Source organism: Pleurodeles waltl, chromosome 6, assembly GCF_031143425.1.
Source record: "Pleurodeles waltl isolate 20211129_DDA chromosome 6, aPleWal1.hap1.20221129, whole genome shotgun sequence".
In the NCBI taxonomy this organism is placed as follows: domain Eukaryota; kingdom Metazoa; phylum Chordata; class Amphibia; order Caudata; family Salamandridae; genus Pleurodeles; species Pleurodeles waltl.
In genome coordinates, this window is record NC_090445.1 from 462370197 (window position 1) to 462442285 (window position 72089).

At 44.4% G+C, this 72089-nt stretch overlaps 1 protein-coding gene across 1 annotated transcript; it reads left to right on the forward strand.

The window, feature by feature from the left end:
• Positions 1-1899: 1899 nt before the first annotated feature.
• On the forward strand, positions 1900-42542 carry LOC138301627 (olfactory receptor class A-like protein 1). Its single transcript, XM_069242141.1, has 2 exons — positions 1900-1950; positions 41625-42542. Exons 1-2 carry the CDS (start codon positions 1900-1902, stop codon positions 42540-42542), a joined length of 969 nt encoding a protein of 322 aa, XP_069098242.1.
• Positions 42543-72089: the final 29547 nt, after the last annotated feature.

A 72089-nucleotide genomic window follows, 5' to 3' on the forward strand; every position in this document is an offset into this window, starting at 1 on the left:
ATATAGAAAAAGGGGGGTTCTAGGTTTGGCAAGTACTTTTAAATGCCAAGTCGAAGTGGCAGTGAAACTGCACAAACAGGCCTTGCAATGGCAGGCCTGAGACAAGGTTAAGGGGCTACTGAAGTGGGTGGCACAACCAGTGCTGCAGGCCCACTAGTAGTATTTAATCTACAGGCCCTAGGCACATATAGTGCACTCTAATAGGGACTTACAAGTAAATTACATAGCCAATCATGGATAAACCAATCAAAAGTACAATTTACACAGAAAGCATATGCACTTTAGCACTGGTTAGCAGTGGTAAAGTGCCCAGAGGTCAAAAGCCAACAACAACAGATCAGAAAAAATAGGAGGAAGGAGGCAAAAAGTTTGGGGATGACCCTGTCAAAAAGCCCGGTCCAACAGTTGCTGACTATCTTCTCGATGACCTTCACAGGAAATGGGAGTAGGGAGATAGGTCGGTAATTTTATAGGTCTTCGAGGTCAGCTTTGGGCTTTTTGAGCAGGGTGTTGACTTTGGTGTGTTTCCAGCTCTATGGGAAGACGGCGGTCTTGAAGAAGCTGTTGATGATGGTCCAGAGCTAGGGAGCGATGATTTGGCTGGCTTTATTGAAGACGTGGTGAGGGCAGGGGTCAGCGGGAGAGCCAGAGTGGATGGTGCTCATGGTCTTGGTGGTTTCCTCATCGTTGGTGGGGGTCCAGGCAATCAGGACGTTGGTGTGGCAGGGTGCGTTGGGGTCAACCTTGGCAGTGGTGGTGGTGGAGGACAGTGGTGCGAAGCTTCCATGGATGTCGGTGATCTTGCTATGAAAGAAGGTGGCGAGGGAGTTGCAGAGATTTTGTGAGTGGGGTGGGTCGGTGGAGCAGGGCTTCGGGTTGGTCAGTTCCTTGATGATGCTGAAGACCTCCTTGCTATTGTGTGTGTTGTTGTCAATTCATTCTTTGTAGAAAGATCTTTTGGTGGCCCGGATGAGCTGGTAACATTTGCAGATGGCTGATTTGAGGGCTGCGTGGTTGTTTTCTGATTGATCTTGGTGTCAGATCTTCTCGGCTTTCCAGCATTCACGTTTGAAGGCCTGAAGGTCTGCTGTGAACCAGGGAGCTTTCTTGTTGGCGTGGGTGTTGGTGGTTTTATTGAGTGGGGCAAGAGTGTTGGCACAGTCGTCATACCATTGTTTGAGGTTGAGGGCAGGGGCGTTGGGGTTGTTGGCTTTGGGTGGTAGAGCGTGGGCGAGGTTAGAGATTAATTGGTCCTTGGAAATCTTGTTCCACTTGTGGTGAGGGATCCGATGCTGTTGGTGGTGGGTGGTGGGTTTCTGGAAGAGAAAATTAACACAACGGTGGACGGTCCAATGGAGTTCGGTGGTGTGAGTGAAGGTGACGTGGCTGCTGGAGGAGAAGATGTCGTTGAGTGTGTGACCGGCTGAGTGGATGGGCGAGCAGACCAGTTGCTTGAGGCCGAGGTTGGCAAGGTTGTCCAGTAGGGCAGAGGAGTTGCTGTTGCCGGTGTTCTCCAGGTGGAAATTCAGGTCACCAAGAGCATGTAGTCTGTGGAGGCGAGGGCGTGGGTGCTGATAGTGTCGGTTATGGTGTCGCAGAATTGAGGGCGGGGTCCCAGGGGTCTGTAGACGAGGGATCATTTCAGAGTGGTGTCGGCGTCGATGTATATCTAGAAGTGCAGGTGTTCTGTGGCTTCTAGGGAGTTGAGATCCTGATGGAACTTCTGTGGACAATCGCAATTCCTCCTCCTGGTTTGTTAGTACGGTCTCTTCGGGTGATCTTGTAGCACTCAGGGATGGCTATGGCAATGTCTGGTTCTGATGAGGGGTTCATCCAGGTTTTGGTGAGGAAGGCGATGTCTGGGGAGGTTGATGTGAGCAGGTCCCAGAGTTCGATGGCATGCTTGTGGACGGAGCGGGTGCTGAGGAGGATGCAGCTGAGGTGGTTGAGGTGGGTGGCATTGTTGTGGTGCATGGTGGCTTGAGCACAGGTGAAGTGGCATGAGCAGCAGGAAAAAAAGTCTGTTGGTGTGCCTAGGAGATGCCTGGATGCAGGTGGTGGGGCGACCGGGGTTGAGCATGAGGAGTTCTGGAGTGGTGTAGTGGCATCTGGTGGTGTGGGAGGTGCGATGGGCAGGGGGACTGGTGCTGGGCATGGTCCAGGCACGGAGGGGTGCAGCCGTGCAGGGGCCACCATTAAGAAGGTGAGGAGGGAGGGAGGAGCAGCTGGGAGGCAGGAGGCGGTGGCGAATGGAGGCGAAGGGGGGGTAGGGTCGCAGGGGACACAGCGGCAGGACCAGGGAGAATGGAACGGCACGGAACAGGGAAAAACAGGCAAGAGCAGACAATAAAAAATACAGTAAACAGTAAAACGGGCAGAACAACGAGAAAAGGCAATAAACCAAAAAGGTACAGAAAAACAGCACAAAAAGCACTAGTACAGATAACAAGACACACACAATAATACTTACGGCAAACCACTCGACACCAGGGATCAGGTGCAGGCGGGTGCCTGCCGGTGGTGGAGGGCCTCAAGCTCGTGGCAACAGCGAGGGTGGGGTCAGGGACACAAGGGCAGTCTGGTGGAGCTGTTCGGCGTGTAGAGTGGTTCCTGGCCTTAAGGCAGGTCAGGGGTTACTCTCTGCACCACGCAGCGGCTGCCTTTAACAAGGGGAGGTGGGAGGGAGGAGCAGATGGGAGGCGGGAGGTGGTGGCAAATGGGGCACGAGGGGGCGGGCCATAGGGGACGCAGCGGCAGGACTGAGGAGAATGGATTGCACAGAACAGGCAAGAACAGGCAAGAGAAGAAAACAAAAAAGACAGTAAACAGTAAAACGGGCAGAACAACGAGAAAAGGCAATAAACCAAAAAGGCACAGAAAAACTGCACAAAAAGCACTAGTACAGATAACAAGACACACACAATAATACTTACGGCAAACCACTAGACACCAGGGATGAGGCATAGGCAGGTGCTTGCGGGTGGTGGAGGGCCTCGAACTCGCGGCAGCAGCGAGGGCAGGGTCAGGGACACGAGGCCAGTCTGCTGGAGCTGCTCGGTGTGTAGAGTAGTGCCTGGCCTTAAAGCAGGTTAGGGGTCAAACTTTTAAAAAAAATTATTTACCTTTTATTGATAAGGTGTCCTTTTTTTAATGTTAACACTCTTCAATACTCCTAAGAGATCTCTGTAATAAAAAAAAAAAATTAATCACTTGTTCTTTTTTTTTTTACCTGCTTTAGTCAATAAATGGCACTGTTATCCATGATATAAATCTGTCTGTTTCCGTAGACATGTCTTCTCTCTAAGGTGTTCTGTGTGACACTGAACACAAAATGGTGGATGGCTCTATATATATATAGATTTTTAAGGGAATATTATAATTTAAGTTAAAATGTGTTTTGGGAATGTTTTTTTATTCTGATTGTATTTCTGACTGAACTTATATTTATTTCTTAAGTTTAGTACTTTAGTGTGTGTATTTTTCATATGCTTCTCCTCGTTGACATTGCTTGGTAAAGGGAAGAAATATTTCCACAGTGGTGTAGAAAGTGTTGTAGGACTATGTTTTTCATGCACTATCAAAATTCTCTTCATTGTCCTTTTGATTTTACTATTTAAAACAGTTTTATTTATATTATTGTTCCACACACATAGTAGTTCCTTTTAATTTCAGGCACTGCTGTGGCAATGTGTTATTATTGAGACCCAAAAAATATTTTTATTTTCAGCCACACTGGTTACAAAGTGTTCACTTACAGGAGGTGCATAAAATCATTACATTGCCTCTCCTATTAAATTATTTTCCCCATTTGTCAAAATGCAATAGTCATGGAAGGAATTCCCTGTAATGTTTTAATAAGTCAGAATATATTGTACATACATATTCATGTGTGAAATCATTATGAGTGGACATTAGTGCAGATGGTGCAGTGCTCTTATGAGCTGAGAAATATATGTAGATATAACAGAAACAGCCAAAAATACAATGGACTTTCTCAGAACTTAGATTCATAGTCAATTCAAAGTAAGAAAGTACCTGTGCAATCACAAACAACCCAAATGTGTATTGTGACATTTTAACCCAAGAATTATAATAAGTGGGTCTCATCAGGACATCAAAGTCACCTGTCTGATTTCCTGCGAAAAATAGGTACAAAAGTGGTCCCTATTAGCAGAAGAAGCAACCAACATACTCAGGGTTTAATGGCTTAAACTCTTCTGACTGATCATTAATGGTGTGGTTCCACTACAGGCGTTGTCTCTGCAAAGCTGGGGGGGAGGCAGCTTAAAGTGAACCACCCTGTGCACAGTCAGTGACTGAATCTCACCATTTTAAGTGGATTTTAAAAGCGTTTGCTTTTCTGATTTTTCACAAAAAAAAAGGACTATGTTTAGATCACTTTGACTGACCAAGTGGTTTTAAATGCACCCCTTTTAAAAGAAACTTCTAGTTCTAGGAAAAGTCATATTGATTTTAGACAGTTTTCTGCCTCATTAGGTAATAAAATGCACTTTTTATCAGTTGTCTCCAACGTTCCTTCTAGCCATAATTATAAATTATATTATGTTTTCATAAATATTATTTGCTTTACATCATATTCATGTTCTCACAACCTGTGAGCACACAGATCCCCATGTAAGTACTCTAACTTTTGCACAGTGAGGCACCATTTTCTAAAGATGCCTGAAAACCTTCTGAGAAAATACAAAAATGGTGCCTGGCAAAAAGTTTATCATCAAAGCCCCACAAACTCTTGCTCTGTTGGCAGATGCTTCCCAGCAAGGGTGGAAGTTGTTGCACCAATAGACACAGAATATAAACTATCTTTATAAGGTAGTTAAGAGTCAATGGACATTGGACATGTTCAATGGTCTTATCCATTAGAGCCAATGTTACCAAATATATGCAGCTTTCACTTCTTAGACATTTTGAGATTGGACAGATGTGAATTTCAGGAACAGGAGATCACCCAAATCCCTGTTGATGCTTGCTTCCTCCTATTTGCGGTTTCTTTGACCCACCCATCCTTCTTCAGGGCATTCCCAGATCCATAATTTTTAATCCAGGTATGTCCATAACTTGGGGGGGGGCAGCATTCCTGTGCCATTACTTCTGCTACAGTAATGACTGCTAAGTCACAACCATTTGAAGACTGTGAGCTGTTAAAATTGGTGTGCAATGACTAAAAACCTTTTTGCTTTTCACAGACTTGCATGGATTTGTTGAGAGTCAATCCCATTTCCTAGTAATGTTCATCAACTATGCACACTTTGTTGAGAACGTTTTGTGGTGAATATTAGCCATGAAAGAGTAGAATGGTGGACTATTCCTGCCCAGCTTGAATCCGCCCATCTCACTATAAATCAGTGCTTTAGGAAGGATTTTAAAAATGCATGTGCTGGGAGGCTCTAAAGCTTTGCAAAAGAATACTTCCTGGAACGAGTGGTCTGTGTACTTTTCAGAGTGACCTAATGGAGGTGAAAAAGAGGCACGCATTTAAAATATTTTAAATAGAACATTCCGTTAAAGAAAAGTGTAAAGAAATATATTTAACAGTGTATGTTGCAACCGTAGTCAGGGATGTAATCAATCAAAATTTGGCTAGGTGTATACAAAATATAAACAACACAATACTTCAAAAAAGAGAAAATATATGGGGCCCTATTACATATAGGGCACTTCTTCCCTGTTTGTGCCACAATGCACCTTCAAAGTGGTGTGCCCTGCACAAATGGTGAAAGTGCCCCCTATTATGTTAAATGTCCTAACATCAGGGCAGCAGCGAACTTGTACTGACCTTGGGACAGTGCATTCAAGTGAAACATGGAGCAGCTTTGAAGCAGCCGCTCCGTGTTTCAGTGTGCAGGCGACAACCTGCCTGCACTTTTAAGAGAAGAGAGAGATCATGTTGCTGATGGATGCTGTGAGTGACTGCACCCGACAGCAACGGGATGTCGGCAAACAGGGAAAGTGTGCCCTATATCTAATACAGCCCCTAGAACCAATGATATCATAGTGCTGAGAATACACTATATGAAGTGCAGTGAGGGAATCTCTATTAATCAGCATAATGCTTGGCCATCACCCTGGCTGTCACCACTTCAAACTGCAAATGACGCATGGAACGTGTGCTAATATATATATCACAATGCCTTGTGGCAGCTACAATACAGTTCGTGTTTCAAGGAAAATTCAGGAAAAAAATATAACCGAATGTTTCCCTTTAAAATTATTGGAAGATGCGAATAAATATAAGATAGTACAATAAAGAAAAAATAAGAAAAAAAAGTACAAAAATCTTAACCATAACAATATTAATTAAATGTATATACGGTGAGGCTGAAAATACACAGAATTGAAAAAAATCCTTCTATCTAAAGGATGGATGCATTTCTTGCATTCTGTTTAATCCTACACGTAAAAGGAGCATCCTCTATGTGTTTTGTCAAACAGGATGATTTATCTAATGGTTAAGTAGGTTTAATCACAGATTTTGGAGGTACAGCATTATTTGAAACAGGCTCATTTGAAACAGATGTAGGGAAAGATATGTTTTCTCTGTTGTTACAAAATGTATTTCTATTGTTCTTCAAACAAGATGTCTGTGCTACAAAATTACCATTTGTAATTTTAACCATCTTTGCATATTCTAGGCTCAGATGACCACACATCATGATTACATTTCATAATCGTCTATCCTGAACAACCACACTCTGCCTATTCACTTTCACAAATTTGCTAGGTTTCCCACATTTGATACCACTGCTCCCAAACCAGCCTGGAATACAAATGTGTATCAATTTCCCAGGATAGAAAACTGAGAACTGCACCTTATTGTGCCTTTATAGATTGGTAAACTTTTTTTTGTATTACAATTGGGAAATAATCTTGATAGAGGATCTCTGCTCTTAAATAATTTGAAATTACTCACCTTAGTGATGAGCAGTGATATCTGGAGTCACTGTTGCATCCATAGTTTGGATCTCAAAAACTCCTTCCGATTTACTCCTTGGTCTTTGATCCAACAGTACATTCTTTTATTACTCTGATAAACCATTCCACCTGCCCATTACACTGTGGATCATAAAGGGATGCTATGATGTGTTTAATACCACAGAAATCTAAAAATTGTCTAATCTCACAAGAATCTAAGTGGAATCTGTCACGAAAAAAAACCTTGGTACCTTGTCTTGAAAAAAAACTTTAAGAAATTCTATCACTTACACATTTTCCTCAGGCCACTTTGAGTTACTGTTAGTAAGTACTATGGTAAAATGAGATGTGTAAGGAAAACAAGTAAAAGCACCCATAATATCCAAAGGTATTTTCTCCTAAGGAATTGTTGGCCATGAAACAGGATCAAGCGGAAGAGAAATAGTATTGGCTGTTTGTCACTTTTACGGCACTCAATACAATCTGCCACCCAATGTTCTACCATTCCATCCAGTGACAGACATCTAAAATATTGTCTAAGTAACCTTTTCATTGCCGGCATTCCAGGATGACTCCCATGTTTCATATGCAGACTTTTTCATTTAATTCACAGGGAGGAAAACACTTGCCTGACATGTATAAGATTTAGGGCCGTATTTATACTTTTTTTAGCGCTGCATTTGCGCCGCTTTTTGATGCAAAACGGCGCAAACCTACAAAATACAATGGTATTTTGCAAGTTTGCGCCGTTTTTGCGTCAAAAAACGACGCAAATACGGCGCAAAAAAAGTATAAATACGGGCCTTAATTTTCAATCGACAGTTCCTATGAGATATAATAAAATGAACTCAACTCATAAGGAAATTCTTTGCAATTTGACCATGCTTCTCTAATGAAAATATGTCACTGTTTAAGTGAAAGACCCTTCTTGTCAGACTCTAACCATTCACTTTCAGTGAGGAATCAGTCAGTTATCATTGTGAGCAATTGGGTTAGTAGTTGAATGAGGAGGTGTGACCTATGTTCAAGCAATAGCCACAATCCCTGGTCGGGTGACCCACAAAAGTCACTAAAATAACCTGGGTCTTACCCTGGGTATGTTGGCACTAAAAGCAGTCAGGCTTAACTTAGAGGAATGTTTTTACTCAGCAATGAAACAGTAATACAGTGGAAACACGACACAAGACAAATTTAACACCAAAGATAGAGTTCATTGTAATAAACTGTTTGACACCAAAATGACCAAAATCCAATCAGTAGAACCGGAGTTATGAATTTATAAACTTTTAGTAAAAAATATCTCCTGAAAGATCAAAACTCCAAACTCCAATTGTGACATCTAGTCTTGTCAGACAAGGTCAATGTCAAAAATATGGTTGACCACAACTGAGCATGCATCTGATACAAAGAATGGATTGGGACAGGTCAGCGCTTACTTATGGACTTAGACAAAATGTTGAAGAAAATGTCCTGAGAAGGTAAAGTTCAGCATGGCAAAGTTGCAGGCAGTGTGAGGGGAGGATGCCTCATTGTTAGGGAGCCGCTGGACGAAGTCACAATGAAGTTTTCTACATTCAGACTTATCCTTTTTTTAGGAAGTTGAAAATCCTCAGAGGGACGAAGCTGGAGGCTGAAGCCTATGACAGTTTTAAGAGGTCGGATATCCTTTCACTGAGGGACCACTGAACAGGATTTGCTTCTGCGGAGAAGAACATATTAGGTGCTACTGAAAAGTCAGGTTTACTGGTGATGCACCTCAAGTGGATCGATGAGCAGGTTGGTTCCGAACTTCCCTGAGTTCTAACAGTACTTTTTAACTAAATATTTCATAAGGTGGAAGTTTTGAATTTTAGGTATCTGGGCACCTTTAACACCACCACTGAGGGTCCTGGACTTCAGGGGTACCAGATGAGAGGTTAGGACTCACACAGACTGGGTCCAAGTAAGGTTTTGAGATCGTGGGAGCTTGTTATGTCATTGTGGCTCTGAACAGCAGGCCAGCAAACTATACATTGGAGTCACTCTAGTAGTTCTAGCTTCAAGTTCTGAAACAGGGTTGAAGCAGCAGGGTAGCCATCTGAATGTATGAGGCAGGCTCCAGGCAGCAAAGCAGTCCTTCTAGGTGCAGCAAAGTAATCTTGTGAAGTACACAGCAGGCCACAGCTGCAGGCAGGGAGTCTTTGTGCAGGTTCAGAGAGTGAACTGGAGAGTGGGCTTGAGGATCCTTTTGTTAAACATGGTGCTTTCTCTGAAGTAGGAGATGTTTCTATAGGATTCCCCTTTGGAATTTGTGAAGTTTCCCAACTCCTCTGCCCTGCCTCATGGCTGGCTAAATGAACAATGCAGGAGTGAAAAGCTCATTGGGTGAAGGCACAGTCTAGTCAGTTGGAAGTGGGTCGACGACCAGCTCCACCCCAATCCTGCTAACTGATGGTCCATCCAGGCACACTTAGGGCCAGATGTAGGTAGGTGGCAAATTGCGGGTTGCAATTTGCGAGTCCTTCCGACTCGCAAATTGCAACTCGCAATTTGCTATTCAGAACGGTGTCTCAGACTCCGTCTGCAAGTCGCGATGGGGTAGCAAAGACCCACCTCATTAATATTAATGAGGTGGGTCGCAATTTGCAACCCCATAGCGATTCAGGGCACTCACGGGGATGGAGGCCTGCTGTAGTCAGCAGACCTCCATGTCCATGACTGCTTTTAAATAAAGCAGTTTTTTTTTTTCAAAGTGCAACCCGTTTTCCTTAAAGGAAAATGAGCTGCACTTTGAAAAATAAACCGAAACCTTTAGTTTCGGTATTTTTCAGGGCAGGTAGTGGTCCATTGGACCACTGCCTGCTCTGAAAAATTATTTTTAATGCCAGACACAAAGGAAAAGGGGTCCCATGGGGACCCCTTCCCGTTTGCGATTGGGTTACCATCCACTTCAAGTGGATGGTAACTGCGAGTCCATTTGCGACCGCATTCGCGGTCGTAAATGGAATTACACCTTATTGCGAGTCGCAAATAGGAAGGGAACTCCCCTTCCTATTTGCGAGTCGGAAATGCATTTTGCGAGTTGGTTCCAACTCGCAAAATGCATTTCTACATAGCAAAGTGGCTTTAGCGACTCGCAAACAGCGTTTTTCGCCGTTTGCGATTCGCTAAACATTTGCTACATCTGGCCCTTAATCACTCTATTGTATAGCTGCCGGGGAGGAATATACAAAGTCCAACTACACCCATTCATGTGATCTAGGACAGGTTGCAGGCACCAAATAGTAAGGGCAAGAAAATGCCAACTTTCTAAAAGTGGCAATTTAAATATTGCAATTTAAAATCCGACTTCACCATTGAAGAGGATTTCTAATCACAAATTCAGAGATACCAATCATGGAATACCTTCCTGTTCCTAATCAAAAGTTAGCTCTTATTAAATGTACAAAGGCAACTTACTATTATCCTATGATTCAGGTAGGCCTAACAGTAGTGAAAAATGAATTTAAAAGCTTTTCACTAACAGGACATGTAAAACTTGAAAATACATATTCAACCTTATAATTACAATGCACCCTGCCTTATGGGGTATCTATTTATATGCAATAAAAGGGGTGTTTAAGGCATGGGAGTTATATTGCCATGTTGTATTTGCAGTTTAAAACTTCATTTAGTCTGCAATTGCAGGCCTGGGACATGTTTTAAGGAGCTACTTAAGTAGGTGGCACAATAAGTGCTGCATGCCCACTATCAGCCTTTAATCTTCAGACCCTGGGAATCTAGTATACCACTCTACAATGGGCTTTTAAGTAAATTAAATATGCCAATCACGTTTAAGCCAATTTTACCATGTGTAAAGGAGAAAGCATAAGCACTTTAGCACTGATCAGCAGTGGTAAAGTGCACAGAGTCCTAAGGCCAGCAAAAACAAATTGAACAAAAAGTGGAAGGTAAAGCCAAATTCTTTTAGCTTATCCTGTGGAGAGGGCCAAGTCCAACAGTCCTACACTCCACATTTGCTACTATGCCCGTTTCATTGCTACTATTTTAAAATTCTTCTTTCACTCTCCCAAGGTAGTCTCAACAGACGGTCAGTCAAATTGTTTTCCTGAAAGATACTCAACAATGAAACAATACTCTTGCAACCCAGGTGAAAGCCTGGCTATTCTAGCTGAAGAACACCAACCCCCTCTTGATGAAAATATGTTGATTAAAGGTCTGTGATCTGTTTTAAGAACACATTTCTATCCCCTAATGTAGTTTCGGAAGAGTTGTAAATTCCTAACACTGACTAACAGTCCCTTCTAAATAACTGCATCCTTTCTCACTGAAGCATTTTGCATCCGAGGGACAAAGGTACATTTAATTCATGTTTACTATAACAATAACATGAACAGCTTCAATGCCATACAAGTTAGCATGGACTGTTATAATACACTGACTTTTAGGACAAAAGGATTTTAAGGAAGGAGCATTGACAATGTCTTTCTTGATGCAGTTGAGTGCAACCAGTTGTGTCTCTGTCCAATTGAACTCATAGTTCTTTCTGACTAATTTTCTCAACTGTTCCACCTTTTTTGCAAAATAATTGACAAATTTGATGTAGTACTCATGCAACCCGGCAAAAGATAGTAATACCTCTTCATTATTTGGAGCATTTAAGATAACATCTATCAAACGTTCCATGGAAGTGACACATTTGCCTGGATCATAAGACCCAAGCAGTCGACTTCAATACAAAAAAGATAGCATTTTCCTCATTTAATTTTATAAGTCTCTGGCAGACTTTAAAAAACATGTCTCCTATGATTAGACACTTAAAGAAATAAAAAGAATATCATCCTGGAAGCACTTTATAAATAAGTTGAAAAGGTGGAACATTGCTCTTTGAAATATTGAGGCAGCAGATGCCAACCTGAGAGGCATTGCTTCTATTGAAATAATCCATGCAGAGTTAAAAAAGCTATTAGGTAATGTTACTCTGGTGACCGTAGAATTGAATGATATACAAAACGAAGATACAGCATTGAAAATTGTTTTGCTCTTTTTAGTAAGGAAATAAATTAATTTACATTTGGGAGTGGATTGAAATCTACTAAAATATTCTTAGATCCACACATAGCCTTACACTTTTTTGCCTGCTTTTCTGGCCAACATAATAGGAGGCACCCTTTCTGACAATTCCATTTCCTCTGTACTTTAATCTCATAAAATATAATCTAAGAAATCTTCAAATCTTGCTGTACATTTAAAGGTACATTTTTCAGTTTTTATCTGAGTGGCTTCATTTCATGTTCCAGAACTATTTTATGCATGAATTCTTTCAGCTTTGTTTTCTTTTCTAAGAATACCTCAGGAAATGCCTTTTTACCTTGGTCACTTTCTGAGAGATATCTAAATGAAAGATACATGATCTTTAGTTCTGGGGATGAAAATTATACCTAATTTCTACACATCCTTCCATCCCAATACATTCACATCTTCAATAACAACATACAACTTGATCTTAGATGAGCTCCACTCGAACTATAATCCTTGTCTCTGGAAACCCAACATGTCAGTTTTAGTGCCATTAAAGGTTTCAGCAACAGCGTCATCTGGACATAGTTTCTCAACATCAACCAAGTCTACAAATTTCTCAGCAAAGTATCCCTTAGTGATAATATTCCAAGATGAACCTAAATCAGCCATTATTAGTACCTCCCTGCCTAATACAGAAACCACACTCTTAGGAGAGGAGACAGCCCTATCTTTCATTTGTTGGCCACCATCTTGAATAGCCAATAATTCTAAATTCTTGCCCAATATTCTGTGTGAAGTTGTTTTAATCTTCACACTCTGAAATATATACTATTTATCGCTTTTAATTTTATTGAACTTCTTGTTGAAGCACCAGACCTTGGTAAAATGCCCTATTACAATATTCCTATCATACAGCAGGGCAAACTTTGAAAGAAGAAACATGGGTAGAGCTGCCATATCTGTATTTATCCAATGCAATTGTGACTGACATTATTGGAGGAATGGTTGCAAATACCACAAAGATCTCTATTACTATCAGTATTTTTAACTTTGAAATCATTCACAACTTTTGCTCACCTCTCACTTTGCTTTATAGTCTTAGCTTTAGTAAGAGTGTCAGATAAGTATAGTCACCAAGAATTTCTAGTTGGTTTTGTATTTTTTTGTTTCTCACACTTAGACCATTAATTGGTCACCACAAAGTGTTCAGAAATTACATTATATTGATAACACTCTTAAACTAGTCAAGGATTCATCAAATGTTTCACCCTACTTTTGTTTTCTAGTATTGCATTTATACCAATCCAGAAATAACCTGAAACAAGTCTTGAATATATTTGCCTAACCTTAATAGTGCTTCATTAAATCAATAAGTTCATCTTGTTTATCTCTAGTTGGTGTCCTTGATAATGCTCTAAATACTACTTTCTTTTCTGACCCTAAGCAATGTAATAAGAACATTTTTCTGTGTTCTACAGGCATTTTGTCCCCTTTAAAGGCTTGCATATGTGTCATAAACTTTTCCTTCCACCTGCTCCATGGTATTGTTGGTTCCCCTTTTATGTGGGTAAAAGGTGGTGGAGGATTTTAAGAAGAAATGACTATCCTATCCTACAATGGAAAAGTATTGATGTTCTTAAGAACTTTTTTTACTTGTATGAACAATAATTATTTTTTTGTTAATTCCCAGGTATAATAAAATAGGAAACTTAGGGCCAGATTTACAGGGCCCTAGCGCCTCTTAGCACCTCACTGGTGTCATTTCTTTCACGCTAATGTGGCATTAAGGAGGCCATTCTCCTTTGCCATAATAACAAAGTGGCACTTTGTAACCCCTTGTGCCTCATTATGTCTGCGCACACATGGTGTCGTTAAAGGGACAAGGGGGGCCGCAGGAAAAGTGGCACATTGAAGCTGATGCTCCACTTTTTAGTAAATCTGGCCCCTAGTATGAACATTACAATGTGTGCAAATCACAGAGAAACTTCCTGAATCTGGTGATAATTTCATGTGTGCAATCACAGTTGGTTCAACAGAGTTAGATTAATGTGTGCAGATCAGTTTTCTTTTTTTATAATATAAAGGTCACTGCTGGATCTGCATTCAGTTAATGTATGTAGATCACACATAATTTTTATATCCAGCAATTTTTATTTTTAGTTAGATGTCTAACAAAAGACATATACTTCTCCCTGAGAAAATAAGACAGTAGTACCCATATGGAAAAATCCATCTCAGGATGTTGCGTGGATCGTCTTTTCGTTAAAACAGCTGGGTGTTCCAATGTAATGGATTTTACTCATGCATGTGCATTGATTTGTAGGTCATAAAAACTTCCTTTTGCTCACACTGCTTGAGAGTTAAAAGGAAGGCTACGTCTCCTTACATTTTCATGCTTGGTTTGTAGTGAGGAGAACTAGCTGAAGGTTGTCGATGGCATAGCGTCTCAAATATGCTTGACAGCTACGTGACTGTTTGACTGTGTGTGATTCCTCCACCCTTGCTGGAAAAAGGAGAAGTAAGATGAAGTAATGATCATCGCCAACTTATAGACAATACAAAAAATGAAGAGTGGTGAAGTAAGCTCTTTTATTCAGCACGGAGCTCACCCATCACCCTGACTGTTCCCTTTTCAAATCCCAAGTGATACATGGAACGTGCACAATTATATACATCACAATATCTTGTGCCAACTACATTATGGCCAGCTCTTCAACATACAGCAGGCGCCACAGTTCAAAGAAAAAGTACTTAAAAAGAAAATAACACAGATGTGCTTTTAATGCTATAGCTGCGTAATTAAAACGAATATGAGGTTGAATCGTGAAAATCCTAAATGTATTGCAGACTACTACCGAATAGAATATCATCTGACATAAATACTGTATCTTAAATTTGTTTACAAAACAAATTGTCCCATTGGGTTTAGATTTTCCATGCTAATATCCAAAAGGGTTACATTTGTAAATTGTATTTAGGACACATTTATTTCAAATGACATGCTTAAAGTATTCTGGTTGCATACTGAGAATCCTGAAAGAAGTTAAGACTTGTGAGGATATCCATTAACTACGGGTCTGATTCTCCTGTTAATCCATTGTTCTCCCCCTGCAGTTTCTGAGGGAGATTTCAGTTCTTTCAAGCGGCAGAAATCTTCAGACAAACCATGACAAGTTGGCATTAACTCAGTGGACCTTATAATTTCCAATGGGTTAGTAACATGTTTACTGGCCTCATCAAGAATTACTGCTCCATATAACGAGAGCCATTAAGGATGCTATTTTTTTAACCTTTTGTTCTAATATTTAAATCTTATGAAATAAACATCAGATATGGATAGATTCCCTAGTTTTCATAACTTCTGTATTCATAGCTTCTACATCAACAGCATGGCGACCTACGATAAAGAATATTAGTGGTCTAGTACTTTATTAACACTTTACAGAATATTCCCAGTCAACACCAGGCAGCCACTGTATTTTTAACACAATTGCTCACAGTATATTTTTTAAGAACACGTTTTTGTATCTAAATTCCTGTCTAGACTTTCAATCAATTGGTGTAACTGTGTTAAATGACAGGCGTCTTGTAGCATTTTATCACCATGTGGAATATAATTTGTGACATCCACACAGTACATCAGTGAGATTGCTCCGAGCGTTGCTCATGAAATACCTCAACAGTATTAACACTTTCTCTCTATAATCTGAAAATATCCAAATTTTCATTTATGCCCATAGGTATGACAAAGAAAATTATGCAGTTAAGGCATTGGTTTGTACAACGGAATATTTAGCATTCATTTAATAACATAATGTTCACCAACAAACAACAAAATGATGGACAGAAATCTTGAAATAACCTCAATCACTGGCACCCACTTGCTTCAATTATTATTTATCCAGTATGCCACTCTATAATGAAAATCATACTCTGTGCTCCCCAGTTAATATGATAGTGAGTACATTTAAATTCTTCTATATACATTAAGATGCTCATTCCGAGTTTAGCGGTCATTTCCGAACACCGCTGTGCAAACGGCAGCCGATACAACACCAACGATGGCAGTGATGCCTGACGCAATATGAGTGACCAACACAACAACGCCAAATTTTGACTGAAAAAACAACACTATCTGCCCAAACGACGGTATGAAGGAGGTGGCTGCACCACCACCACCGCCACACCGAAAAAATGCTGACTGCCAAATTCCGATTCACAAATCAGCATTGCGGAAACCAGCACAGCAGTAATCCACTGGCGGTCCAAACCACCACAGGAAAAAAAGTAGCCACCACCGCAGCAACACTGCACCAGATAGGATAACACCAATAGCAACACCGGAAACACATACACACACCTGTCCACTACACTACAAAACACATACCCAGAACCCTTGCAAGTAGAAACTCTGACAGAGAGAGAGAAGGACACACTGAAAGTAGGCACTGCATCTAGATACCACATGCACCATCATGCTAAGCACGCATCACACAACACACCGCTGCACACAAACACCACAGAGCACATGCGCATACCATTACACATATTCACAACTACAAACAGAACACACAGAATCCCTGCACACCATACACCCCCACCTACAATACAACCACCATGGCACCACAAAACAAAACCAGATTCACACAAGAGGAGCTCAGGTTAATGGTCGAAGAAATAGTCAAAGTTGAGCCCCGACTGTTTGGAGCACTGGTCAGGCAGACATCCATAGCCAGGAAGAATGACATATGGTAGAGGATAGTTAACAGGGTGAATGCAGTGGTGAACCATACATGCACAATGGAGGACATTAGGAAGAGGTGGAACGACCTTAGGGGGAAGGTACGGGCCATGGCTTCCAGGCACCAAATGGCTGTCATTAGGACTGGTGGACTGGACCCCCACCACCTCCCCCAGAAATGGCACTGTGGGAGGCGATGGTCCTGCCACACTACATCCGGAAAGACTGACTGGAATTGCTACTGGACTTGACACTGTTAAGTCCACTGTACTTACTGGCCACCATGTCCCTGTGCACAGCATGTACCCCCACCACCTTCTCACCCCCTTAAACAACCCGAACATGCACAATCCCATCATTGGCTCAATACCCACACTTATATGCCACATCTCCGCACTGACGCCATTCCCTCACAGATCAACCTAGTGCATTTATGCCTTGCACAGCAGAATGTACCACAACTACCGCAATGGAACACTCCCTACCCTTGCCTGACTGCTACGTCCATATCACATCTCTGCAAATGCATGTTAAACCATGTCACTCCCCATCACCAATATGTGGTAGAAATGCACATCAGTACATGGCAATGACGGTATCAAGACAAATGTAAACTGTACTGAAAATTAGGGCCATTGCAACTTTCCACTGATGGGAACACAAGCAGTGGACTGGAAACTGTCAATGCCATTACTGCCCTGCAAATACAGTGAATGAGGGAATTCAACCATGTGTGTCACTGCAAAAATAACATCATCTGACACATTACCTCTCATCTCACAGGTCTCCCAAGTACTGACACACAGCAGAGGAGCCCAGTGACAATAAGCCCAGCCCTGGATGCCGCACCAATAGGGAAGGATTCACATGCAAGTCTGGATTCGGACAATGAACCTGGCCCATCAGGCATGCGTGGTCAGTCTAACACCACCAGCCTCACCCTGCCCACAACTCAAACCACCTCCCCTGTGGCAGTCAGTGCACAGCAGAACCTACCTTCTTAGAAAAACTGGTGGAAGGGGTCCTGCCCCTGTATGGGCAGGTGTACGGAGCTCCAGGACTAGGGTCAGTACAACGTCCGTGGTCCCACAAGTTGGGTATTGTTTGACGATATAAGTGTGTGCACATTGACATGTCATGAATGCTCAGGTCTGTAGCATGCACATGATATGTGTGGGATATTCTCAGTGTGCATGAGTAGTGTTCATTGAGTGTCACCAAAGCTTACTGGTGGATTGGTATCATTTACATCTTGTCCCCCCTTTTCTCACTGTTTCCCAATCAGGTCAGCACCCACTAGAAGAAAGGGTTGTGGCCAGCCATCGCCAAGGAAGTGTGGAGCCTGGGGGTCATTGCCAGCGGAGCACCCACTGCAGGAAGCGGGGGGAGGACCTGCGACGCTGGGCCCAGAAGACCGCAGAGGCCCAGCTGGGGATGGCCTCCCAACGTGGGAGGGGTGCACATCGGACCCTGACCCCCCTAATGGCCCGCAAACTGGCGGGGGCTGACCCTGATTTAGATGGGCGCTGGAAGGCAGCACAGCAGACACAAGGGGGTACCTGTTGACTGTCAGGTTGTGCACTGTCACCGTCCTTGGACTTGGAATGAACATAGTCAGATGTGATTTAGGGAATGTACAGTCCTGGTTGCCACACCCATCAAGTAGGAGTGTGTGATGGTCGCTATGTTGAGCCATGTAGGATGAGTAGTGGTGGTACAGTGACACATGTTCAGCTGTAGGTATGGGTCTCTCTAGTCTGCTATCATGTCAATAGCTGCATCCTCCATCTCTGCGTGTACTGTAGTAGTTTGAAGTTGTCATGATGGCACTTTATATGGGTAATGACAGGCATGTTATGTGAAGGTTGCAGTTTCATGACTTCCTACATCAATGGACCCTCTGTACCACATGTACTCCTCACATTCCTATGTGTTAGTTAGTGTCCTGAGTCCCTCTCTGCTTAGATTAGTATCATCCTGTAATGGATGACGTGATTGGTTATAGGCCTGGGCTTGATTCTAGGAATACTCATTTTGGCATTGATGGGGCATGTAGTTATCTTCATGCAGGAGTTTGGTCTACAGGGTTGGGATGGGTTTGGACATAGCTTGCATGACTCTATTTAGGAAAGACTGCTAATTGGACTATTGTTTAGCAGGCAGCAACTGCTGTCTGCATTGTGTGTATGTGAAGTGGATGTGTGGGTTCTAATATGTTCTTCCCTTTCTGTTTCTGCCACCCTCCTTTTCTCTCTCCTCCTCTATGTGTGCTTTAGCATCATCTGGCGAGGGAGGAAGGGCACCAGTGAGTGGGGATGCTGCAGCCCATGGGACCCAGGAGGCGGCCAGCAGTGAAGACGAGGGGAGCACCATGGGGGAGACAGGAGCTACCACAACATCTACCTCAGATACCTCCTCTGATGGCGGCACCCTGGCAGTGGTGGACCCTTCTGGTACCACACCAACACAATCATTGTCCACCACAGCCCTTTCCAGCACCACCCTCCCTGTAGCACCCCACCCAGTTGACTGAGCCGGCTCACCCAGGAGGGTGGGTGTCTCCTTCGTCGCAGGCTCCTCTGCCCCTGCCCCAGTCAGCCCTGCTGCCCTCAATGAGGAGGCTATTGACCTCCTGAGGTCCATCTCTGTGGGGCAGACATCTATTGTGAATGCCATCCAGGGACTGGCATCCCAGATGCAGCAGACTAATGCGTTCCTGGAGGGCATTCAGTGTGCCTTGTCTGGCCTCCAGAGATCATTTAAGGCTCTGGCCTCCTGGTTGACGGCAGCCAGTGTCCCTTCATCTTCCATCCCCCCTCCAGCTACCTGTTCCCAATCCATAAGCCCTCTCCCTGCACCCGTCTGTGGCACACCAGCACATACGCATACACCCAGTATAACAGACAAGGTGCGCAAAGACAGACATGGGCAAGACAAACGTTCACACAGGCATGCACACACATAACACACATCTGCAGACACAATAACAGGCACTTCTCCCACCACCTCCTCTGGTACAGTCACATCTCCACTCATACCTGTCAACACAGCATCATCACACACTGGTCCTGCTGTCATTCCTGTCATGCCCTGAATCACCACAACAGTAGACTCACAGTCACATTCCCCACACACCACATCCACACTCACCACAACTACGTCTCTGCTACCTGCAGCACATCCACCTTACTTGTTCACACCACCACAACATTCACTCACACATCACCCATTCCCTCTTCCTGCATCTCTGCCCCACTCCCAAGAAATGCATACGTACCCACTCACCCACCCAACATTCAGCCACCACACACATCCAGACACTGCACACACCAGTACCCACGTACAACACACAAACACGTCAGACGAACACTTCCTCTACCTCCACTCCCAACCCTCAGTCATGTGACTGCACCCGTGTACCTAAGAGAGTTTTCCTTGCTGCCCTTGACCTGTTCCCTATTCCTCCCCACCCCGTCTTCCCTGTAAACAACGTGTCCCCCTGCCCCTCTCTGACCCTTCCAAATCCCATTCCTTAGGTCCCCCCTCTGGTGTTTCCCCTGCTTCTCCACCCAGCAAAAAAGCCACCCTTCCCAGTGCCAAGGTCACCCCTCCCAAGCCAAAATGTGCCCCTTCCACATCCAAGCCTCCCCCACCACCCCCACACCCATGAGGTGCCTGCCTGTCCCATTGCTGCCCCCATGAAGTGGCTTCAATAAGGAGTCAAGTTGGGCCCATCTTAATGGACAATGGCCCTCATTACAACCCTGGTGGTCCAAGACCGCCAGGGCTGTTTTGGCTGAAGCACCGCCAACAGGCTGGCGGTGCTTCAGAGGGGATTACGACCGCGGCAGTTGCCAACAGGCTGGCGGTAGAGGGAGCAGACAGTGAAAAACGCAACGTGTGCAACTGCACCCATCGCACGGCCGCAACACCGCCGGCTCCATTTGGAGCCGGCTCCCATGTTGCGGCCCACATCCCCGCTGGGCCGGCCAGCGGCCCGCCAATGTTGTAATGACCCCCAACGTGTCCTGCTGAAGTGGACATTGGACTTTTCATTGGCACTTTTTGTACATAGTTTATTGTTTGAATACAACTGACCACATTGCTATGGTTGGCAAGATAAGGTGCTTGTCCTGGTTTCCTTCTACATGGTGGTGTGACATCTGTGTGCAAAGGGTGTGTGAGATCTGTGTGTGGATTGTGTCTGTGTTGTTGCATGCGCTTGGGAGATTGTTTAGGCCATGGGGATGTTGGGATGTGTGTGTCTGCTTGCTTGTGTGTTTGTATGGGGTGTTGTGTGCGTCCGTGTGTCTAATGCTGCATGGTTTGAATTTCCTTGATTGTTGGTTATATGTGTATGATTGTTTGGATGTGTGTTCTCAGCTTTTGGTTGTGTGTCATTGCTACATGGAGTTCATGGTGTGTGTGTATGTGTGGTGTCGCACAACATGCCCGTCTATGCCATCAGTGAGGTGTTTGTGGAGTAGTTGTCGTTGTGTGGTTATGGGGTGTGTTGGTGGTGTTGTGCGTTGTAGTGTATATTTGGCATGGATATGCATGGCTTTGTGTGGATTGGGTATTTGTCATTGACATATGTTGTGTGTGTGGGTGTGTGGCCTTTACTGTGTGTGTGGGGTATGCATGTTCTGTGTGAGAGTGTATCACTGCTATTTCCCTCCCCTCTGTGGTAGGTATACTTACGGGTGTCGTCTTCTCCGGTGGTCCTGAAGGTGTATGGCGAGATACAATGCTGGGAAGACAAGCAGTTCATTTGCCATGGCGGACGCGGCGGCGTCTCTGTGCCTGGAGGTGGGTGTTTCCATTTATACTGTTTGTTTCAGCCAGGTTTTTCATGGCAGTAAGACCCCACCCGACATCCTGGCGGAGTGGTTACTCAGAATAAGGAGGGAGGGACCTGGGTGGCCTCCTGCCTGAAGTTGTCTTCTGCCGGCAGATGCTGCTCATCGGCGGTGGTGGGGCTGGTGGTGAGTTGTCTGTATTGTGTTGGGTTCACCGCCTTACTTGTTATTTGGTGGTCTGTACTGCCACCCTGGCGGCGGTAACAAGACTGCTATCAGTGTGGCAGTTTGGTTACTGCCAAACTCGAAATGAGCACATAAGTCAGTAAACTATCTAGATCTTGACAGCAGTGCTAATAATGTATTAATTCTTTAAGGAATAATTCCAGGTAGAGTTTAGTTGTTGAATATACTGATTTATGTGGTGCAAAACCAGTTGGCACAGTTTGATTGGCCAGTGGCATTCAAAAGGACCAGTTGTGCCCCTCTCTCCACAAGCAAACATGAATGGAAGGGGATCTTCGACTTCACACAAAGGTTTTCTGTGCAGCACATGTGAGCTACTAAGGGCTACATAAGGAACCTCATGGGTGCAGTAAAAGGGACCTCTCCACCTGCAGGGTGGGCCTTTCTTACCATTGCTGGCGAAGTAGAAGCCCATGGTGCCAGAGGTGAAGAACAGACTTAGGTGAGAGATCTAGGCGAGCACTGGATGCAAGCCCAGAACTGATGACCCACTCACATTGGCAAGTTCTGCAAGCAAAGCAAGTACCGCCGACCAATAAAACAAGTTTGAATCAAGCCCTACCCCCATAATAGAGAAGACTGCATGTAAATGCCTCTAATAACAATGTGCTCATGTAAATTACAAAAGTGTACTGTTCAGGTATGAAGTCCATTCCCACACAAATATCCAACTAAAGGTTCAGCCAGACCTTCAATATTCCTTTGTTCACTTCCTATGTATATAGAAATGTGTTTCTTTTATTTGGACATCTTCTAAAAGTATAAATACTGTTTACAATTAAATAACTTTTATTTCAGTCAGTCAGTCAGTCAAGAGAACTTTATTTTGGGCATAAGAGCCATAAAAGCACATAGCAGCAATAAATAAATGCACAAGGTTATATAAAATATGTACAATACATATAACTAAATAAAAATATTAAAATTAAATGCACTCCCATAGTGAATTGATACATTCATACTAAAACCATTATACAGATAAAAGTTTTACTCTAACAATCCAACTAGCCCAAAGGAACTTGGCAACAGCAATCACTTACGTCTGTCGAGTGTCTGATCTGAGAATTCAAAGGGCTATGTCGGACCTGCGGACCTGCGGACTCCCAACAGTCTACAAGCCGGGGCCTGCCATTTCCTACGAGAGGCAGCTTATGAAGGACAGACAAATAGAACATGAGGGAGGTTTTCAATGGTTCTATGGGCAGATAGTTGTTTCTTCACGTGACTAGCGACTGGTAAGTAATCTTAGTGGCAAGATGCCTATGCGGAACTGGAAGTACAATTTCCTTTCTCTTGGCACCGTGATTATGTCCCAGAAGGCCTCGTATTTGCTTGTCTCTTTTAGATTGGCAAATTCACATGATAGTATGGAGTGAAGTGCAACCCCGAGATCTTCAGTCTAGCATATGCCAATACAATTTTTGAAGTCGATTTTTTAAGGAAAGGAGGCAATAGTTGGAGGGTCCCAGAGTTCTCTAAGCCCAAGCAAATAAAGTAACCCCTTGATGTGTCTGAGCCATGGGATACTATGAGAATTGTCAGCTTCTAAAATGACCTGAAGGGCTACAGTAAAGGAAGCTCTGGGGTAGTCCAAAGACGCCACTAGTACCAATGGGGATGTAGGTGGGCCTTATGGTCAGTACATTTCATGCCTAGGTCCTTAAAAAGGGGTAACAGTGAATACTTGGCGGGAGGAACACAAGATTTCTTAGAAAATTATTTTCAGAAATCGTTATTTCTTGGGCTTTAGCATAGCCCCATAGTTCAGCCCCGTAAAGGGCTGAGCTCACAGCCTTGGCTTAATATCTCTGGAGTGCAGGGTGTATTGGTTTGGTATGCAAGAGGTTAACATCCTTTATTAAAACCCCTGCTGTTTGCTTTAGTTTTAGTGCTTGCTTTGCAGTATGTGATTTCCAAAAAAATTTTCAGCTAGTATTACGCCCAGGTAACTGAATGTGCCCACCTTTTCAAGTTGTGTACCCTCAAGGAAAAACTTCCCTTTGAAGGATCTATGGGGATTGAGCGTCATTAATTTATTTTTAAAAGTATTGATTTCAAGTCCCGTCTTGGACATCAGGAGTGTATCATTTGCAAAGAGCAAGACTGGAATTTTTTGTGTGCCTAATGATGGTGCATCAGCCTCCACTTTGAGTAGAGAGAGGATGATATCATTAATGTACAAAGAAAACAAGGTGGGGGCAAGGACACGCCCTTGCCATACACCCCTTGACACATGGATTCTGACAGTTAGCTGCCCCTTGTCATCCCACCTAACACATGCATAATTACCTTCATGAAGCTGAATTAATAGTGCAAGAATGTGCCCGGGGATCCCTATTAGGGAGAGAACTTCCCACAGCTTGTTATGGGGTACTAGATCGAATGCGGATTTCAGATCCACAAAAGCAACACACAGATTTCCTTTGCCAATAAAAACTGTCTTCCAGTATAAAAACAAAAACCTAAGGGCTTGCTCAATGGTAGATTTTTTTTACGAAAACATGCCTGGAGGGGACTAAGGATGTTGTGTTCAGTCATCCAGTCTTGAATCGTGCCCAACAGGCAGTGACAAAACATTTTCTGCACACAATCTATTAAGCTAATTGGCCTATAATTACAGGGGAGGGCTCTGTCACCCTTTTTAAAAATCAGTACTTCAATGGCACCTTTCCAGGACTCAGGGATTGGTGCCCCAGATGCCATTGCATTCGATATGATGGTGATATATCTTGGCCAGATTGCAATGTGGTTAAGAATAGGTCTGCTGGAACACCATCCGAGCCAGGTGCCCTACCATGCTTTAGATTACCTAAGGAATATGCTATATCCGCTTGGGAGAACAGTTGCAGCACTGGAGGGGTGGGTGTTAGAGTGAAATTTGAGCACAGGTCCTTACGTTCAGAAGTTATACTATCATGGTCATAAGAGTACAACCCAGTAAAATGGTCTACCCAGTCATTTGGAGCAATATTGGTTGTAATATTCAGTTCCTATTTTCTGGGCCGTGCGCTGCCAAGGATCAGAACTCACTACAGTTCCTCTCTCAGGCAGCGTCATTAAGTGCAGCCCACCACTTGTCATCTTGTTCACGCTTGGCTTTGCAGACAGCTGATTTGTAAGACTTTCTAGCTGAGCGAATGGCGTTTACATCCTTATATTTATTAGCTTGGTTAGATGCTTCTTTAACCGGTTCTGTGCTGAGGACGTAATGGTTATGTCCTGCGGCACAGTGCTGCTGTGCCCAGGACATAACCATTACGTCCTGGGCACCCAGCCCAGAGGGAGCGCTAGCGCTCCCTCTGTGGGGTTCACCCCCATCCCCCCCAAGTCAGGGATGGAAGGGGAAGCCCTTCCCCTTCCACCCCCGACCTCCCACACCCCCTGTGACGTCAGCGCACGAGCGCACGCTGACAATCACAATGCCTCCTCCTTCGCGCTGGAAGAACAGCTTCCATCGCGATGATCAGAAGAGAAATGCAAAGTATTTCTCTTCCGATCACGGGGAGGAGGCAGAGAGGCTTCAAAGGGAAGGAAATGTATTTCCTTCCCTTTGAAGTCTCTCTCTGCGTTTTGGCAGCCGGATTGTAAAGCAATCCGGCTGTCAAAACGCCCACTAGACACCAGGGATGTCTTTTTTATAAATTTACCTGACAAAAGGGAGCGACCCCTTGGGCAAGGGTCGCTCCCTGGGGGGCATTTTTTTTAAGGCCTTTTCTGCCCCTCCTGGGGGCAGATCGGCCTATTATTAGGCCGATCTGCCCCCAGGGGGGGGCAGAAACCTCTAGGCACCAGGGATATCATTTTTTTTTTGTTTAGTTTTTGTTTTTTGAGGTGGGGAGCGACCCCTTAGGCAAGGGTCGCTCTCCTAGGGGGCAAATTATATTTAGGCCATTTCTGCCCCCCTTTGGGGCAGATTGGCCTATTTTTATGAGGCCAATCTGCCCCCAAGGGGGGCAGAAACCACTAGGCACCAGGGAGTTTTTTTTGTTGTTGTTGTTTTACAGATGGGGAGCGTCCCCTTAGGCAAGGGTCGCTCCCCTAGAGGGGCAAATTGTATTTAGGCCATTTCTGCCCTCTTTGGGGGCAGATTGGCTGATTTTAACCACTAGGCAGCAGGGATCTTTTTTTTGCACTGTCACGCAAGGGGAGCGACATTGTAGGCAAGGGTTGCTCCCCGGGGTGGGGGCTGGGGACACACATTTATTTTAGGCCATTTCTGCCCCCCTTCGGGGCAGATCGGCCTATTGTTATTAGGCCGATCTGCCCCCAAGGGGGGCAGAAACCTCTAGGCGCCAGGGCAATTTTTTTTATTTTTTTGTTGTTTTTTTTACAGATGGGGAGCGACCCCTTAGGCGAGGGTGGCTCTCCTTGAGGGGCAAATTGTATTTAGGCCATTTCTGCCCACTTTGGGGGCATATCGGCTGATTTTAGGTCAATCTGCCCCCAAGGGGGGCAGAAACCACTAGGCACCAGGGATCTTTTTTTTGTGCCGTCATGCAAGGGGAGCGACCTTGTAGGCAAGGGTCACTCCCCGGGGAGGGTGGGTGGGCAAATTTATTTTTGGCCATTTCTGCCCCCCCGGGGGCAGATCAGCCTATTGGTATTAGGCCGATCTGCCCCCAGGGGGGTCAGAAACCTCTAGGCGCCAGGGCAAATTTTTTTTTTGTGTTTTTTTTTTTTTGTTTGTTTGTTTTTTTAGAGATGGGGAGCGACCCATTAGGCAAGGGTTTCTCCCCTGGGGGGCAAATTGTATTTAGACCATTTCTGCAGGGGGGCAGATTGGCCGATTGTAGGTCAATCTGCCCCAAAGGGGGAAGAAACCACTAGGCACTGGGGATTTGTTTTTTGGCGCCAATGTCACGCAGGGGGAGCGACCCAGTAGGCAAGGGTCGCTCCAAGGGAGGGGTTGGGGGAGTGGGGGGCAAATTTATTTTAGGCCATTTCTGCCCCCAGGGGTGGCAGAAACCTCTAGGCGCCAGGGCAAATTGTTTTTTTGTGGTTTTTTTTTTGTTTGTTTGTTTTTTTAGAGATTGTGAGCGACCCATTAGGCAAGTTTTGCTCCCCTGGGGGGCATATTGTATTTAGACCATTTCTGCCCCCCTTGGGGGCATATTGGCTGATTGTAGGTCAATCTGCCCTGAAGGGGGGCAGAAACCACTAGGCACCAGGGATCTTTTTTTGCGCCGTCACGCAAGGGGAGCGACCTTGTAGGCAAGGGTCGCTCCCCGGGGAGGGTGGGGGGGCAAATTTATTTTAGGCCATTTCTGCCCCCCATGGGGGCAGATCGGCCTATTGATATTAGGCCGATCTGCCCCCAGGGGGGTCAGAAACCTCTAGGCGCCAGGGCAAATTGTTTTTTGTGTTTTTTTTTTTTGTTTGTTTGTTTTTTTAGAGATGGGGAGCAAATTGTATTTAGACCATTTCTGCCCCCCTTGGGGGCAGATTGGCTGATTTTAGGTCAATCTGCCCCCAAGGGGGCAGAAACCACTAGGCACCAGGCATTTGTTTTTGGCGCCAATGTCACACAGGGAGAGCGACCCCGTAGGCAAGGGTCGCTCCAAGGGGGGGTTGGGGGGGTGGGGCGGCAAATTTATTTTAGGCCAGAAACCTCTAGGCGCCAGGGCAAATTGTTGTTTTTTTTTGTTTGTTTTTTTAGAGATGGGGAGCGACCCATTAGGCAAGGGTCGCTCCCCTGGGGGGCATATTGTATTTAGACCATTTCTGCCCCCCTTGGGGGCAGATTGGCCGATTGTAGGTCAATCTGCCCCCAAGGGGAGCAGAAACCACTAGGCACCAGGGATCTTTTTTTTGCGCCGTCACGCAAGGAGAGCGACCTTGTAGGCAAGGGTCGCTCCCCGGGGAGGGTGGGGGGGCAAATTTATTTTAGGCCATTTCTGCCCCCCCTGGGGGCAGATCGGCCTGTTGGTATTAGGCCGATCTGCCCCCAGGGGGGTCAGAAACCTCTAGGCGCCAAGGCAAATTGTTTTTTTGTGTTTTCTTTTTTTGTTTGTTTGCTTTTTTAGAGATGGGGATCGACCCATTAGGCAAGGGTTGCTTCCCTGGGGGGCAAATTGTATTTAGACCATTTCTGCCCCCCTTGGGGGCAGATTGGGCGATTTTGGGTCAATCTGCGCCCAAGGGGGCAGAAACCACTAGGCACCGGGGATTCTTTTTTTGGCACCAATGTCACGCAGGGGGAGCGACCCCATAGGCAAGGGTCGCTCCTGGGGGGGTTGGGGGGGGGTGGGCGACAAATTTATTTTAGGCCATTTCTGCCCCCCCCGGTTCCGGCTGAGCTAGAAGCCAAAATCCATAGGTAGGCACTGTTTTCTATGAAACATTTTGATGTGTCCACGTTGTGTTTTGGGCCATTTCCTGTCGCGGGCGCTAGGCCTACCCACACAAGTGAGGTATCATTTTTATCGGGAGACTTGGGGGAACACTGGGTGGAAGGAAATTTGTGGCTCCTCTCAGATTCCAGAACTTTCTGTCACCGAAATGTGAGAAAAATGTGTTTTTTAGCCAAATTTTGAGGTTTGCAAAGGATTCTGGGTAACAGAACCTGGTCAGAGCCCCACAAGTCACCCTATCTTGGATTCCCCTGGGTTTTTAGTTTCCAAAAATGCACTGGTCTGCTAGGTTTCCCCAGGTGCCGGCTGAGCTAGAGGCCAAAATCCACAGGCAGGCACTGTTTTCTATGAAAAAATGTGATGTGTCCATGTTGTGTTTTGGGCCATTTCCTGTCGTGGGCGCTAGGCCTACCCACACAAGTGAGGCATCATTTTTATCGGGAGACTTGGGGGAACGCAGGTTTGGTAGGTTTCCCTAGGTGCTGGCTGAGCTAGAGGCCAAAATCTACAGGTAGGCACTTTGCAAAAAACACCTTTGTTTTCTTTAAAAAAATGTGATGTGTCCACGTTGCGTTTTGGGGCATTTCCTGTCACGGGCGCTAGGCCTACCCACACAAGTGAGGTATCATTTTTATCGGGAGACTTGGGGGAATGCTGGGTGGAAGGAAATTTGTGGCTCCTCTCAGATTCCAGAACTTTCTGTCACCGAAATGTGAGAAACATTTGTTTTTTTAGCCAAATTTTGAGGTTTGCAAAGGATTCCGGGTAACAGAACCGGGTCAGAGCCCGACAAGTCACCCCATCTTGGATTTCCCTAGGTCTCTAGTTTTAAAAAATGCACAGGTTTGGTAGGTTTCCCTAGGTGCCGGCTGAGCTAGAGGCCAAAATCTACAGGTAGGCACTTTGCAAAAAGCATCTCTGTTTTCTTTAAAAAAATTTGATGTGTCCACTTTGTGTTTTGGGGCGTTTCCTGTCACGGGCGCTAGGCCTACCCACACAAGTGAGGTATCATTTTTATCGGGAGACTTTGTCAGGCCTTGTCAGGCATTGCTGGCACACTGGCTGGGCTGACGTGTGCCACCTTGGAGCCTCTCACAGCTGCAGAAACCACAGTGGTAGTGGACTGGGTGGCTGAGGTGCTGGGCTGGGTTCTGGCCACCCTGTCCCGAGGTGAAGGATGGGGGAGGGGTGAGGAATAGGACAATGTTGGCGAGGAAACGTTTCTTAGGGACACTAAGGTTTGGGAGTGGAGGAAGAGGGAGTGGTTGTAGGAGGTGTCAGTGTGCTGTATTTGGGTGCAGGTGCATGGGCTGGATGCCTTTGTGAGGTGGATGGCTGTTGGGTGTGTGTGTGCTTGTTTTTGTGTACTTTGGGAGGAGGGGTCACAGAAACAGTGGGAGTGGACGCAGGGGAAGTGTGCACGGATGTGGGGGTGGTGACTGCCAGCGAGGGGTGTGTAGTGATGGGCATGATGGTGATGGAGGTAGTGGATGAGGATGTAGTGCATGCAGGAGTGAGTGGAGATGCTACTGGGAGGGAGGTGGACGACAAGGAGGAGGGGGACACAGTGGAGGCAGTGGATGTTGGTGTGTCTGCATGGGGATGGTGCTTGTGTGAGTGCCTGTGAGATTAAGTGTGGTGCTTGTGTTTGCCTGAACCACTTCTGTGTGTTGATTTGGTTGGTTGCTGATCTTAAGGTGTGCTTGGGATGGGCTGTGGTTGAGGGAATTGGGACTGGGTAGAAGAAGTTGGAGGGGGGAGGCTGGAGACAGGGAAAATAGCTGCATTCAGTGAGGAAGCCAGAGCCTGGAATGCTCTCTGTTGTGCTGCCACGCCAGGCTGAATGCCCTCCAGGTATGTATTTGTTTGTTGCAAATGCCCTGTTAGTCCATGGATGGCATTCGTTATGGTTGACTGCCCAACAGAGAGGGATCTCAGGAGGTCAATAGCCTCCTGACGGAAGGCAACAGGGCTGACTGGTGCAGGGTCTGAGGTGCCTGGGGCAAAGGAGATGCCCACCCTCCTGTGTGAGCGGGCACGGGAAACACGCTGAGGGGCTGCTGGGAGGGCAGTGCTGGTACGGGGCTGGTAGCTGTACCTGTTGTTGGAGAGGGCGCAGAGGTGTCCGCCACTGCCAGGGAGCTTCCATCGGAGGAGGAGTTGCTGTCGGTAGTGTACCCTCCTGTCTCCATCATGGTGCTCCCCTCGCCCTCTGTCTCACTAGTGCCCTCACCATCGCCGGTGCCTCTTCTCCTCCGCCAGATGATGCTAATGCACCCATGGACAGGGTGACAAAACAAAAGGGGGGGAGAGACAGAGGATACACTTGGTCAATGCCAGCGACAACACTACCGTTGGTGTACACAACACACAGGGAACAGCACTATCCACTAGGCCATGCACTACCAGTTACAATGCTAGTCACCAGCCCATGGGTTACATTGCCTAACAGCATTAGCTGCACACCTGACACCCACAGGACCCTCCCCAGCAGTAGATGCCCACTAACACTATTGGGGTCGGAGTGCATCTGATCTTGCCCATCATTGAACATACCCTGCCATGTTCGCCCTGGCCTAGGGGCACCCACAGCCCACATCCCCCACCCAGGTAAAACCCTAAAGCGAGCAAAGTCATGATTCAGAATCTGTACTCACCCCCTTGTGGCTGCTGTGATGCCTTCAATCGCCCATCCAACTCCGGATAGGTGCTGCCAGGATGCGGAGCATCAGGGAGGTCAGGGTATGACGGGCACCCCTTCCTCATTGGGAAGTCAGCCCCAGCTGGGCCTCCACCGTCTTCCTTGCCCAGCGGCGCAGGTCCTCCCACCATTTGAGGCAGCGGGTGCTCCGCCTGTCAAAGACCCCCAGGGTCCGCACCTCCTTGGTGATGGCACCCCAAATACCATTTTTCTGATGGGTTCTGACAATACAGGAGAAAAGGTATTAGTCATACCGTCCGGACTGTCATACTCATGGCCCACCATATCCCTCCCATGCCCTTACGCACATACATTGACCACCATACATGCAGCACTCTGCCCAGGACCCCTCAGACCCTCCCCTACAGGGGGCTTACACACACAGCAATCCATACATTCATGGCCCACGCATCATGCTCACAGTGTACTCACCTGTTTGTCTGGAGGACCATGGAGTAAAGTGTACTGGGGTAGGACCCCATCCATTAGTCTCTCCAACTCTTCCATAGTAAAGGCAGGGGCCCTTTCCCCAGACACGCGAGCCATTGTCGCTTCCAGAAACAGGTCATAGCAGCACTTGCAGTGTAGGTCCTCTCCTGTTGAAGGTCAGGTAGCCAGTGAGTGCACAGATAGAAAATGTCTGTCACATCCGCGGCGGTGCGTACCGTCACCGCCGGCGTACATCGCCATTGGCTCCTGGAACCCAGAGGGCCCAATGATAACAATGCGATGTTGCGCTGCGGTCGTCAACCGCCGACAGCAACGGCGCACAATGCCAGCGGAATTACCTCATTTCCACTTGTCTCTCCTCACAGGTCAGGCAGCCGCCATTTCAGGGGGGCACAGGCCATGGCACCTAAATGCGTCACAGCAGACATTGGCACATCAACTGACTCACGAGTTCACATAATGTTTCTGTAAAGGAAGAAATGCATATTAATATTGACATATGTGTGTATATGACCTTCTGATCACCGTTTTTCACCCTAGAGTTCAACCGCTGAGGATGAATAGGAGATGGAGACATCCCCCAGACCGCTGGAGACCTGGTGACAATGGAGGACAGGCACATTATCCTGATCTACAGACTTGATAGGGTCACAATCCAAGAACTGTGTGCCCAATTGGAGCCAGACCTGATTTCAGCTATCCGCCACCCCACAGGTATCTCCCCTCTAGTGCAGGTCCTGTCAGTGCTCCAATTCCTGGCAAGTGGTTCCTTCCAAGTGACAGTGGCCATGGCATCAGGGATGTCTCAGTCAATATTCTCAAACATGCTGACCAGAGTGTTGTCTGCCCTGATGAACACATGCGCAGCTACATCGTATTCCCCCAGGTGGAGGATTTGGCCACAGTGAAGGCTGACTTTTATGCACTGGGACATATTCCCAACATCATTGGTGCCATTGATGGTGCTCATATTGCATTTGTCCCCCCGGAGAAATGAACAAGTGTTCAGAAATAGGAAAAGCTTTCACTCTCTGAATGTGCAGATGGTGTGTTTGGCAGACCAGTACATCTCCCATGTCAATGCCAAGTATCCTTGCTCTGTGCATGATGCCTTTATCTTGAGGAATAGCAGCATTCCATATGTGATGTCTTAACTCCAGAGGCACAGGGTGTGGCTAATAGGTGAGCCCATGGTCTCAACCCAGTTGATATAGGTATGTGGGTGTGGGTTTGGCCCTCAGGGTGAGTGTGTGGCTAACAGGTATCCCTTGAATATTTGCAGGTGACTCTGGTTACCCCAGCTTCCATTGGCTATTGACCCCTGTGAGGAATGCCAGGACAAGGGCAGAGGAATGTTACAATGAGGCACATGGATGAACAAGGAGGATCATTGAGAGAACATTTGGCCTCCTGAAGGCCAGATTCTGGTGCCTCCATCTGACAGGTGGATCCCTGTACTACTCACCCAAGAAGGTGTGCCAGATCATCGTTGCATGTTGCATGTTGCACAACATGGCCTTGAGACGCCAGGTGCTTTTCTGTAGGAGGATGAGCCTGGGGATGGTCGTGTTGCAGCAGTGGAGCCTGTGGACAGTGACGAAGAGGAGGCAGAGGAAGAAGATGTGGACAACAGAAGTACACTAATTCAACAGTACTTCCAGTGACACACAGGTAAGACACTGTAACTTCACCTTCCATTACAGTTTTGTGTTTGAAATTGAACATGGCAGCCTGATTTCCCTATTTCTATGGCCACTTACTGTACCCTTTGGCATCTCTTTATTCAGATCTCTGCACCCCACTCTGGCTCCTGGTGTGTTAACTGCTGCCCACTACAGGTCATACTTATGTAAATATTACAATACATTTGAATTGCAATGTTTACAGTTTGTGAAACTAATACATTTGTCATAGAGTTCACAGACTCCATACTTGAATTTGTTCAAAGGGTGTTTATTTATGTGCTAATAAGTGTAGGGGGTATTACAATGGGCTGGGTTGCTGATGGAGGAAAGTCCAGGGTAGAGTCCATTCTATTTGTATCACAGTTGCATTGTCCAAGGGGGCATAGGACGTGGACCAATGGCAGTTCAAGGTGGGCAGGGTGGGACAGAAGGGTGACAATCAGGAGAGTCTTATTTCCTGGCCGGGTCATGTCAATGTTCTCTGGCTTCTGCCTGGATTGCAGGGACCGTTTGTGGGGTGGTTCTCCTTCTGCAGGGGGTGGGGTGCTGGTGGCCTGCTGGTCCTGTGGCGGGGCCTCCTGTCCACTATTGCCGGAGGAGGTGGAGGGCTGTTATTTGGTTTGGCTAGTGTCAGGGGCCCGTTGGTGTGCCACTGCCTCCCTCATGGTGTTGGCCATGTCTGCCAGCACCCCTGCAATGGTGACTAGGGTGGTGTGGATGTCCCTCAGGTCCTCCCTGATCCACAGGTACTGTCCCTCCTGCAGCCGCTGGGTCTCCTGCAGCTTGGCAGGTATCTGGCCATGGTCTCCTGGGAATGGTGGAATGTTCCCAGGATGTTGGTGAGTGCCTCTTGGAGAGTCAGTTCCCTGGGCCTGTCCTCCCCTTGTCGCACAGCAGTCCTCCCAGCTTCCCTGTTGTCCTGTGCCTCTGTCCCCTGAACAGTGTGCCCATTTCCACTGACCCCATGTCCCTGATTATCCTGTGTTTGTGGGGTTGCCTGGAGTCCCTGTAGTGGTGGACACACTGCTGATTGACCTGTCCTGAGGACAGAGGGATGGGCCCGCTGGGTGGGTGCTCTGGTGGTGTTTCCTGAGGGGCGAGGCTCTGTGGTGGGTTGGGACTGTGGCTGGGTCACCGACTGTCCAGAGGCCTCTGATGGGCCAGGTTGGTCATCGTGATCCAGGCGGGCTGAGCTGCTGTCATCACTGTGGGCCTCTTCAGGGGGGGGACTGGATGTGGCTGGCACCTCCTCTCCGGTGACTTTGAGTGGGGGTCATGTGGGGATGTACATGCAGTGTTATTGTATCTGTGTGCACCATCTTGTCCATTGATTTGTTTCCCTCTATGGTTGTTATTAGCAAGGCAGCTTTGGCTTGTGTGAGTTGCGCTTGGTTGATTGTCCCTAGTGTGCATGCTGTGGTGATGGGTGTCCATGCAGGTCTGTGTGGGTGTCCATGCATTGGTGTTGCATGCAGGGCTTGTTATTGGGATGGATGGGTTGTGATGGTGGGGTATATGTGAGGTGGTGGGCTGATGGGGGTGAGGGCAGGGGTTGTTGTTTGTGATGGCATGCAGGTAGGGTGGGGGATAAAGTAGTAAAGATTTGACTTACCAGAGTCCAGTCCTCCTGCTACTCCTGCGAGGCCCTCAGGATGCATGATCGCCAAGTCTTGTTTCTCCCATGTTGTTAGTTGTGGGGGAGGAGGCAGGGGTCCACCACCACTCCTCTGTACAGCTACCTGGCGTCTTGCTACCATGGAACGCACCTTCCCCCGTAGGTCCTTCCACCTCTTCCTGATGTCATCCCTTCCTTTTGGGTGCTGTCCCACAGCGTTGACCATGTCCACGACTCTCTGCCATAGCTCCACCTTCCTTGCAATAGATGTCTGCTGCACCTGTGATCCAAATAGCTGTGGCTCTACCCAGATGATTTCCTCCACCATTACCCTTAGCTCCTCCTCTGAGAACCTGGGTTGTCTTTGTGGTGCTATGGGTGTAGTGTGAGTGGTATGTGTGAGGGTGTGTGGGCTGATGTGTTGGGGTGTGTGCTATGAGGTATGTGGATGGGGTACGGGTGACAGTGTTTTGTGGCTCAGATTCAGTGGGTGCTCCTGGCTTGTCTCTCTCTCTCACTTGCCAAAATGTTTTGGTCATAAAGGGTTGTGGGTATTGTGTGTGTGTGTGTGTTTTATAGTGTTGTGGGTGTGTGGGTGTGGTGTGTGTATGTGTGTCAGGTGTGTGTAGTTTGAATTGTCCAATGTGGAGCTGTTCTGTTAGTGTGTGTGTATTTTGGGCATGGCGGTATGTACCGCCAATGTTTTACCGCGGTTGAATGTCCGCCGCGGTGATTCATGGGTCATGATGCTCTGGGCGTATTTCTGTTGGTGTAACAGTGTGGGTTTTGGTACTGCCATCCTATCACTAACCTTTGGGATGGCGGACTTGTGTGGGTGTCTGTATAGTGGCGGATTTCTATGTGTGGGTCATAATACCCGTAGCAGTATACCACCGCAGTGATGGTATGTTGGTGGCAGTCAGCATGGTGGTAAGCGGCACTTACTGCCAATGTTGTAATGAGGGCCTAAGTTTGGAAAAAGATTTTATATATATATATATATAAATAAATATATATATATATATATATATATATATATATATATATATATATATAAAGTATGCCTTGGTTAGTTCATGCACACACATGTGGAACCCACTGAATATTTAGACCTTAGTGCTGGCGTTATTCTCACGTGCTCACTAGATAACCCTCCATAACCTCTAATAATACCCATTGGGATGGTAAAGGGGTCACCAGGGCTGCAGCACTGATTGTGTCACCCTGTTTGGCCTGAGTAAAAGCAAAGCCTGCAGAACTGCCATGTCAGCCTGCACAAGCTTAACTGCTCACGTTTGACTCTGCCCACACGAAGGGCAGGCAGAGTCCCTTCACTGCCCATAGTACAGGTCAGTCACCCCTAAGGCTGGCTTCCTATAGCCCAGGAGGGTGGGTGCTGTGTTAAGAGTGAGGACATTTATGCATGAGCATATATGACCCTGTAATAGCATTTAAAACGTAATGCTACCAAAAGTGACCAACATAGGATAACATCGGCTGGAACCAGACAAACCCCATCTGTCCAGCTCCATGATGCCCTGACTGATTTACCCCGTGTTTGGTGTAAAGAAATGTGCTTTTTAACCTGAACATGATTCTCGTGCCCAGGATTAGCTATCATGTACCCTGGTGGCTTCCTTAGCAGATTCCCACCAAGATACCAACTTTCTCTTGCCCTAGCGAGCTCCCCAGAGCTATTTGCCACCAAGACAAGAGCTTGCCCTCCTGCTGATTGTGCTAACACTGCTGCCAGGGTAGAGACAAAGGACCTGGGCAGTAAGGAGGTCACACCTCCTCCCTCCCAGGATGACTAGGGTTTACAGTAATCAAGGTGATGAACCTTAAAGGCTTTCCCCACCCTGATATGTAATCTGTTTTCTCCTTCTCGAGGACAAAACCCTTCCTGCCCTGTACAGGTTGACAGGCAGAATAATTAGTTATGAAGGAAGCGTGCACCTCTGAGAATAACAAAAGAAAACCCACCTCCTAAGAAGGTTTCAACAAAAATCCTGAAACAGATATGAAACAGTGTTGAGCATAAAATATATATACATATGTGAAATCCATACTCTATACCCAAATATAAACATAATTTTATTATATGGAGTTAATAGCTGATATAGATATATAAACGCATTACTCTGAAGACAGCATGGAGAAATCTCACTCATCACCTCATGCATACCCAAATAGACCACACACATACATAACTAAAAGATAAAAACTATCAGGTTACTAAATCAGTGCACATGTCATCAAAATATAGCACTAGAAAAGATCTTAAATTTCATCAAGTCCTTTATAATTACACCAAAACGACAGGTCCAACAAAATGTAAACCAATCAATGGAAAAATCACCAGTCTATAATGATCTTTGATAATGTCATTGCATTTTTCCCTTGTAATAGAATCCTTTGTTGTATTGCTTGTAGACTTCTTGTATTTCAAGTTCCAACGTCTCCTAGTGCAATACTATGTCGACAAACATTTCGGTGAAAAGTGACCACCAGGTCACTCACCTTCCTCAGGGCAAAAGTATATTATTCAAAACTTGTTAAAATACACAACGAGAGAGATTCCATCCATGTAGTCAACTCTACTGTTTTCATTCACCTCTCCTATTTAGTTTTGCAAAAGCGAGCAAGACCAATATCTCCTAACCCAGGACCAAAATCAAGGAAGATATATCAAAATTCAAATGATGAGTCTTAGTTTACATGCGTCGTTAGAATTCCTCAGTCCAAAACAGCGAACATTTCTTATGTGCCATTTTGCAGACTTGCAATGGTTATACAGTCCATAATACTCCAAACGCCGCAAATCAGGAGAACTCTGAGAGGCTAGCCACGCCTTTATGGTGGGCTAGGAGGTCTGTACAGTCAAAGAAAGGTTCTGTCATCTTGGCAAACACTAAATTAGTGGATTTTGGGTAGAAAACTGATGAACTCCCAAAGAAAGCAATCCCTTCAGGGGCGGACTAGCCATGGGTAACAGTAGCCCATTGGCCATGGTCCCTCGCCCTCTTAACACCTCCTAAACTAGGATTTAAGGGGCTCTCCTGGTACCAGAACCTCAGTTATGTCTTTGAATCTGGGAAGTGGCACAGAGAAGATGCTGTCACCAACAACAGGACTTTGGACTCCATTGCAGCACAAAGAGAGGACACTTAAGTTCCCTGATGAGACCATATACTTGAACTGTGTGTTCGACTTGTGACCATGGCGAAAGCTTGTTGCCCCCAGCAAGAGGGACTCTAGTGGATGCCAGAAACGGAAGCGGACTCGCCTGACAGGTGGAACCAGTCACCTGCAACCTAGAGAAGAATCATCATGCTGTGTCACAAGAAGTACAACCCATCTAGACCCTCTTGAGTGAGCTCAAAGAAAATTGGTGACCTGCACCCTGTGAGTTGTAGTGAGGCTCACACTAAGTTTGGAGCCACTACACTACTCATTGATTTCCAGCCAAAGAAGTATCCGTGGATTACTTTTGCCACTGCCAAGGCTTGTTGGTCACCAGCCTAGTAACCGACCTGTCTCCAGATGTCACCATCCCCAGAGCAACTCCCAGAAATAGTGACTGACATCGTCAATGACCCTTCTGCTGAGATCCAGCAACCTGAAGAAGACAACTTCAACTAAATGGCAAAGCATCTTTGGCATGACCCTCCAGTGTTTGACAGAAGCAAGGCCACCTCTGCACCCGGAGCCGCCAGATGTGGTGGCAGCGGACTAGCTTTGGAATCCAGGTCCAGAGACCCCAAAGGCCTCTACTCTCTGACAGTAGAGTGTAACTCCATCTTCAAGTGTGGTTTTGCATAATGCTGCATCTTTGATTGACAACTCTTGTAGTTCCAGTTCTTTTCTAAGGACAACAAGCAGACCTCTGCACCTGGACTCCCTGGGCAAGGTAAAAAGGTACTGTCTATAGGAACTTGGTCTAGGGACCCCTCAGACCTTAATTTTAGGTGGGTTCCATGGAACTTACCCCCACAAATGACCGATTACAGTGTGATTTCCCCATTGACTTCAATGGCATTTGTTTGACAACTGAAAGGGCATCTATTTTTAAACAATTTAAAAATCCACAACTCAAGTGGTATGTAACATACATATGTTGTTTTGGTGTTTAAATGAGATAAAGATCTGCTTCATTTTTCTAAATTGGTGTTGTATTTCTTTCAAGTCCTGTTAATTACTTATCATCCATGTTGGTGTTGTGAAATGCTTTTCACATTTTCCTTTAAGTAGTCTGACTGCTATTTGCCACTCTACCAGGACTGAGCTAAGGTTCACTGCTGTGAGCCCAAGGTCTACTTCTGGGTAATGTGTTGATATTACATGGTAAGCTCCCCCAGTCATATCACATAATACTGCCATCATGCTACACCAGGTATAAATATTGGACCCTCAAACCCACTCTTCAAATCACCTCTGGACCTGTTGAAGACTCAGAAGAAGGACTGCTCTGCTGCTCTGCTGTCAGAAGGACTGCTCTGCTGCCATGTTGGCTGAGTAAGAATGACTCGACCTGCACCTAGAACCCAGGACCACCAGAGTGTCTGCAAGGGCTATTTGGCTGGCCTCCTCATCAGAGCCTCATGGACAGAAAAGGCTCTGATCATCTTGAACCCTGCTCCTGGACTATGTCTGACTTGAGTAATAAACCCTTCAAGTGGTGCCTCTCCAGTCCTGGACCCTTGGAAGTGCATGGTAAAGATGTTCTTCCAGCCAAGCTATGGTGTGAATCACAACTAGACACAGCCCTTGCATCTCCTCATTGATATTGATGCAGCTCAAAGCAACTCAATTCGTACCCCGCATCACAGCCTTCGCAGCTCCTCATCAGAACAGATAAAGCATGCCGCAACTCAAAACAGGACCTTGTATCACTTCTCGGAACTAAGGCTATGCAGAATACCGCTCTACATCAAGGACATAGGTGGTCATTATGAGTCTAGCTATCAAATGACTGCCAGACTCGCGGTGGCGGCCCACCGCCAAAAAGCTGGTGATGGGACTGTGCATTGGCATGGGTAGTGCAGGGGCCCCCATGCACAGCCCCATTGCGCATTCCACTCCCCGAATTACAGGAAGTGGAATGCTTCACGAGCTGCACTGCCACATTGGAGCCGGCTCCATTAGGAGCCGGCGTCAATGTTAAGGGCCGGTTTACCGCAGGGCTGGCAGGTGGAAGCACTATTTCTGCCCGCTGGCCCTGCGGTGAAGTCCTGTTAGCGCTCGCGGGGTTCAGGCTGCACAGGCGGTCTGAGGGCAGAAAGATTTTGGCGGGCGGCCTCCTCCACCTGCTAAACTCTTATTGACCACCATAAGGTACTATTCTCAGGGGTCCTAACCTCATCCCTATATCCAGCCCATTCTCCATCATAGTCAGCCTGAACTTCTGACTTTGACCCGGTCCAGCAGAACCAGTTAACCATAGTGGGCGGTTTGTGTTTTTTAAACACTATTTTTACCTAAATTTGTAATACTGCATATCTCCGGGTCTACTGATTGGATTTTGGTTGTTTTGGTATCAAATAATTTATTAACTTTTATGTATTTTCTTGTGCTGTGTTTCCACTTTTAAATGCATGTGTGCTGCATAAATACTTTACATATTGCCTCTAAGTTCATCCGGACTGCTTTTGTGCCAAGCTGCCAGAGTGTTACGCACAGGTAAACTTTGTAACTTTAGTGGTTCAACCTGATGAGGATTGTGGCTGTTGCTTGAAAAGGCTCACACTGTCCTCAACCAACAACCCAATTTCTCACAGGGGGAATATGTTTATCCACTTGAGGTTCACTGTTTTTTCTGAGTTGATTAGTAGTGCTCTGTATGTTTTTTTTTTTTTTTTTAAAGAAATCCCGACAAACAAGCAAAAATCTCAGTTGATCCTGTATTTGAAAGGTACCTTGCTCAGGCTCATACAGCATTTGAATTATTGTGTTTTTTTCTATAGTGTTTAGATACGTTTTAAACGCATAGCTTTTTGGGTTCTCCTTAATCAAATGAAACCTAATAAATAAATTTAAGAAATAAAAAACAAATGGTTGTTTGTGTTTTTTAGATCTCATGTAAAGAGACACTTTTTAACTACAAATTGTAAAGACTGTGAACAGTAAAGTGTGAAAAATCGTTAAAAAAAATTAGCATTGTTGTAAATAATTCTCATTTAGAAGTTATGTTTCTGCAATGTGTGCAGTTTGAGTTAAAGGGCATTTAGTGGCAGCAGAGGGTTCCTCTGGCTTCCCTCATGGTACTGGGCTTGCTATCTGCGGCGTCAGAGGTCGGGGTGGGGAATTAGCAGCCATGCTCCTACTCTAGGCAAAGAAGTTGGGCTTTGAGGGTGAACTTCCATGCGAGGAGGAAATAATGTAACTGCGCTTCACTATGTCCAGCTGAAGGGTTACTTAGATTGAAGGGAGGACTTGAGTGTATGATTTTCCAAATGCGGTGAACTCCTCCCAGATGAAGTAGAGGTTTATGGTGTGGATTTAATGCCCACGAAACATGGCACAATAGAAGAACAATTTAACATTGCATAGGAGTACAGTACATTTAGTGGTTAATAACGTTTTCCATTAAACTGACATGTTATTAAAACTTCAGTTAAAAACTGTATCCATGACCAGTGGTGTTACTTCCAGTGGGTCAGGTATTGAAGCTGGGCAGGGGGCTGTAAAATTGATAGCCTCTGTCTCGATTGGCGTTTGTTACAGGAAGTGCGTCATCGACCATTAACTTCATGTGATCAGCACTGGTCGAAAATGTTAAGCATCTCACGTTTACTCAGTGACTAAGCATCTGTTTTAAAGACCTGTGAATGACCAGATATTCGTGAAATAATTTCCTAGATGAAGAAAAGAAGGTTAATCTATTGAGTTAATAATGACTAACACCCATCACTTAAGTGCCTAAAGAAAATGCAGCTAATAACTGGACAACGATGTATTATCAAAAAGCCTATGGGTTCTATTTAGTATATGGCGCTCAAAGTGAGAGGCACTGAAATTAAAACAAACGATTCCTCTGTTAAATTTTTCAAAAACTGTTGCCACCACTGGTGACTTTATATTTCATTTTGTCTCTTCTTCTGCAGATGGATCTTTATCGAATCCTGCAGGGAGCAGTCTATTTCCTGATGGCAATGCTTGGAAGTGTGACCAACTTCTCTATCCTGTTTTATTTCTGCCTTACGTCAAGCAACAAGGGCAAGGCTCTCTTGCCAGAGGTCATCATGTCCCATATCGCTGGATCAAACCTTGTTGTCTTTGTGACCCGGGCGTTGCCTTCATCGCTGTCTGCGTTCGGCTTCAGGGACCTTTTCACAGACCGTGACTGCAAGGTCATCCTTTTAATGTACCGGACATGCAGGGGAGCAGTCATTGGCTTAACCTGTCTTCTCAGCTGCTACCAGGGCATCGTTATCAGTTCAAGCAGTCCAAAGTGGATGTACCTGAGAACACAATTACAGAAGTATCTCACCACCATCATATATGTGTGTTACTTAATGAACATGGCATCCAACTTGGACACCGTATACTATGCATTTTCTATCTCTAATGTGACTATGCTCCAGTATGCCTACAACTTGAAGTACTGCTTTGTCACTTATCCAAACAAAGTGCTCTTTGAAGTAATGGGACTCCTCAACTTCGTTCAGGATCTTTTTTCCGTGATGGTCATGGCTACAGCTAGTGGCTACATTTTGCTGGTTTTGTACCAACACAAGAAGGTGGTTCGAAGCCTCCGACACCCAGATCAGCAGACAGGGCGAACAGCTGAATCACAGGCCACCACAACAGTCATCACTCTGGTGACCCTGTATCTAACATTTTATGGGATTGAAAATGCCATCTGGCTCTACCAAACGGTATCCAATGAGATCCTTACTGTTGTGACTGATGTCCGCATCTTCTTCACTATGTCCTATAGTTTTGTCTTTCCCATTGTTACACTAGCTTTCAACCCTAAATTGAGGAGTAAAATGAAGCAACTCAGAAACAGGCATGAATGAGAAAATATAAAGGAATAATGGGCACATTATCTGCAGTGCATAGATCTATTATAATAACAGAACCAGTGGCGCAACTAGACCTACATTTTGGGGGTGCAGGGATAACACTTCAGATGCTGGAGGCAGAGCCAGATTCAGAGTGAGACTAAAAATTGCTTATGGGGTATTCTGTCATTGTAGTGGTATAATACATAGGATAATTGTTTTGCCAATATATGACAGCTCAAATTAAAGCACACTGGGCCTTTAACATTAATGCATTTGTAATAGGACTTAACAACCTTTCTAGGATGTTTAGGACTCTCTTTCAAGAACTTCTAACAGAACAAATAGTAAATGTGGTATTTCAATGAACATTCAATGTGTTTCCTACACGTTATAATTCTAGTGTTGTCAAAAACAGTGACATGTCAAGTAATGTAAAACACCTGAAATCAATTGAATTGGCCTCAACCCACTAGCGCTTCAGAATACTTTTGGGAGATATTTGTGTTTCTTCATATCCCACCTTCCATGGTGTTTCGAAAAATGTTGGCAAATAATGCACTTTAAGCACATGTCTATAGTTATTGTTCTGCTGAATGAAATTAATGATTGAAAATAATTATGGAAAGTGCACTTCTACCCTAACCAAGCAGCCTGGTGCTGAGCAATAACTGAAGGAGATGTAGAGACTCCACTAATGTGGAAAAGGCAAGTTTATTTTCCGAAAGACTGAAGACTGGAGTCACTAGAACTTAGGAGACAAAGAGTTCCAGTGCTTTGATGCCTGAAAGGAGAAGTATCAGAGTCCAATAAGTACGTTCCTAAGTTAGGAAGATGCAGACAGTTGGCTACTGCAAAAGCATAGGTTTCTGGAAGGAATATAAAGGGTGATACAATGGCGAAGTAGCAGAGGACCTATGTTATGAAGAGCGCCTAGATCTAGGCACAACACTTTGAAGTTACATTGTTTGCATTCAGAAGGCAATGGACAGTAGAACAGTGAGAAGGGATGGTCAAGCAAGGGGGCATTCCTCAGATGAGGCATGCAGAAAGGTTTCGAAGTATTTGAAGACAGGAAGTCCAACATAGACTTTCTATTATCTTGTTGTGAGGAGATAATTAAATTTACAGTAGTCCTATGAGTGCGAGAAGGGAGAAAGGGGATGTTTTCCATAGCATGAGGATGTTGTTAAAGCAAGTGGAAAAAATGCCTGATCTGTTGAAAGAATGAGAAAAAATAGTCAAAAATTAATACAGGATTTTCTTTCTGAGTCAACCCATAGTGGGTGATGTGTTCTGCTCCACCACCACCAAAGTGAGAACCACACTTTAGGAGGTTCCCTAAACGTGAGGCCCTCTGCGTTGTCACTATTGAGTTTTAATTAGTCTTGAATGATTGATGTTTTAATAAACATTTTCATAAAGTTTCAAAACAATCATGTTATGACAGTGCAGATGTTATTCACCCTAAGGCACATACATTGTTATTTTAAAATGTACTCTTTATGTGACACAGCCTATCCTTTAATAAGGGTATCAAAGTAATAAAGGCAACAGTGACCCCACTTAGCTGCACATCACTCCAATTTTATCGGATCATTTTGAACATAATTAAGGTGCTCTAACACTATAACACATCTGTTGCCATGATGGGTAGACTGGAATCGGTAAACCTAAACCAGTTAATATCAGAACGAAAATAATAGTGGAGCACACTAGAAATCAGTTGCTATGGGTCAAGTTGTTAGACTAATATTTTGATATCACCATAGAGATGATTCTATTAAGTAAACAGAAATCACAAAGAAATAACATAAAGAATGTCAGTTATTAAACATCAGGGTGCAAACCATTTTGTTCCTTTTGTTTAATATATTTGTTAAAAAAAAGTTTTACTTTGTATAAATGTTCATATTTTTTTAACAGGGATTGAAGAATTCAGGCTGTTCAGGGCTTAGTGTTTTCAGCCAATGATTGAAGAGCTCAGCCGACACGTGTTTCGTCCCATTACAGGACTTCCTCAAGGCTTGTTCTTGATATTAAGTACATTTTAGCCAAAACGCCACACTCGTACTTGGATTAGAATAATTCTGCACAATTCCAATTATGCGTGAAGAATATTTCAATATTTCCACAAAAACCTGCTCTACTTAAGTAACAGTCTACATTTCAGATGCTGATCTGTACCTATCCATATCCTGGTCGCTATTCGTGAAACCCAAAGTAACACCTCCGGCACACGGCAGCATAAGGGTAGACCATAGATGTATAGTTCAATAAACAATGCAACCAAACTGTATGGGGGTCAGCTTCAACCTGTTTTAATGGGTGATCACTATTACGAAATACCACAGGATACTGATTTGGACCCAGAGTAAACCTGGCCTCTCACTGGTGGTAAGTCAACATTGTTTCTGATGTTCCGGTGAGAGGTGTGTGTTCATCCCTTGATTCTCTTCTGTCTCTTATACAGTCTATACTTAATTATTAAGCACACGTCAGTACAGTGTGTTATTCAGTTGGGAGGGCCTGCAATTCAGGGAGGCCTATAGTCAGAAAGCATTTCAGTTTCAATCATTATTGGTTCCTCTATCTGGTCCATGTATGTGTATAATTTGGTTTTCTCACTGTTGTACATTCTGCCTCCACCCATTTCTTTACCTCCCTTAAACAGTTGCTTTTTGGCCAAGTGTTATTGTTTATCTTCATGATATGGCTAGGTAACATGTTCCTACCACTATCATCAAATCTGCACTCCTGCTTATTCTTCCTTCATTTCACTCTGGCCATCCGGCTGAGCATGCTCTCCCTCAGAGTACAGTCTAGTCTTCTTCCCACTATTTTTGCTATTGTCATATTTCCAGTAGTTTAGTAGATGTGAGCTCTCCTATGATCAAATCTGACTTTAGACTCTCTTGTCTGGGAGATTAATCTTCAATCTCCATATCTTACTGAGCTTCCTTGGAATGAGATAGTTTTGATGAAGAAAATTAAATTGTATCAATTTAAAAAGGGCAATGATGCTACTGCTGGTAAGTGTCTAGCATCTAGAAGGGCTGTAATCAAGTAGACCAATCTCTTAAAGTTCAAGGAAGTTTGCCTGCCCATACAAAGCCATTTAATCATGAGCTAAAACAGAGAGTAAAGGCAAATTTCTATTTGCTATCACCATCCTCATGTTTTATGGTATATATCCATCATAGAGGGGTCTGTTCAAAATCCTACCGAAATTATCACAGCCAGATTTCAAAATCAGTGCTAGAATGCCTATCAGTTGTGGAAGCCTGAGTAAGGTTTGCATCTGGTTATAGACCTCCAGGAGCTGAGAAGATATGATCTCCTCTGTTGTTGCACCTTTGGACTGTAATAAGGAAAAATCAGTAATTTTGCATCATCACTTGTGGATGGGCCATCCAGGCCAGTCTGAGGCTTTTGTGGTGTCCAGATCCAAAGGACCTGGGTATCTGGAATGACTAAACTGTGTGACCCTGGGCAATTGCTTTTCTTCACTGTGATTCCTTTTTCCTGATTATTATATCTGAAAGCACCTTGAAATAATTGTTCAGGATGCAAAATATACAAAAACCTCTCCTGTATATTGTTTAATGTACCATAATATTGCTCGTTCCATAACAAGATAGGCCTTATATAATAGTTTTGAAATACTTGACTAGACACATTTGCCTACCACAGCCTGTCAACTGGAAGCAAGGCTTTTGTCACAGCATGAGCATGATCTGTTTCATAGCATGATTATGATTACAGTTACACATTCACCCTGTGAAAATTGCTGCACATCATGCCGAGAGTCTCACCCATAACGCATTGAAGGGTCTCTTGAAGGATCAGAACCGGAAGAAAATTGCCCTGCCTGCCTACTTTTTGACAATGCTGGGGTCATCTCACCTAGCATATTGCAGGATTGTGTCTCTTTGGCTGTAGTATAACAGTTTGCAGATTAAAGGCCAGGCTGGCCCACCGGATGGCAGTAGTGATTACCTGGCCCTGTGTGCCTGTTCTACTGAGAAGAACTTGGTCATGCAATCGGTTGCAAGTGTTGTACTTAGAAACTCTTTCAAAGAATGTTCAATGCTAAAACTTTTAGTTCATTTGGTGAGGCCCCCAATCTGAATGTTGGTCTTCTTAGCTTTTCCTTCTGCATCTTCGGCCCAGTGTTCAAGGAATTCTGTCATGCATGTTCTCAAATTGCTTCCTGAAGACTCAGATCTCATTGTCAGTTTTTTTCTGCTTCTGACACTAAAGCTGCTAGTTTCCTCTGATCTGAGTTTACCCTACAGTAAGAATTAGAGTGTCAATCTTTGATACCAGTGCTGCATGAGTATCTTTTGTAGTGAGCAATATAGGATCGATATGTCAGAAGTTCCACAGTTGCAGTTCACCCATTGCCTCCATTCCCGAATCTCCAACTTTCAGCTCTCCCCAGCCTTTTACCTTCTCTTGCTGGTTCTGTGAATCTTACACGCATGTCTTCTTTTCCTCTTTCCCGCTGCCCAGTACTTTTTCTCACTGGTTCCTTTCTTCATAAACTCACCTTTCCCCGCCCCCTCCCTCACTCCTATAGTCTGTTGCTTTCTCTCAGTGGTTCTGCCCCACTTGCATCCATTTTACCCTCCATGCTGTAACTTCCCATAGAGTTTCTCCCCAGCCAGTCTGTTACCATAATGGCAGATACTTTTAAGTAAGGGCTGGTTAAAAAACCCTTCAAACTGAGCAAAAACTCATATTTATCATTGTTTGAAATACAATGTTTAAGCAGTTAATACATGTGTATATCCAGGGCCAACGGAAATATGTGACTATGTGGCTGTGGCAAATTTCGCATACTTCATATCCTACTGTCATTTTACTTTGGTGACACTATAAAATAAAATGAAAGTGTTTGAGCAAAAAAGTTAACAGAGCGTAACTGAAATTTCTCAAAAAAGGCATGCAGCAGAATTTGCCATAAGTTGCTAATCATGTTCGAGCTATGTCCCCTTTTTTTTAACTGAAAAAGTGGTAATTCTATATACATACATCATAAATGCACTATAAATTCAATTCACCTCCCCCCTACATTTTCTGCAAAAGTGATGATGTGGGTGTACTCCTTTTCATTTGCAAGGTACCCTGTTGTTCATTCCTGGACGGGGAGGGCTGGCTTTATTTCACAACTGTAAACCGTTTAACTTTGCCAATCGTGCTTCTGTTTTCATGCAAATACAGCGATTAAGGAATGAAAGAGCCATGCAGAAGAGGCTGCTGAAAGAAAGAGGTAAAAAGTAAACAGAGAGGCTTACTGTGAATACCAGGGCATTAGATCAGACAGAGTAAAACTCTGGATGAACTTTGATTACTGCCTGGCATCCTCAGCCAACCCCATGGCACCTGACAGTTAGAATTATGTAAAAGAATAGCAATGTTTATGCTAAGAGTTAGTTCCATAATGCAAAGAGATGCCAACAATATACTGATAATGGCTGTTGTTATTCCAAGACTACTGTTGTAACGTTTTTCAAAATATGCAAAGTGTGCAAATGTTGTGAAAAATTGTTTTTGAAATGCTTCAGTTTTAATGGTGCATAGAGCCTTAATGAAGAATTGATAAGATTGCTTTGAATTTTTTTTTTTTAGGTCATATTAAAGTCTAGATTATGCTAAGGATAGTTGAGTCACAGTTGCATGTGGTATACCATTAATTTTATATGCTGTTTACGGGGTTCCATTCCATTTGCTCATGTTCATTTACCCCACTGTTAGTGTCTGCCGCACAGCCATCTCTCCTCTTCCTCCACGGAGAATCAAACATATGACGTCAATGAATTAGCATTGTATAATATCACATTAGGAAGTGTGTATTGTGAGTGAGGCTTCCATGAAAGGCCCACAGGAATCATTTAAAAAGACTTCCACTGGAAGTTCCACTGAGCCATTGCTCAGGAGATGTTTCATTTGTTTTCTGCAACTCTGGAATGCAGTTGCTCAGGGAGCAATGGAAGATTTCATTTACCCTAAGAAATAGGTTACTGTTTAAATAATTGCCCAGATTTTAATTATTATGTTGTTGTTTCTGATTTGCCAAATGCAACCCTAACCATGATCATGCTATACTGAATTTGCAAAATCTATTAATAGATTGTGTGGTTTTGCTATAAAACCTTCTGAGTTCTTGTATTTAGTGGGAGATGATCATTATTTTGGCCCATGTGCCTTCTGTGAGCGTCATTCTCTTTTTGTCATAGAGAGGGATAGTATGCCATTTTCAGGTGTCCTGTGCTATGCTATCAGTACTCTTCATGAGTTTAACACTTAGAATTTTTGTTTCGAATATGCCTAACAGTGATGATTATGTATTATTTCTTTCATTTCTGCTTTGACCATTTATAGTGATTTTAGCTTATTCTCCTTCGTACAGTCTTTCAATCCTTCTGTATTAAATATCTCCTTTTGCCTATTGTTCATCTAGAACTCAGTCCTTTATGCTTCTATTATTTTGTATTCTGTTTAACACTGCTAAATTGTAATGCCTCTGATGAGGAGTGGAGTCTTTAACTACTAGGTTAACTGAAGATTCTGGAGCTGAACTATTTTGGTAAATATTTTGGTTCAGATGTTCAATGAGGTTAGGCTTTGTAAGAAATTGGGTTACTGGTTGCCTGCAGTGTGAGTCCTGGTCAAGCAGCAACCATAATCCTAGTCAGGGTAAGACACAAGTGAACCGCAAATTTACCTGTGCTCAACCCCCTGGTAGCTTTACACATAGCAGTCAGCTTAACTTAAAGGCAATGTGTAAAGTATTTGTGCAGTAGCTCAAACAGTGAAAACAGAGAACATACCACACAAAAAGATCTCCCACCAGGTTAGAACAATAGAGCTGAATATCATAAATAAAACAAGATCAGAAAAACAACATTACAATCAGTAGAACCAGAATTACGATTTTTTAAAGAATGAAGTGCAAAATAGTGTCTAAAAGCAGAAAGTGCCAACTATGGTTGCCTGGTCCCACTGTACCAGGTCAAAGTCAAAAACTTCAGCCCGAATGTGATAAAGCACGAGTGGGATACAGTCCCAGATTAGTCCCGCTGAAGTTTTACCTTCTCAAGTTTTGTACCAAGATTCCTGTTCCTGTTGGAGAGGTTAATTGGGAGCAAGTTGAGCACTGCGGGCGGTGATCGGCGAGGTGCAAAGAGCAGGCTGGGCATCATGGATGGGTGGGCCGGTGCTTGGCATTGGCAGCTCCTCATTGGCAACCAATGCTGGCTTTAGGAAGATATGGGCTGGTGGCTGCCTGCGCTGATTTTTGGTGTGAGCTGCGCAGTCTCAGTGTGAACAGTCCCATTTGCGGTCATGAAGAATGCAAAAGTTTGATTTTAAGAGCCCGTGAGACTCACCAAGGGTCCAGGGCCTAAGAAGCACCACTTAGAGGTCAGGAACTCACTACAACAGGGCCCAGGAGCTGGTTGGAGAGCCTTCTATAGTCTTGATGTTCAGATAAGCCAGCAGTCACCCCTTGGAGTCACTCTGGGGTCCTGGGTTCAACATGAAGTCACAGGTACAGTTTTTTTCCCCATGCAAGAGTGTAGCAGGCAGCAAGTCAGCAAAGCAAAGCAGCAGTTTCTTGAGAGCAGTAGTCCCACAGGGTGGCAATCCTTGCAGCATCACAGCAGTCCTTCTGTCTCTCAGATTCACAGGTCCTAATGTGTACTGAAGAGCTGGTGTCTGATGTCCATTATTTATACCCAGTTGTGAGTTTTAAGTGGGGGAGAAATGGTTTATTTTGTCATTACGAAATGGCCTTTCAAAACTGCACACACGGGATTCAAAGTCAGGCCTCGTACGTGTTTAAAGGGCTACTTAAGAGGGTGGTAGAATCAGTGCTGCAGGCCCACTAGTAGCATTTAATCTGCAGGCCATGGTCACATGTAGTGCTACCTTAGATAAGTCAATCATGGGATGCACCAATTCTACCATGTTTTAAGGAAAGAGCACAAGCACTTTAGCACTGCTTAGAAGTAATAAAGTGCATGGCGTCTTAAGGTCGGTGTTAGAAATGGGGTCTCTAGTTGGCAGTGGTTTGCACCCTGTCCAAGAAGGGGCCTTCACTCTATTTAGGGTAAGACAGTCACACAGGTAAGATAACCCCTGCTCGCCCCCTTGGTAGCTTGGCACGAGCAGTCAGTCTTATCTCAGAAGCAATGCGTAAAGTATTTGTAAACACACCCAGTAACACAGTGAAAACACCACAAAAGTACACCACACCAGTCAAGAATAATTGCCAATATTTATCTGGGTAAAATAAGACCCAAACAACAAAAGTCCAACATATGCAAGCAAAGAAATGATTTTTCAAAGATTAAATCTGAGTACACACTTAGAAACACAATAGCTCCACCTGGGACCACCACAATGTCATTGATGGAGTCATTCCCAACAGTCCAATGCCCTTTGCAAGGGAGTGCGGCCAACCACAGAGTCACATGTACCCAAGACACAGTACCTTTGAAAAATATGGTGAAACAGAGACATTGCATGGGGTCAGAGAGGTGCGGTATCCCTGGAGCCAGTGCCGTGTCAGTTGCTTACTGCTACCGGGGAGGTGAGGTGTCAGTTCCTCACTGAGAGGCAGGGGAGGTGAGGTGTTGGTTCCTTTCGGTTGCAGGGGAGGTGATGCAGCGTCAGTGGCAAGGTATCAGTTCCTTGCGATACGGTGGGGTTGATGAATCCAGCAGGTCAAGATACAAGGCGTCAACTTTGCGGTGTCGTGATCACACCATGGGGCCACAGGTGCTGCAGCGGAGTCAGAGTCAGATGTCCTGTACATCGGGGACACAGCATTCATGACTCACGCTGTGGTGGGACCTCAGAGGCGCTGTATTTTATTTTGTCTTGCTTACACCAGCACTCACTCCCAAGGGCCCAGGAACTGGATTTGGCACCAGTAGGTGAGACAGGACTCTCAGCAAGAAGGCCCAGGTGCTCACAGATCAAGTCTTTGTTGTCCCTAACACTTCTAACAGCAGGAAGGCTGAGTCCAAGCCCTTGGAGAACCTTTGGAAGCAGACTGTAGACAGCAAAGTCCAGTCCTTTTGCTCCTAGGACAGAAGCAGCCATCCGTAGCCAGCACAGCAAAGCAACAGGCAGAATGGCAGTCCCGCCTACAGCATCAGCTCTTCTTTCTAATAGAATGCCCTCAGCCCAGAAAGATTCTAAAGTTGTGGTCTCAGAGGTCCAATACTTATACTCATTTCTGCCTTTGAAGTTGGCAAACTTCAAAGAACAGTCTTTGTAGTGCACAAGACCCTGACTTTCCTGCCCTGGCCCCAGAAACACTCCAGGGGGTTGGAGACTGCTTTGTGTAAGGTCGAGCACAGTCCTATTCAGGTGCAAGTGTAAGCTCCTTCCACTTCTTTTGCCCAGAAAGACCCATCAGGATATGCAGGGCACACCTCAGCTCCCTTTGTGTGACTGTCTAGAGTGAATTCACAAACAGTCCAACGGTCACCTAATCCAGACGTGTATTCCACAGACAGGATGAAGCACAGAATGGTTAAGGAAGAAAATGCACACTTTCTAACAGTGGCATTTTCAAACCTACAATTTAAAAAACAACATCACCAAAAGATTTATTTTTAAGCTTTGAGTTCAGGGACCCCAAACTCCATATATCTATCTACTCCCAATGGGATATTTCACTTAAAAGATATTTCAAAGCAATCCCCATTTTACGATATAGGAGAGATAGTTCCTGCAATAGTGAAAAACAGAATTTAGCAGTATATAACTACTAAGACATGAAAAACACACCAGTACATGCCCTACCTTTTAAATACACTGCACCCTGTCCATGCAGCTGCCTTGGGCCTATCTTAGGGGTGCCCTACATGTAGTAAAAGGGAAGGTTGGTGCGCTTCCTAAGTCGAACTGGCAGTTACAATTGCACTCACAGACACCACAGTGGTAGGTCTGAGACATTTTTATAGTGCTACTCATGTCAGTGGCAGAATCAGTGCTGTAGGCCCACAAGTAGCATTTCATTTACAGGCTCTGGGCACACACTGTGTACTGTACTGGGGACTTACTAGTAAATCAAATATGCCAATCATGGATAAACTAATCACCAACACCATTTAGACAGGGAGCACTTGTACATTAGAACTAGTCAGCAGCGGTAAAGAACTCAGAGTCCTACAGCCAGCAAAAGCAAAATTCAGCACAGGATCAAAAACAGGAGCTCCAAATGCAACAAGACAGGGGAAACCCTGTAGAAAGGGCCATTTCCAACAGCCAGCAAAAAAGAGTTCAGCAAAAAGTTGGAGGTAAAAACAAAAAGGTTGAGGTGGCCCTGTAGAGAGGGCCTGGTCCAACAAGCTCTTATACTAGCAATGTGCAAGGACTGATCAGTAAAGTAAACTGTCCAGAGACGCTTGACGGCATTGACAAAGTGGACAATTGTCCAGGGCCTTCACCTTCAAGCCCCCTTCTGGGAAAGATAATTTTCTCTCTGTTTGACCTCTGTCTATTCTATTTCTTTAGTTAAACCCCTTCGTTTTTCTGACTACCTCTGACACTGTGGGGGTTATTCTAACTTTGGAGGAGGTGTTAATCCGTCCCAAAAGTGACAGAAAAGTGACGGATTTACCACCAGCCGTATTACGAGTCCATTATATCCTATGGAACTCGTAATACAGCTGGTGGTATATCCGTCACTTTACCGTCACTTTTGGGACGGATTAACACTCCTCCAAAGTTAGAATAACCCCCTGTGTCCCTAACCAGTATCATCGGAATGATCTTTGGTGCCCTTGCAAGACATATTTCAGCTGTTTTTGTGTGACCCTGTTAATATTTTAAATATTATTCGGTATTGTTTGGCATCCTGAGACTTGAATTCATAATACATGGGTACTCAAATTCAAATTTGTTCTGTACAAGGGCCCCCAAAGTATCTTGCCTGGGTTCCACAAAACCCTTAAGATGGTATTGAAAATACTACCCTCCATTGTGACTAGAATGGTTGCCATTATGCCAGAAATGGGTTACAAAATGAAAAAGGATAATTAATATTTTGTTGGCCTTTTAAGTAACCATTGGGCCACTTTTCTTCACCCACCATTCATCGTTTGTGATGTTGTTCCTTCTTTGGGAGCAGGCTTGTTAGATTGCTGTTGTAACACACAGAGGTTACTAAACTAGGCAGAGCTAGCAGCTAGATTAAGACAGAGCTAAAGAAAGAAGGTGATCTACCCCCCCAATCGCTTCCCATGAAAGAAATACCCACAAAATGGTTGTCCATATTAACTGATTTTATCTGCAAATGCACCTCAGGAAGGGACTGATTAATTACATTTGTCAGTGGGTGGTGAAAGTTGCAATCACTAATATTCCTAATTCAAGGTCTCACAATGACAAATCAATTTTTCACTTTTATTATGGTTGGTCCCCAACTATACACTAGCCACATAACAGTGGCGTAACAAAACTTGAGGGGACCCGCCTACAAAGTTCATAGAAGGAGGCCCCATGCTCTGGATCCAGCCAAGAGAACTCATCCAGGGGCCTGTCACACGTGCACCATGCCAGAGGGGGCCCTTGGAGCTCAAAAGCCCCCCAGCACCGTGGGGGCTGTAGGGGCTATTGTTACACCACTGCACATAACATACAAAATGTTATATCTGAAAACGTTTATGGTGGCCCTTAAGTCCCAATGGCTATACCCTTCTGAAATATTCCAGTATGATAACAGTGTGCCTGACACTCTCTTACTTCCTTTCACGGAGCCACTACAGCTGTTCAACTCAAATACATTCCTGAAACCATGATTATACTACACTGCAGTTTTCTGTGCAAGTTCCCCAGAAATTAATAGAAAAATGTATCAATTATTTTATTGATAAGTTTATTAATTGAGAAATAAAATCAAATACAATTACATGTAAGGTTAGCTTATACCTATATAGAGATATAAATGTTGACTGTGATACACATACCAATAACAAACAAAACCTATGTAAAATATTTAAGAGAAGAAGAGGAGGATGAGAGAATAAGAAAGGGAGGGGAGGGGGGAAGGGGTAGAAAGTACAGTGATGCTAATGAGGAAGAAGCAAAAGTCAAAGCAAACTATGGGGTGGTGGACAGGGGCATCTTTCAGAAAGGGGGTCCAAGAAAAATATCTGCTTTGTCCATTACACTACAAATGATCTTTTCATATGATGCGGTCTGATATGTCTCTGCAAGCCATTCTTTATGGGACGGCAATTGTGGAGAGCGCCAACATTGCAAAATAAAGATTTTGGCAGCTGCAAGGGCAGTGACAAGTAACTGACAAGCATGGCGGGGCAATTCAGGGATGTTCGATAAGTCATGGAGGAGAATTAGAGGGTATGAAAGTGGCAAGGGCAAATCAATAGACTCCCGGAGCATAGAATCTACTGACAACCAGAAGAGATGTATGGTGGGACAGTCCAACAAAATATGGGTAATATCACAGGGCACATAATCACATCTCCAACAGCAAGAATGAGTGAGCAATCCTGCAGTCTGGAGCCACGCAGGATCTAGTGCAATCCCTGACGAATCTTAAAAAGACTGAGTTTCATCTGTGTTTCAAATACTCCTCGTTCTAAGGCCTCCAAAACGTCTGCCAATTCTTCCTTATCATATTCCACCGGCAGACAAGCCTGCCAGGTTATCTTGAGGCTAGCCAATTGTGGCTGTGAGTGTTGATGATGAATCAAGAGGTTATATAATAAGGAGATCACACCTTTAACTGACCCCAAGTGCTGAGGGGAAAGAGCACCGAAGAACAAGGAATGGCCCTGGGTTGGGGACCCAATTTACTCAGCAGACAATTACGTAATTGCATCTATTGCCATTGTTGAATATGTGACAAGCCACTTCATCCTGTAAAATCTAAAAGAACTTGAGTTTACCACCAGAGTTAGAAATGGGGTCTCTGGTTGGCAGTCAGTTTGCACTTTGTCCAAGCAGAGACCCTCACTCTAGTCAGGGTAATGGAGATACACACCTAGGATAACTCCTGCTCACCCACTTGGTAGCTTGGCACAAGCAGTAAGGCTTATCTCAGAGCTAATGTGTGAAGTATTTGTACCAATACACACAGTAACACAGTGAAAGCACCACAAAAGTGACACAGCACCAGTTTAGAAATATAGCCAATATTTATCTAAATCAAACAAGACCAAAACAGCAAACATCTAACATACACAAGCAAAGTTATGAATTTTCAGAGATTAAACTTCAATATGGTGCTTAGAAACACATATGCTTCAATTTGGTGATATTACGGCGTTGTGACGGAGTAGCTCCCAATAATCCGACGCCAACGGCACCGGTCATGGAGTCGCCCGGACCCCCAGGTAGAGTACATTGTGAAAATGAGGAAACAAGCCGATGCACGGGGTCGGGGACGGAGGCGTTACTGGATCCGGTGCAGCATCGGTTCTGGGACTGAGGAGCAGAGGCATTGGTGCGAGGTGTCGGGTCCTTGCTGTGAAGGTGAAGAGGTATCAGTGCGAAGCGTCGGATCCTCACATTCTGGCAGGGTCGATATCCTTTGGTTACGATGTGGTCTGGCGACCTCACTGGGTCGCGGTCACCCCCACGAGGCTGCAGGTGCTGCAGTGGAGTAGGGTGCCATGGACATCAGTGATAGGGCACTTCAGAACTCACAGAGTCATGGACTTCAGCAAAAGTGCAGCCACGTTGGGTCTGCGGGGTTGGGGTTGTCGCACTCCAGCGGGGACCATGGCTTCAGTTGCAGGCAGCGTCGCTGGATCTGGAGGCGGCATCAGTCGGGCGTCCTCTGAAGTCAGTGCACTTGGTTTTTCTTGGGCTTTCACCAACTTCTCCTTTGAAGGGCCCAGGGATTGGATTAGGCACCACTTGCCAGGGTATGAGTCACAGCAAGAGAGTCCACATGCTGGGAGAAGAAGTCTTTGATGGCCCTGAGACTTTAGAACAGGGGGCAAGCTCAGTTCAAGCCCTTGGAGAAACTTCAGAAGCAGGATATACAGCAAAGTCCAGTCTTTGTCCTCTCAAAGGCAGAAGCGGCAACTGCAGGCCAACCCAGCAAAACACACAGAGCAAATGGGCAGTACTCCTCCTGCAGCTCTTCAGCTCTTCTCCTTGGCAGAGGTTCCTCTTGATCCAGAAGTGTTCTAAATGTCTGGGGTTTGGGGTCCACTGCTTATACACAGTTCTACCTTTAAGTGGACAAACTTCAAAGGAAAGTCTTTGTTGTTCACAAGACCCTGCCTTGCCCAGGCCTGGCCCCAGATACACCCCAGGGGATTAGAGACTGCATTGTGTGAGGACAGGCACAGCCATTTCAGGTGTGTCAGGTTCTTTCTCCCAACTCTAGATCCGAAGACTCATCAGGATATACAGGCTACACCCCAGCACCCTTTGTGTCACTGTCTAGAGGGAATTCACAAACAGCTCAACTCTAAGTCTGGCCTAGATGTGTATTCCACAAGCAGACAGAGGCACATAATGGTTAAGCAAGAGAATGCCCTCTTTCTAAAAGTGTCATTTTCAAACTGACAATCTAAAAAACAACTTTACAAAAATATGTATTTTTAAATTGTGAGTTCAGAAACCCCAACCTCCAGATCTCTATCTTCTCACAATGGGAAACTGCACTTAAAAGATATTTAAAGGCAGTCCCCATGTTAACCTATGAAAGAGCTAGGCCTTGCATAAGTGAAAACCAATTTGGTAGTATTTCACTGTCAGGACTTATAAAACACATCAGTGTCCTACCTTTAATAGACATTGCACCCTGCCCATGGGGCTACCTAGGGGTGCCGTACATGTGAAAAAAGGGAAAGTTTGGGCCTGGCAAGTAGGTACACTTGCCAGGTAGAATTAGCAGTTTAAAACTGTACACACAGACAGTGCAGTGTCAGGTATGAGCCATGTTTACAACGCTACTCATGTGGGTGGCACAATTAATGCTGCAGGCCCACTAGTAGCATCTGATTTATAGGCCATGGGCACCTTTTGTGCACTTTACTAGGGACCTATTAGTAAACCAAATGTGCCAGTCATGGATAAACCACTCAGCAATACAACTCAGACAGAGAGCATGTGCACTTTAGCACTGGTTAGCAGTGGTAAAGTTCCCAGAGTCGTAAAGCCAACAAAAACAGGCCTTAAAAAATAGGAGGAAGGAGACAACAAGTTTGGGGATTACTGTGCAAAAAGGGCCAGGTCCAATAACCAGAGATGAAGTACATAAGATTGAGAATCTCAACTCTGCGCCAAGGGCCCCAGTCAAGCATGGTTTCTTCTATGTGAATGCTGCATTGTTACAGAAAGGAGCTTTGTCATGTAGATGTGCAACCACCAAAAACAGCTTTTGGGCCCACATCCAGGCAGGATATAGGGCTTTCAGTTTGGAATTCGGGGAGTCAGTAGCAGCGGAGCTAGGAAGATAGAAGGCCTGTAATCCCAACGATGCCCTCCGGAGACTGTGGTCAATCTTAACCCAAGAAGGAGGGTCCTGGACTCGAGGGTGCATTTATGCCACTTGTGCCAAATGTAGGGCTTAACCGTATTGTTCCACAGATGGCCAAATTGCCAGATGAGGTCACAATGAGCCCCAAATGAAGGCCTTAATGGCCTTATCTATCTGACAGAGGGTCGAGAGGGGTATTAATTGGAGAAACATGCCTAGCACCTATATGATTTGGGGAAGTGTAACCATTTTCACCACCTGAGTCCATCCTCAGAGAGAGGGATTTAGGTGCGACCACTTTGCGCTACCATGCGCTACCAGGTCCCTATTTACTATCAGGCCCAGATGTCTAAGGCGGGAACTCTTCCACTAAAATGGGTATGATGGAACAGGTGGTGATCTACGATAATGACAAACCTTAACCCTTTCCCCAGTCCACTTTGTAGCTGGATACCGCTGCAAAGGCGTCAATTGTCTCTAACACCAGAATGATAGAGGAGGATAAGGTAAGCATATATCGTTTGCAGATAGATGCAATGTTGAAGGACGGGTGTTGGAATACCTATCATCCAGTCCGATTGGTGCATGGACACTGCTAAAGGTTCCATTGCAAGGAGAAATAACAGGGGGGAGAGTGGCTGACTTTGACAGGTACCCTGACGGACTGGGAAGGGGTCCAAAAGAAAGCCACAAGTGACCTGCCCCCAGGGGGAATAGTAAAGCCAACCTACTCTGGAGAGGAATTTCTCACCAAGGCTGAACTTCCAGAGCGTAGCAAACAAATAGTCACATTCTATCCTGTTGAAGCCTTTTTCTGCATTCAATGACAGTGCCATGGCATCATCCGGGGAGTCCTCTGCTAATCAGATCGCATGATCTAACATGCAGAGATGAATACATGGAGAGCGACCTGGTACAAACCCCACTTTGCAAATGATGAAAAAGAGAGGGAAGGATTCGCTTAAGGTGGGTTGCTAGAATGCTTGCCAATATCTTGACATCCCCATTGAGCAAGGATATGGGCCAAAAGCTATCACGAAAGAGAGGATCTTTTCCTGGTTTGGGTGGAACCAATCTCAGCACCCTGTTGGGCAATATACCCAAGGAGCCTGAACGATCAGCTTTTGTGTCAAAGCTGGTCTCCTTAATGACAGGCATATTAAGTTATATAACTGAGAGAGATATAGTTATATAAGGAATGCCAGAATGTTATCTATGAGCATAATATGCCAGATCAGTCATTACGCCTATGGGAACACTTACATCAAGAAAAGGGATCTAATGGGGAAGATCTGCAGAGGGAAACAAGAAAGTCAAACCTCAGAAGTAACAGAAATGCAGGAGGCAAGTCAACATTCTGAAGAACTAACACCCAGAAGATACAAGAAAAACATAGCAAATCTAAAAACATTAATAATAAAGGGAGCACAGCGTAAAGCCCTCAGGAGCTCCATATAGTAAGACTAAAGAACAATACATTTCTCACCCATAAATGTAATTACAGATATTGACTGCAGAATATTCAAATCTAGAACAACATGCAAAGGCAGAATCAACAGAGCTGATACCTATGGTGGTATTACTGCGGATGAGAAGAAACACAAAATTTGTCGGCTGAGTTCACAAATCTGGAAATCGCACAGAAACATGCAAAGCAGTAACAGCAATGGTGGATAATTAAATGCATAGCTACTACTGACAAGGAGCTAGAGTGGTATAATGCTTGGCAAAAAATAAAAGCGAACAAAGCACATGATAAAATGGAAGCAAATAAATCACAGTGAGAAACCAACTAAGGCATCAGCGATAAAGCACTGGAAACTGGAATTAAGGAAAAAGGAAAAGAAGGAACTGAGAAACAGAGACCAATGTAACAGAAGTTCAAGAAATACGGATGCACTAACATTGTGATGGCCCAGGAAACAGGAAAACAAGAAAGCACTGCAACATAGCGTGAGTTCCAAAAACAAGAACTTTACTATAGATGAGGAATCAGGAAGTTCTGCAAACAAGGATTATCAATATCTCAGAAATCAGAAGCTCTGGAAACTAAAGGTCAACCAAACAGGAATGCTGCAACAACATTGAAATGGAGAAGTCAAAGGCTTAAAAAAACTCACTAATGATCACATGCCTCAGATGTGATCAAGCTAGCACTTGACAGCCACAGGTGTGCTGATTCTCCATGCATCATTGTCCTGCAAGCGTGGAGAAGAAGCATGATCACATGATCACTTATATCCATGCAATTGGCACACATATTCACATAGCACATCCACTTCAGTTTTTTTGTTGCTTTCTGGGATTTATAGTACTGTGTAATCTAATATAAAACCAGGACTACATGTCTCGGATTGTATAGAAAATATGTGAATTAGATGAGCTACTCAAAAATGAAGTAGTAAACGTGAGTGTTATCTATCAGGATCTTTCCTTGAGGAACGTGCTTAGCCCAGTCCACTACCCCAGCTTGCTAAATAAATAAAACTTTATTAAGTTAATTAAATTAAAACTATGGGGCTCCAGTCCTATGTCTTTTGAGGTTCCAGCTAGCCAGAGGCTGCTTGAGGCCAGTCTCCACAGTCATTTGATATAGTATTTCAATTCACAGAAGTTCTGAAAGTAATATCTCCAGAAGAAGATGTGCCAAGGGGGGTGGTGAGTCTTTGACTAATATTTCTTGCTGTGCGTTGGAACTAGTGTGGAGGTTGGTATTTGACTCCAGTACACAAGGTCTTTTTCATATTCACTGTTTGTGGATGTGTGAATGAATTTCCCAGCACAAAGAGCCCAATATTATAGTAGTAACAGTTTTAATTTAATAAATGAGAGTCTTCTGATCAGTACTGAGTAGGTGGCTGGTTTAAACTGTATTCCACACAGTTGATTATAGGACATCGAACAAAGGTTGCTATTATTTGGTTAATCACAAAAGGGGTTTCTAAACCTTCATTTTACTAGCTGAATTGGCCTAATAATGCAGCCACTTCCATATCTGACATCCTCCGCCACCACTAATGCAGGCAATGTGCTAGACCTCTGTATACCACTGTGAAGTCGTTCAGGAGGTAGGCATCCTTGTCCCTAGTGCAGGTTCCCCTCAGTGGCATAACATTAGCCCCCCAAGACCCCACATTGCCGGGGCGAGCTATGGGGTACTGCTCAGCACAGTACCCAGGCTGGAGAGCTCCTGAATTTGTTCAGAGGGGCTAGGGACTCCAAATACTTTGCAGGGGAGCCCCATCAAGTCCGTTATGGGTCCCCTGCTCCAGATCCAGGCTACATTGTGTTGAAATGGGCTTCTTTACTAAAGTGATGAGGTCTTCTCCCACGATGTTACTGTCCCTGTGGCCAGTGCTATAAGCAAAAAACATACTTCAGGTAAATACTATGGCAATAAAATATTTCCACTAAAGGTTAGTGAAAGATTAATCTAGTTCCCATGTCTGGCATAGTATCAGGCCGTTTGTTTTGGATGTCCAGATTTAGATGCAAAATCAAGCGGAATTGCAAACTACAGAAACTAAAATACTTTGTTTGCTGCAAAGGGTCTGTAAAAGCCGTAAATATAGGCAAATGAGGAACTTTGTAATGGTGGTGGTTTTAAGGAGCGGGATTGGTTTGTCTAGGAATACACGCTACTTTGATTGGTTTAAAGAAGCTGGGCTGCTGTCTTTTGCTCAGTCGGAAGTCTTGCCTGCTTACTTAAAACTCTTTTATTTTCCCTTCTTGCTTATGGCCCCACTGCTGTCTTCACAATCCAAACTACCATACTTTCTCTTCTTTGGAATGTCTACACTAGCTTGGCAACTGTTCTGGCCTGCCAGAATATTTCCTTGGTATCCCACTGTGATCATGTTGATGTTTAACCCCTTGCGTGCCTTAGACGTAATGGTTACATCCTGGGCAGCACTGCTCGGGTGCCCAGGGCAAAACCATTATCTCCAGCACCTGGCCCTCAAGGGAAGCGCTAGTGCTCCCCCAAGGGCCTCCCATCCCCCTCCCATGGGCAGGGAAGCGATCGTTCATCAGAAATTCCACTAGACACCAGGGAGTTTGTTTTTTTATTTGTTTATTTTGGAAATTGGCATCAGGGGAGTGACCCCTTCCTTGAGCAAGGGTCCTCCCCGGGCAGGGGCTTTTTTTATAAGGCCTTACTGCCCCCATGGGGGCAGATTGGCGTATTTTAATTAGGCTGATTTGCCCCCAGGGAGGCAGAAGCCACTAGACGTCAGGGAGGTTGTTTTTTTTACTTTATCAACAAAGGGGAGCGACCCCTTGAGCAAGGGTCGCACCCCTGGGGGTCAAGTTTTTTATTAGGCCATTTCTGCCCCCCCAGGTGGCAGATGGGCCTATTTTAATTAGGCCGATCAGCCCCCGGGGAGGGACAGAAGCCACTAGGCACCAGGGTTATTTTTTCTATAAATGGGAAGCGACCCCTTAGGCAAGGGTCACTTCCTTGGGGGGGGCAAACTCTTTTTAGGCCATTTCTGCCCTCCTTGGGGGCAGATCAGCCTATTTTTATCAGGCCGATCTGCCCCAAGGGGGGCAGAAACCACTAGATACCAGGGATTTTTTTAATGTCAGTTTCATGAGAGGGAAGCGACCCCTTAGGCAAGGGTCGCTCCCCTGGGAGCACATTTATTTTAGGCCACTTCTACTCCCTTGGGGGCAGATCGGCCCATTTTAATTAAGCTGATCTGCCCCCAAGGGTTGCAGAAACCACTACCACCAGCAATTTTTTTCTTATTTTTTACAGATGGGGAGCGGCCCCTTAGGAATGGGTTGCTCCCCTGGGGGGCAAATGTATTTAGGCCATTTCTACCCCCTTTGGGAGCACATCGGCCTATTTCTATTAGGCCAATCTGCCCCCGGGGGGCAGAATGCCCATTGATATGAGGGAAGATTTCTTTTTAAAAAATGTGGATGAGGGTTTGGCCAAACCCCAACCCCAAATAAATGAGAACAAAGTTGTTCTGCCCACCGGTGGGTAGTTGGGGCAATTACCCTCGATCCACGCTGCAGAGGGGCAGAAAGCCTACTAAATGCCAGGAAATTAAAAAAAAAAAAAAAATAGTGGGGTGGTGGCTACCAACCAGTATGGACATGGTTATGCCCCCACCCAACTGAAGGGGGTAACAGTCTTTCAGCTCTCCCCCCGCACACTAAAAGATCTTATTCTAACAGCAAGCAAGAGGAAATTTGATTATTTGGGGTTTTGGTTTTACATTTGGGGCATGAGAGCTTGTCTAACTCTCAAAATAGTCCTACTTGGCATGGTGAGGGCTGCACTTTTTGGACTTTGGGATACTGCCATGTAGAAAAATCTACAAGATCTAGACACATCTGAAAACTAACATCTGGGTGAGTCCAGGGTGGTCTGCTTCACATGCACCCCGCACCATTTTCTTACCCATAATGCCCTGCAAATCTCCAACTTTGCTTGAAATCACAAATTTTTCCCACATTTTGGTGATGGAACCTTCTGGAATCTGCAGGAATACACAACAATCCAACCACCCAGCATTGTTACATCCATACCGCCTAAAAATGTTTTTTTTTTCAAACTGCCCTTTTGGACCCGATTTGGTTCCCCTCATTTTCGACATGTTCTTGGCTCTTACCTGTCACAGGTACTTGGCCCACCTACACAAGTGATGAATCATTTTTAAAGGGAGACTGAGGGGAACGTTTTGTGGTAGGAAATTTGTGTTGGTGCAGTGATCCCACTCAGAAATGTGACTTTTTTAGCTAAATCTGAGGTTTGCTCAGAGTTCGGGGTAAGAAAACACTGGGGGATCTACACAGGTCACACCACCCTGGACTCCCTTGGATGTCTATTTTTCAGAAATGTTTGGGTTTGGTAAGTTTCCCTAGATGGCTGCCGAGCCCAGGACCAAAACCCAGGTGTCCACATAGTGTTTTGGGGCATTTCCTGTCACGGGCCTAGGCCTACCCACATAAGTGAGGTACAATTTTTATCAGGAGACCTGGGGGAACGCTGGGTAGAAGGATGTTTGTGGCTCCCCTCAGATTCTAGAACTTTGCAGGACCGAAATGTGAGAAAAAAGTGTTTTTTTGCCAAATTTTGAGGTTTGCTAAGGATTCTGGGTAACAGAACCTGGTGAGGGGGCCACATGTTTCCCCATCACGGGTTCCCCTAGGTGTCTAGTTTTCAGAAATGTCCAGGTTTGCTAGGTTTTCCTAGGTGCCGGAAGAGCCAAAGTTCAAAATCCACAGCTAGGCACTTTGTAAAAACAGGTCAGTTTTCTTAGGCAATATGTGATGTGTCCATGTTGTGTTCTGGGGCATTTCCTATTGTGGGCACTAGGGCTTCCCACACAAGTGAGGTACCATTTTTATTGGGAGATTTAAGGGAATGCTGAGTGGAAGGAAATTTGTGGCTCCTCTCAGATTCCAAAACTTTCTATCACAGACATTTGAGGAAAAAGTGTTCTTTTGCCAAATTTTGAGGTTTGCAAAGGATTCTGGGTAACAGAACCTGGTGAGAGCTCCACAAGTTATCCCATCCTGGGTTCCCCTAGGTGTCTAGTTTTCAAACATGTACAGGTTTGGTAGGTTTTCCTAGGTGTCGGCTGAGCTAGAGACCAAAATCCCCAGTTAGGCACTTTCCAAAAAACACGTCAGTTGTCAATGTAAAAATGTGATGTGTCCATGTTACCTTTTGGGGCGTATCCTGTTGCGGGCCCTAGGCCTACCCACACAAGTGAGGTACCACTTTTATTGGGAGACTTAGGGGAATGGTGTGTGGAAGGAAATGTGTGGCTCCTCTCAGATTCCAGAAAATTTTATTACTGAAATATGAGGAAAAACTGTGTTTTTGCCAAATTTTGAAGTTTGAAAGGATTCTGGGTAACAGAACCTGGCGAGAGCCCCATAAGTCACCCCATTCCGAATTCCCCATGATGTCTAGTTTTAAAAAATGTATAGGTTTGCTAGGTTTCACTAGGTGCCGGCTGAGCTAGGGGCCAAAATCCTCAGTTAGGAACTTTTCAAAAACAGGTTAGTTTTCTTTGGAAAAATGTGATGTGTCCACATTGTGTTTTGGGGCATTTCCTGTCGCAGGCACTAGGCTTACCCACACAAGTGGGGTACCATTTGTATTGGGAGACTTAGGGAAATGCTGTATGGAAGGAAATTTGTGGCTTTTCTCAGATTACAGAACTTTCTATCACCGAAATGTGAGTAAAAAGTGTTTTTTCACCACATTTTGAGGTTTGCAAAGGATTATGGGTAAAAGAACCTGGCGAGAGCTCCACAGGTCACTCCATCCTAGATTCCCCTAGGTGCCTCGTTTAAAAAAATGCACAGGTTTGGCAGGTTTTCCTATGTGCCGTCTGAGCTAAAGGCCAAAATGCACAGCTAGGCACTTTCCAAAAAACACATCAGATTTAATTGTAAAATTATGATGTGTCCATGTTACATTTCCTGTCGCAGGCATTAGGCCTATCCACACAAGTGAGGTACCATTTTCATTGGGAGACTTTGGGGAACACAGAATAGAAGAACAAGCATTATTGCCCCTTGTCTCTCGCTACGTTTTTCCTTCCATATGTAAGACTGTGTGTAAAAAAAGACGTCTATTTGAGAAATGCCCTGTAATTCACATGCTAGTATGGAGACCCTGGAATTCAGAGATGTGCAAATAACCACTGCTTCTAAACACCTTATCTTGTGCCCATTTTGGAAATACAAAGGTTTCCTATTTTTCACTCTTTATATTTCACCAAATGAATTGCTCTATACCAGGTATACAATGAAAACCCATTGCAAGATGCAGCTCCTTTATTGCTCTGGGTACCTAGGGTTCGTGATGAGCCTACAAGCCTTATATATCCACGCAACCGGAAGAGTCCAGCAGACATAACGGTATATTGCTTTTAAAAGTCTGCCGTGGCTGAAAAAAGTTATATAAGAAAATGTGGACAGAAATTGGTCTTTTTACCTAAATTTCAATATTTGTTTTCATTTAGCTGTTACTTTCTGTAGGAAAATATTGAAGGATCTACACAAATGTCCCCTTTCTGAATTCAGAATTTTGTCTACTTTTCAGAAATGTTTAGCTGTCCACGAGCCAGCATTGGTTTCACACCCAATTCTGGCACTAACTGGAAGGAGGCTGAAAGCACAAAAAACAGTAAAAATGGGGAATGTCCCAGTAAAATGCCAAAATTGTGTTGAAAAATGTGGTTTTCTGATTCACATCTGCCTGTTCCTGAAAGCTGGGGAGATGGTGATTTTAGCACTGTCAAACCCTTTGTTGATGCCTTTTTCAGGGGAAAAAACACAAGCTTTTTTCTGCAACCCTTTTTTCCCATAAAAAAAAAAAAAAAAATTCACTGTGTTTTGGCTAAATTCTTGGTCTCCTCCAGAGGAACCCACAAACCTTGAGTACCTCTAGAATTCCAAGGATGTTGGAAAAAAAAGGACACACATTTGGTCTGGGTAGCTTATGTGGACAAAAGGTTTTGAGGGCCTAACTGTGAACTGCCCCAAGTAGCCCAAAAAAGGTCTGGCACCTGAGGAGGAAAAGGCCTGGCAGCAAAGGGGTTAAATAAACCCCACGTAAAAAGGTTTTGCTTATAAGTGAAGCCAGGTACTCTGGCAGACACACACAGAAAGATTGCTCTGTAGAATCGGTTATACTTAGGCCTGCAGTATCTCAAGAGCAAGTCTTTTCGTGGGTGTCTTCTGTGTTTATTGGCTCACATATATGAGCTACAAATATACTATTTTCAACATGTTGGTTCACCTAAGTATACCCTCATTGGTGGTGAATCCCCTGCCAATCTGCCCACTTTCCTCTAACCAATGAAGGGAAGTTGAGCAGGAGGCAGAATTGATAGCTAATCTCAAACTAACAGATTCATTATTGTAAAGTGGACATTAGATGTAAAACAGAACTACGAAGTACAAAGGCTGTTTTTTTGTGGTATGCAGAATGTTCTCATGTTTTAATGCCATATCCCATTACATCACTTTAAGTGAAACCACAAACAGATTACCAATCCGGATTTGTCAATCAATTTATTTTTTAAGCACTTATCCCCTGAGCAGATCACTGTGACCACACCCCACATTCCTTGCTGACTGGCGGGGCTCCACTCCAAATGCATTAGTGACAACCCCACCAGAAAACTATTTAAGCAACTTTCAAAGAAAAGTGATGCAGCTGCTAAACCACATTTAACACACCTGTAAATCATTTCTCCTTATTATTGCTTTTCTCCTCCCATCTTTGTGACTACTGAATGTTACAACTGTGTTTTAATTAGTTTTATAAATTAGCAGACCTTGTGGCATTTGTCCCCATCTGTTTTGTCTAAGTTTTTTGTTATGGAAAATATATCCACAGTATGTAAAGAACCCACTTCTGCTGTTTTCTGCTTCTGCAGTGCCTGGAAGCCATCTTCTTATGGACTTATAGATTGTGAAGCAGGGTTTTTCTAGAGCTTCTGCTTGTACCTTCTTATATCTCTCTTTGTGCAGTAAACACATGCAAATATGACTTTTACTACCATAGGTTCTTGTATCAATGACACCACACTCGTTACATGTGCCCTTCAAAAAAGAATCCAGTTCTTAGGATGTACAGTTGTCAGCCTATGATGTCCCCATAAGCCACTCCCAACATGAGCAAGTAGTCACCTGCGGTGCTGAACTGTAAATGGTTGCAAATTTAAGATTAACATTCCGGTGTGACATTTTTCAACATTACCTCATATTTAACTGAACTGTAAAAATCTCATCACTTTCAGAACTCGCCTAAGTAATTCTGATTTCATCTAAATGAAACAGAAATCTGAAATAAATTATACTAATTTCAGATCTTGGAGTATTTTAACTGCACGGCTACTTCCACTAGAAACTCCCTCTTCATTTGTATTGATAGGAAAGGGAATGATAATTGTGTATACTCATGTGTTGGTGAATATCCTTTTACCCTTTAAAAATTAAGATATGTTTATCCCTTCTATCACCACAGGTAGCATACATAATGAACTCACAAATTATTATTTCTATCACTGTGCAGAAGATGATTTTGGTGAGATTCTGATGCATTTTCTCCCTGCTATTCCCCGGCCATCCTCATGGGGTAGAGATCCACACAGCAGTATCTCTATTTTGAGATATTTATTCTTCTAGCGTCCTACATTCCTTTTTGATAAAACTAAGATCACTTGTTCATTAAATTACACACTGATTTACCCATTACTATCACTTTTCACTTCAAGAATTACTCTCTACCATCCCTAAACAACGAGGTATAAAATAAATCATGATTTAGATATGGAACAGAGAAATGCATTGTTATTAAATTGCATTTAGAGGTCTTATTACGTATATTTGAAAACAGAGGCTTGCTACACGCATGTCTTTTAGAAATAATTTGTGCATACTGTGCATATTCTCTAATCATCCAATCTATATACTATACAAACTATAGGAACCTTAGTGACCTATGCATGCAATATAGTACAAGTGGCTTCTTTTTGTCACAATACCTATTTACCGCCTTCTCTGCATATCTAAGACTCCAGTCAAATGATCAGGGATGGCTCCTTTGCTATGGCGAAGGAGCATCGCCCCCTGGTGGAGCCAGCAGCAGACAAATAAAAGCATAGTCATTTTATTTTTCTGCTGCTCACTCGTCCAGCAGTGCAGGGCAGGGCTGGGCCAACTGGAGGTGGGAGGGGGATGAGGAGAAAGTGCACCTAAGTGCGCATGCATATTTGGTTGGCCAGCTTAGGCTGGCCAAACACACACACACGCTTAGGTTTCTCCAGCCCGTCTGTGTTTAACAGCCGGCTGGAGAAACTGTACAGACTCCAGGGTTGTGTCTGAGCGGCAGTCCAAGCAGTCCAGACCAATCCTGGTGCTGCTTTCATGGTAGGTTTATCTTGAAAGCAGTGCAAGAATTGCTGGGGAACTAATGAATGCTGGGAGACCACATTGAGGGAACAGGAGGAATGTGGCAGGAGACGGTGGGAGATGACGGCAAGGTAAGTTTCTTTTATTTACTTATTTTTCTTTGATTTTTTCCCCCTCTATCTCCATCCCCCCACTCCTCCTCTTCAGATTTGAGGCGGCTGCCACTGCAAATGATCGTCTGTAAATGTGAAACATTCTAAAATGAGAAGAAGTAACATTTAAGAGTTCTTTAACATATATTTTCACCAAAGGAATAAATCCATCCAAAGCTTGACTGCCATCACTTTACAAACTAAATAACACCAACAAGGAGTAATAATCAAGACTGATCTTGCAAGGATGACCATACTGAAGACTATGAAGGTTATTTTGACTCTGTCGGAATGTAACATCTACTGTAAGTCTACAAATGTCTCATTTGCTACACTCATGGTTTCTTGTCACATTTAGAGGTGAGAAAACTGGTGAGTACTACATAGGAGCATTGATTGGAAACTACTTGCCTGCAGCCACATGTAGCTATAGGGCTACCATCTTTAAAACAGGGGAATGTATGCCCAAGTGAGGCTGACCCTTTCATTGTTGATTATTCCTGCAAGAGTGCCTATGACAGGCTGACAGTCCCAGGCTCCAAAAGTCAACAATGACTTGCGCACTCTGTTAAAAAATATTCCAGATCATCAGGGCAATTACTATTTAATTTCACACAAACATTCTCTATCCAATTCTATTCTATTCTACTGGGTTTGTAAAGCATATAGCTACCCAATGAGCCTCCCAGCACTAAATGACTAACCAGCACTAATCCAACACATAGGGCCTGATTTAGATTTTGGTGGAGGGGGTTAATAGCCTATGGAGATCATAATGTGGCAGATGGGATATGCGTCACATGTGTGATGGAGTAACCCGTCTGCCAAACTCTAAATCAGGCCTTGAGTCTGAGTACTTAAGTCCCATGGGTCAATCTAAATGACAACAAGCCAGGCTTTTAAAATCTTCCTAAAAGTAGGTCCATGTTTGTTTCTGTGAAACAAAAAGTATGCCAAAGGGGTTGTTGTAACATGTTGGCAGATCTAGAATTACATTTTGCTGGCAGCGCTACAGCAATGTCCATATCAATCCACTCTGTAAACACTACAATGGTCACCAATTTCAAGGCATGTATTCCTCAAGGCCAATCTTCCTACAGTCTAAACTATGGACATCATGGTGCTAAAGACAATCTTACTTTAGTCTGAACTATGACTGTCAAATCAGATGGGGATGCTTCATCTCCAAACTGCTCTGTTCTAGAATATCTCTTTATTCAAAAAACTGCATGTCGGCTGCAGTTCCCCTTAACGCAGAGGCATTTTAGCATACGTCGTGTCTCAATTAGCATCCATCTTTGAATTCTACAATAAGGGCTTCTCAATTGCCTACCCCATGGTCATCCAGGCCAAACTTATGAAAAGTATGTACATGCAGACAGCTGTCTTAAATCTATCTCTTTAAATATCACCTTCAGGCATACTTGCTGCTACAAGTAAGCCATGATTGCAGCACACCTCCAAATCACAGACACAAACAACCAGCAGGTTGCACAGAAACTCACTGTTTGGCAATCCTGCACAACAAAGTGTGTAACCAAGCACTGTAGCACCCAGAACACGTTCGGCCTTTCATAGAGGTATGCAGTCCTTTTCAAATGGTCCAATGCAACAAAATACATTCATATGATTATCTTTCCTATTTAATCATCCATTTACTCCATCACTCATTCTTCCATCTGTTCTTCGAGCCATTATCTTATTTCGCATTCCCAACAATCCACCCAGCCACACACACAAACCAATCATTGAAGATGCGCTTTCTCTTTAAAGACGACACTTCTTTTACTCTGCTTTTCTTGTAGTCGGCTTTACATACTCGACCCGAAAACTGCATCGTGTAGTAGTCACTCATTTAGAAAAATCACTCCCAGTGGCCCTGAGGTCTCGGTTAATGCTAGGTGGGAACAGCTCACAAAGATACTTGAAAATGCTGGAGGTTTCATCGCTTTCTTGTAGAAGGAAATAATTGAGAACCGTAGAACAGTCTATGCGAGGCAGCAACAACTGCGTGTGAACCCGTGTGTTCTTTTTATCTTTGATTTTATAATTAACTTCGCCCTTTTACCTGTTCCTCCTGGTTTCCTAAATTGCCTGTCTTCCTCTTAATAGCTTGCATGGCCCTTTGTTTTCTTTGATAACATTCCTTTGTGATTGACTAGGCAATTGGTGTGAGGAAATTATTCTGTGACGAGAAACAGAAATAAAATATACGTATCTTCCGGCCCTACTTTCCTTCTGGGTGTTGTAGATTTTAATGATGAGGCAGTGTAAATCTCATTCAAGAAAGCCATGGGCCCTATTGCAAGCAAGGACAATGACTTCCCACACCCCCCAGTTAGTAAAAGACGCTTGAAACTGTCCAGTGGCCTGCGCACTCCCCTGGCCTCGGTGCCATAGTACCTACCGCGTTAGTACCATTTTCCAACCATGCATGGAACGTGGCTGGCTCTTCTTTGGCTCTGTTTCTTTGTATGAATCCAGTTACTGGCACTCGCTCCATGCCAATATATTTTAATTCAATCCGTGTGCAAGTGAGGGTATATTGACTGGTGTACATGTCCTTCCCCATATTCACACACAATCCACATAATCTATGATGTGACAGGCCCAATGCATTCGTCATAGAATAAAACATTTCTCGTGCTTCAAGAATTTGGAATTCTATTAAGGACACAGAGGCGAGGATAATGCATCTCCTTCTTTACTACGATTTTTTTCAGCAGTCAATCAAAAGTGAAACAAAACAAAAGATACATTACCCATGAGCATATTATACTCATAGCACATGCCCCAATCATAGGAGGATAACCCCATATAAATGAAGCATGCTACCATATTGCGTTCGCTTTCTTTTCAATCAGTCTCATATGTACGAATATGCTCCAGATAAATATATGGTCACCAACAGTCCAAATCGATCTAAACCATCATTTCATATTATGACCCATATTATGACCATTGTTTTGGGTGGTTGAATTGAATGGGAGTATCGTAAAATTACAGTCTGAAACCCAGAATGGTCTCCAAAAC

Bases quoted from the DNA above. Each gene is read 5' to 3' on its own strand.
- LOC138301627 (XM_069242141.1), top strand. From the start codon at position 1,900: ATGCTTGTGGACGGAGCGGGTGCTGAGGAGGATGCAGCTGAGGTGGTT. The intron at 1,951-41,624 runs GTGGGTGGCATT...CTTCTTCTGCAG, and splicing joins ATGCAGCTGAGGTGGTTGAG to ATGGATCTTTATCGAATCCT.